Source organism: Salvia miltiorrhiza, chromosome 5, assembly GCF_028751815.1.
Source record: "Salvia miltiorrhiza cultivar Shanhuang (shh) chromosome 5, IMPLAD_Smil_shh, whole genome shotgun sequence".
Classification (NCBI taxonomy): domain Eukaryota; kingdom Viridiplantae; phylum Streptophyta; class Magnoliopsida; order Lamiales; family Lamiaceae; genus Salvia; species Salvia miltiorrhiza.
The window spans coordinates 10,613,963-10,683,756 of record NC_080391.1 but is presented as its reverse complement, the minus strand read 5'-3'; the positions used below and the strand labels follow the sequence as shown (position 1 = coordinate 10,683,756).

The 69,794-nt window shown below is 35.5% G+C and overlaps 7 protein-coding genes and 1 long non-coding RNA gene across 49 annotated transcripts; 1 reads left to right on the top strand and 7 right to left on the bottom strand.

Moving 5' to 3' along the window:
- Window positions 1-9,352: 9,352 nt before the first annotated feature.
- LOC130985948 (putative protein FAR1-RELATED SEQUENCE 10) lies at window positions 9,353-15,356 on the bottom strand. Of its 27 annotated transcripts, none has more exons than XM_057909176.1 (9): window positions 15,248-15,356; window positions 13,488-14,611; window positions 12,961-13,404; window positions 11,971-12,842; window positions 11,320-11,745; window positions 10,272-10,440; window positions 10,019-10,171; window positions 9,839-9,938; window positions 9,353-9,739 (listed from the first exon to the last, which is right to left on the bottom strand). In XM_057909176.1, exons 2-4 carry the CDS (start codon window positions 14,505-14,507, stop codon window positions 12,225-12,227), a joined length of 2,082 nt encoding a protein of 693 aa, XP_057765159.1. In that variant the 5' UTR covers window positions 14,508-14,611; window positions 15,248-15,356; the 3' UTR covers window positions 9,353-9,739; window positions 9,839-9,938; window positions 10,019-10,171; window positions 10,272-10,440; window positions 11,320-11,745; window positions 11,971-12,224. The 27 variants fall into 27 exon arrangements, with proteins under 27 accessions (XP_057765159.1, XP_057765145.1, XP_057765143.1 ...); XM_057909162.1 differs by having other exon boundaries at window positions 9,817-9,938; window positions 11,510-11,745; XM_057909160.1 differs by having other exon boundaries at window positions 9,894-9,938; window positions 11,510-11,745.
- Window positions 14,568-16,871, bottom strand: LOC131025508 (calcineurin B-like protein 2). The gene is made up of 5 exons (XM_057955302.1): window positions 16,781-16,871; window positions 15,861-15,943; window positions 15,694-15,753; window positions 15,248-15,356; window positions 14,568-14,611 (listed from the first exon to the last, which is right to left on the bottom strand). Exons 1-5 carry the CDS (start codon window positions 16,869-16,871, stop codon window positions 14,568-14,570), a joined length of 387 nt encoding a protein of 128 aa, XP_057811285.1.
- A 206-nt stretch (window positions 16,872-17,077) lies between these two features.
- Window positions 17,078-19,857, bottom strand: LOC130985950 (uncharacterized). The gene is made up of 2 exons (XR_009089127.1): window positions 19,508-19,857; window positions 17,078-17,415 (listed from the first exon to the last, which is right to left on the bottom strand). It is a non-coding gene; the product is annotated as an uncharacterized LOC130985950 (long non-coding RNA).
- A 13,850-nt stretch (window positions 19,858-33,707) lies between these two features.
- On the top strand, window positions 33,708-37,772 carry LOC130985947 (zinc finger protein CONSTANS-LIKE 10-like). Of its 2 annotated transcripts, none has more exons than XM_057909150.1 (5): window positions 33,708-34,101; window positions 34,679-35,221; window positions 36,438-36,653; window positions 36,804-37,093; window positions 37,249-37,772. In XM_057909150.1, exons 2-5 carry the CDS (start codon window positions 34,706-34,708, stop codon window positions 37,376-37,378), a joined length of 1,152 nt encoding a protein of 383 aa, XP_057765133.1. In that variant the 5' UTR covers window positions 33,708-34,101; window positions 34,679-34,705; the 3' UTR covers window positions 37,379-37,772. The 2 variants fall into 2 exon arrangements, with proteins under 2 accessions (XP_057765133.1, XP_057765132.1); XM_057909149.1 differs by having other exon boundaries at window positions 33,750-34,101; window positions 34,684-35,221.
- A 167-nt stretch (window positions 37,773-37,939) lies between these two features.
- On the bottom strand, window positions 37,940-41,702 carry LOC130985946 (BTB/POZ domain-containing protein At5g47800). Of its 4 annotated transcripts, none has more exons than XM_057909144.1 (5): window positions 41,228-41,702; window positions 39,792-39,870; window positions 39,640-39,709; window positions 38,454-39,560; window positions 37,940-38,388 (listed from the first exon to the last, which is right to left on the bottom strand). In XM_057909144.1, exons 2-5 carry the CDS (start codon window positions 39,848-39,850, stop codon window positions 38,065-38,067), a joined length of 1,560 nt encoding a protein of 519 aa, XP_057765127.1. In that variant the 5' UTR covers window positions 39,851-39,870; window positions 41,228-41,702; the 3' UTR covers window positions 37,940-38,064. The 4 variants fall into 4 exon arrangements, with proteins under 4 accessions (XP_057765127.1, XP_057765130.1, XP_057765131.1 ...); XM_057909147.1 differs by having other exon boundaries at window positions 37,940-38,363; window positions 41,228-41,634; XM_057909148.1 differs by lacking the exon at window positions 41,228-41,702 and adding an exon at window positions 40,428-41,061 and having other exon boundaries at window positions 37,940-38,363.
- A 6,060-nt stretch (window positions 41,703-47,762) lies between these two features.
- LOC130985945 (transcription termination factor MTERF4, chloroplastic-like) lies at window positions 47,763-50,774 on the bottom strand. 3 transcript variants are annotated; one of them, XM_057909141.1, is made up of 3 exons: window positions 50,580-50,774; window positions 50,180-50,222; window positions 47,763-50,055 (listed from the first exon to the last, which is right to left on the bottom strand). In XM_057909141.1, the coding sequence occupies exons 2-3, from the start codon at window positions 50,186-50,188 to the stop codon at window positions 48,496-48,498; spliced, it is 1,569 nt and encodes a 522-aa protein (XP_057765124.1). In that variant the 5' UTR covers window positions 50,189-50,222; window positions 50,580-50,774; the 3' UTR covers window positions 47,763-48,495. The 3 variants fall into 3 exon arrangements, with proteins under 3 accessions (XP_057765124.1, XP_057765125.1, XP_057765126.1); XM_057909142.1 differs by lacking the exon at window positions 50,180-50,222 and having other exon boundaries at window positions 50,580-50,773; XM_057909143.1 differs by lacking the exon at window positions 50,180-50,222 and having other exon boundaries at window positions 47,763-50,046; window positions 50,580-50,773.
- Window positions 50,775-53,038: 2,264 nt separating this feature from the next.
- Window positions 53,039-57,786, bottom strand: LOC130985944 (protein phosphatase 1 regulatory inhibitor subunit PPP1R8 homolog). 10 transcript variants are annotated; one of them, XR_009089124.1, is made up of 5 exons: window positions 57,536-57,691; window positions 56,503-57,127; window positions 55,013-55,895; window positions 54,819-54,934; window positions 53,039-53,760 (listed from the first exon to the last, which is right to left on the bottom strand). XR_009089124.1 is itself a non-coding variant. In XM_057909140.1 (3 exons), the coding sequence occupies exons 2-3, from the start codon at window positions 56,979-56,981 to the stop codon at window positions 55,079-55,081; spliced, it is 1,296 nt and encodes a 431-aa protein (XP_057765123.1). In that variant the 5' UTR covers window positions 56,982-57,127; window positions 57,536-57,786; the 3' UTR covers window positions 54,926-55,078. The 10 variants fall into 10 exon arrangements, 3 of the variants coding, with proteins under 3 accessions (XP_057765123.1, XP_057765121.1, XP_057765120.1); XR_009089126.1 differs by having other exon boundaries at window positions 56,503-57,160; window positions 57,536-57,670; XR_009089120.1 differs by having other exon boundaries at window positions 53,039-54,934.
- Window positions 57,787-58,373: 587 nt separating this feature from the next.
- On the bottom strand, window positions 58,374-63,711 carry LOC130985943 (C2 and GRAM domain-containing protein At1g03370). Its single transcript, XM_057909136.1, has 9 exons — window positions 62,774-63,711; window positions 61,269-62,510; window positions 60,789-60,971; window positions 60,372-60,655; window positions 60,164-60,280; window positions 59,742-60,004; window positions 59,292-59,559; window positions 58,953-59,225; window positions 58,374-58,880 (listed from the first exon to the last, which is right to left on the bottom strand). Exons 1-9 carry the CDS (start codon window positions 63,120-63,122, stop codon window positions 58,686-58,688), a joined length of 3,174 nt encoding a protein of 1,057 aa, XP_057765119.1. The 5' UTR covers window positions 63,123-63,711; the 3' UTR covers window positions 58,374-58,685.
- Window positions 63,712-69,794: the final 6,083 nt, after the last annotated feature.

The window sequence follows — 69,794 nt, the reverse complement described above, 5'->3', positions numbered from 1 at the left end:
AGTTTTGAGAGCGAATGGATATCATGAGAAGTTCGTCAATTGGATTTGGATCATTTTTAGCTCTGCCCGGGTCTCCATTCTTTACAATGGTCAGCTTTCGGGGTACTTCTCTTGTTCTCGTGGGGTTAGGCAGGGTGATCCGTTGTCGCCAATTTTATTTGGGATTGCGGAAGACGTCCTGAGTCACCTTATCAGCAGTTGTGTGGAATCGAGACATCTTAGTCCGATGGGTTTCAGCCGGTCAACTAATTTTCCAACACACTTATTTTATGCGGATGATATTATCCTTTTTACCACTGCTACGGTTCGTAATGCTCGCAAGATCAAGGATATTCTGAATTATTATGGTTCGATTTCTGGTCAGGTTTGCAGTCAGGAGAAATCGAATCTCTTCTTCGCTAGGGGCGTGACTACGGATAGGAGAAGGGCTATTCAGCGTGTCATGGGTTTCTCTGTGGGGATTCTTCCGATGACGTATCTGGGAGTTCCTATATTTGTTGGTCGTCCGCGGACCTCGTATTTCATGCCGATCTTTGATAAAATTGTCCAAAAGTTTGCAAGGTGGAAAGGTCTTCAACTGTCTATCGCAGGACGTTTATGTTTGGTGAGGTCTGTCATTCAGAGTTCGATTGTGCATTCGATGATGGTTTATAAATGGCCTAAATCGTTATTGCATTCGCTTGACCGTAAATGTCGTAATTTCATTTGGACGGGCAGCATTGATCAGCAACCGCGTTGTTCTGTTAGTTGGAGACGGGTGTGCGCTCCTAAAGAGGAAGGTGGTCTTGGCATTCGTTCTTTTACCTTAATGAATAAATCTTTTTTGATGAAGCTGGCATGGAAGATGATAAAAGGTGATGATTGGGCTCATCGGATTATGAGGTCCAGATACCTCACGACCTTCAGCTATGCTAAGCAAAATATTGCTAATTCGACTGTTTGGCTCGGCGTGAAACAGGAGATTAATCCCTTGGTGGTTGATTCTTACTCTTGCATCAATAATGGTGCTAATACTTATTTTTGGAAGGATGATTGGCTGGGGTATATTTTGGTTGATAAGCTCAAAATTCCTCACTACATGCATGATTATCTCTATTTTTCTGTGCAAGATTATTACTATGATGGTCTGTGGCATTTCTCGGCTTCGTTTGTGAATTATTTTCCTGAGGTGGTGGCTGATATTTTATTGATCCCTATGAGCGAGGAAAAAGATTCTAGATATTGGAAGCATTCGCTCAAGGGGAACGTCTCGGCGGCTTTAGCCTTCTCCAAGAATTGTCATCGTTACACTATGGTGAAATGGGGGACATGGATTTGGGAACCGTACATACCGATTCGTCGTTCGATCTTATGCTGGAGGATTCTTCATGGGCGCCTTCCAACCTTGGATACTCTTGTTAGACAAGGTATGGTCACTCCTAATGGTTGCCCCTTTTGCTATATGGATGCTGAAACCATTGAACATATCATGTGGAGCTGTCCTAGGATTAGTTACGTTTGGGAAACGTTTCTGGACTGGTTTCATAAAACGGATCTGTTAAATTGCTTGGATATTCACACTTTTTTAGTGCTGGCTTGGAATGCTGCCTTCAGCCCCCAAATTTTGGCTTTTTGGAAAGCAGGCATTATTTCCATCCTGTGGAAGATATGGGACTGTAGGAATGCGCTTGTTTTCGATGATCTCCGTTTTGAGGCTCGGTCGATTCTTGTTTTTGTTAAAGCTTATTTTAAAGAGATGGATTCTAATTTTTCACGGCTTGGTACCATCAAGAATACTTGGACTGACTACGTGATTGTTAGAAGTCTTGGAATTGACAGTCGAGCTGCTCCTCCCCCTCGCATGGTGGAGGTTTATTGGTGGCCTCCGGTGACTCATTGGATTAAGGTCAACACCGATGGCTCTGCTAAAGGGGCTCCTGGTCGTATTGCCGCGGGAGGAGTTTTTAGGGATAATTTTGCTTCTGTCCGTGGCTGTTTTCACATTAAGGGTGGTAGTGGGTTTGCTTTTGAAGCTGAGCTTCTAGCGGTTATTACTGCTATTAATATTGCTCATGAACGTGGCTGGCTTCATCTTTGGGTTGAGTCCGATTCGATGTATGTCGTGCGGTTGTTGGAGAATCGCTCCACGGATGTTCCCTGGCGTTTCTTAGCTTCCTGGAAGCAGGTTCTGCATCGTCTTCATGGTTTTTCTTTGATTGTTACTCACATCTTTCGTGAAGGAAATCACCCCGCGGACATAATGGCCAATGATGATAGACAAGAGGGATGGTGGCCTTATGCGATTGACGATATTAAACATGCGGTGGCTCGTGATTTTTCTACCCATAGCTTTGTTAGAATGGTGCTTTAAGGTGTTAATGTCTGTTTCGAATAGGTTGGATGATTTTCGCGACAGGTGCGGTTGCTTCGTTGGGGTTTCGATTATCTGCTGGTGTTGTGATGGTTTTGCAGGAGGGTGGGCGATTTCTGGTGTTAGGGTCGGGGTGTCAGCGGTGTCTTTTTTCAGTGCTCGGGTGAGCTCGACACTGGGAGCCGACTGGTCGGACCTCTTGGATCTCCGTGATCGGCGTGTTTCTACCGTTTCACGTCGAGCTTGCTTGAGGGGCGGCAGTTTTCGTCGTCGATGTGCCACCTCTTGGAGCGTTATCTTCTTCTTCCGTTTACATGGTTTTTCTTGGGCTGCTGATTTTCATTTTAGCTTCGCTAGTTGTGCCTGGTGTCGTGCTGTTTCTGGTTTTCAGTTTGGTTCCTTTTTGGTTGTTTTTGTTTTTTCTTTGCTTGTTCTCTTTGGTTGGTTTGCTTTGATGTGTTCGGGAACCGAGCTGCTTAGGGGTGATGGTTCGGCCGGAATCTCTGAAGTTGTCTCACTTCCGTTCCCACACAGCTCCTTTTTAGACGAGTACTCTTTTTCCCTTTTAAGGATTTTCCGACCAGGTTTGCCTTAAAAGGGTTTTAATGAGGCTCGGCCCTTAGTTTGTTGTTTGTGCACTCAAGGGTTCTTGGTTCTTTTTTCTCTTTCTCCTTTTAATAAAATTTAATTTAATAAACATATCAAATATTTTATAATTAACTAAATTTCACAATTTCAAAAAAGAAAAAAAATAGAAATATATATATATATATATATATATATATATATTAGGGGTGCGCTCCAATGAGACCCTTATTTTTCGTGAGACACTGAGACTCTTATTTTTCAGTGAATAAGACATATATACTGATGAATAAGGTATTATATATTGATGAATAATGAAATTTAAAAAACTGGTAATGAATAAGACATATATACTGATGAACAATACAACACATACTGATGAATAATGCAGTATATACTGATGCATAACGAAATTTAAAATATTTCGCTCCCTTCAAAATTAGAACTCTGAGAAAAAAATTCGCCCACTAGTTACAATCAGTCTTATGATTGATAAAATAAATGCACGAGATCGTGTCTAAGATCTCACTAAAAATAAGGGGTCTCATTGAAGCGCTCCCCTATATATATATATACTCCAACTTACAAATAAACTTTCAATTTTATAATAATCACTATCACTCAACTTTAAAATTAATATAGATATGTGTCACCTAATACGCGCGTTAAAAAAAATGTCTTAAAATCAGTAAAATATTCTTTCAGAAAAGCAATCCACAATTCCCACGAATTTTAAAGAACTGGCAGAAAGAACGTATGTTGTACGTTTAAGTAATGTTATTTTATTTGATAATTTATTATCTTAAAAAATCTATTAATTCATTACTTTTGTTAGATAATTTATTGGATGGATATATTTATTTATAAGCATAATCAATAGCTATAGATATATATCACATAGATTTAGTGTAATATCTAATGAATTAATATATTATTATAAATACATATAATATATAAAATAATTTTAAAATAAAATATATAGTAAGGGTAAAATAGACAATCCACAAATTATCCTTAGACTGCCTTACACTCTTTTTGTATTAGTACATATATAGATTTATTCCTACCGAAAAACCACTAAAACTCGTAAACTTGAAAGGTGAAACCCGAGTTACTTCCAAACACTACATTAGATAGATTCCCGCCTCAAAAGTTAAACTAAAAAAAAAAAAAGAATAACGAAGTTTATGGAGCAAACACTAGAAGCTTCAAAAACCACCTTCTCTTTCATATAAGACCACCCAAATATCCGTATAAATCAAAGGCGTTGATCATTTCCTCTAAAACATAGTCCAACATTTTTGATGAAGAAATAGAAATGGATGGATGCGCAAAGAGACGTGTGTTGGCGATTGGGTTGGTAGCGATGCTTTATGTCTTGTGTTCCTACTTTAATAATACTATTCACTTGATGATCGCCCACGCTATGAACCGCAAGTATATGTTATTCATCTGCAACGCCATCCTCGCCTTTCTTCTCAACAACTTCACTTTCACCCTCCGCCAAATTCCACCAACTTTACTTGAAGAGTATGGATCTACTTCAGTTGTCGGAGAAGAAGAAGAAATATTGGAGGAAGAAGAAGACGAAGAAGCTGAGGATGAAAGAGAAAATAAAGGGGAGGAAGAAGAGGTAAGTGATGCCACGGAGGAGTTGAATCACAAGTTCGAGGAATTTATCAGAAAAATGAAGGAAGAAATCAGGATTGAAGCCCAACACCAACACCACCTCATACCACATCTCTAAATTGTAATGCATCACCCCAATGTTAGATCACCAATTATCAACATTATCTTTCTACTTCATTCTTCATATTAACAACACTACTTCTAATTAAATCGTTATTATACACTGTGGCGGATCCATGATTTTTAATGAGTATTTTATAATAATAATAATAATTAAATTTATATATTGTAAAAAAAATAATTTAAGTCAACATAACAAAATAAATAGTCATCATTTAATATAACAATTTTGGGCTCTTAAAAGTACAAACTATATTATTATTAAAAGTTCACATTTAAATAGCTGAAATTAATTAAAAATAAAATAAATACAAATAATATATGAAATATATATAACAACAAATTAAATAAATAATTCATAAACAAAAATTAATTTTAACACTTTAAATAATTATAAGTTATTCGTCTCAAATTTATATTTTATATTCTCTCCGTCCACGAAAAAGAGACACATTTTTTGGCACAAGTTTTAATAAAATGGATTGTCATTTTCATATAGTGGAAAAATGATCTCACCATTGTATAAAATGAGCGGTTGAGATTGAATTAATGATATTTTTTTTTGTAAATAAAGAGTATTTGTAATGATAAAATATAAAAAGAAGATGTGAATTCATGTACTAAAAGGGAAAATGCCATATTTTTCATGAATGCTGAAATACTTATATGCCCCATTTTCGTTGACGAAAGGAGTAGTTTTTAAATCGAAATAAAGATCTTCTCGTAATTTTTAATTTAACATTTATATTATATATTTTTACATGAATTGAAGTTAGCTATTTTTAAAAAGAATCAAAAGAAAAAAAGATAAAAAATTTTGATAGGAAAAACTAAAAGGAAATAGAAATTTGACGGTAAAAAAACTTTTCTTTTATATTACACATAGATGTTTATAAATAAAAGAATGACTAAATTTTAAAGTCGGAGGGTGTATTTTTTATTTATTTTTTGAAGGGGAAGCCAGAGGGAGTATTATTGTTTCATTTGGAATAAATATCTCCAAATTACAACATCTATTATATAATAGGATTAAGCCTTAACCTATGTGGCATATCTAAAATCTCACCATTTCAAAATTTACCATATATAATCTTCATCATTTATTAATTAATTAACTATTACATTCTATATAAAGATTCATTAATCATAATAAATACAATTAATAATAAATATATATATATATATATAATATTAACATTACATATAATCTAAATTAATAAATTTTATTATTTATTTTTTCTAGATAAAAATTAGATTTACATGTCTGATAAGAAAAAAATTATAATCTATATACGATAAATTATTTTAATTGAATGTTAGTGATTAGATGTATATTTGTTATTAATTTTATATTACTCAATAGCGTACATATTATATGTATATGTTGCAATATATTATATTGTATGCATATATATATATATATATATATATATATATATAATATTTATATTCTTAATTTTCAATAAAATTAATTTTAAATTAAGTTTGAATTGAGACATGCACGTATATGTAAATTATAAACGGGTCCGGTCATTGATTTACATGTTTGCATAATAAGGCACAAATTCTATAAACTGATTACTTTGAAACAAAATCTTATTTTATGTCTATCAAAATAATTAAAATTTTATTTTTATTTTTTATAAAATAAATCCATACATTTTATTTATATTATGCAAACTTTATTTGTTTCTGTTCGTCCATTACTACAATAATAATAATAATAATAATAATAATAATAATAATAATAATAATAATAATAATAATAATAATAATAATAATAATAATAATAATAATAATAATAATAATATCTATTCTATAATACGATTAGGCCTTAGCCTACGTGGCAGGCCTCAAATTATTTCTTTTCAATCTCAATCTCCAACGTGGCATTTGAGAATCCAATCTATATATTCTCATTCTCACTTTTAAAATAAAAGTCACACCTCCGTCCCCTTGGGATGGCCTAGTGGTTGGGGTGGTTGCCTGTTGTCCAAGAGGTCACAGGTTCGAATACTCTCGGCCACAATAACCACTAGGTGGGGTGTGTGTGTGGTTTGTATTATTTATAATGTAATTTCATCAAAAAAAAAAAAAAGTCACACCTCCCTCTTCCTCACCCCATCGCCGCCGTCCCTGAATCCGGTCGGCGTCGTCTCCCCCTTCACTGTCTCTCTCTTCTCTCAATCCTTTTCTCTCTCTAAAGTCGATTGCACACTCAAATCAAGCCCTAATTTCCCCCTTAAACTGCCCGCCTCTCTCTCCCTCTAAATTCAGGCGCGCCGCCGTCCTAAGGGCGGCGTTGCTCCGCCTCATCTCTGACTCCCTCTTCCATTCCTTAATTAGTTCGATTTTGTTTCCACTTCTTAAACCCATGAGAATTCTCCATTTGAAGCAATTAATACAAGAGCCCTAAGATTTCTTTTTCCTATAACCCGTTGTCGTTCCTTCTTCTAGACTCCTGCGAAATAGTCGCCGCTGAGCTTGCGGTTCGTCCGCCGTCGAGTCACCGCTGAGCCCTGGAGTTCGTCCACCGTGCCGTCGACCCCCACCCCACCGACGACTTCTCTGTTTTGATACCTCCATTTCATGATTAGCCGTGATTCTTCCTACACACCTATGGTAAGTATTAAATTAGTTTCCTAATTTAATAACGTGTTTCATTATTTTAAATATAGAATGATTATTATTTTAGAAAGAACAAATTTTGGAAAGAATTTTGGCATCTGCTATCAAGCGTGTTGTGATTGTTGCATGGAAGCAATATGATTTATCAACTCTGATGAGGGGTGAAATATGCAAGGTCCTAAGATCAGGACACGTGGCTTTGCTTGGAATACCAAAGATGAGCAGCAGGGAGCAAAGAAGCTGTGAGAAATAGGTAGAGGAAAAAGTTCAAAGCAGAGTTGGCAGAGCAAAGCTTCCAGAACAGAGCTGCCAGAGCAGAGTTTGCCAGAGTAGAGCTTCCAGAGCAGAGCTTCCAGAGCCAGAGCTAACCAGAGCAGAGCTTCTAGAGCAGAGGGCCATAGTCAAGTTGCCAGAGCAGAGATGCCAGAGCAGAGCTAGCCAGAGCAGAGATGCCAGAGCCAGAGCTAACCAGAGCAGAGATGCCAGAGCAGAGCCTCCAGTGCAGAGCTGCCAGAGCCAGAGCTAACCAGAGCAGAGGGCCAGAGCCAAGTTGCCAGAGCAGAGCTAAGTCATTAAAGTCAGAGCCAGAGCCAAGTCGCCAGATCCAGAGTCAGAGCTAAGTCGTTAAAGTCAGAGCCAGAGCCAAACCGCCAGATCCAGAGTCAGAGCTAAGCTATTGGAGCCAGAGCGTGGAGCCACACGCCAGAGACAATTCGCCAGAAGACAGAGCTACTTAGCAGAGCGGAGCCAAAGAGTAGAAGTCTGCCCCAAGGAAGGAAATACAGAGCTACTAGACAGAGAAGAATGATGAGGACAGAATCCAGATCTGTAATTAGGGGACAACGACCTGACAAGTTATAATCTAATAACAGCCTTAATTAGTTTAATGGCGAGCATGCAGAATAGATGACCAAACGAATTTACTACTTTACCCCGACTGTAATGCCTATAAATACCTACGATGATGAAATAAAGCACATGCTCTCTCTTTTACTACTTTAAGAACTCTTCTCTTTCCTTTCTCTCTAGAGTTTGAACTAATAAAATTACATACATAAATAAAATATCTAAATTGTTAGAGTTATGTTTGTTAGATAGTTGACAATTGGAGTCATGGTTGAATATAATTTCATATTTGTTGATGCTCTCTCAAACTCTAGATGAGATGATGCTCAAAACTCCAGACGAGATGATGCTCTTTCAAGTTTTAGACGAGATGATTCTCTTTCAAGTTTCAGACAAGATGATGCTCAAAAGTTAGAGGTGATCTGTCAAATCTGCGACGAGATGATGCCCACAACTTGGTTGGTCTTAAAAGTCCAAATGATACGATGTTCGATAAATCAGTTATGGTTTTTTAAATATGAGGCGAGATTATTTTCATAATTAGTTATGCTTTTAGAAGTTCGGAATTATATGATACTCTCAATTCAATTATGATTTTTCAAACTCCATATAAAATTATGGTCAAAAGGCAAAATAAAAAAACATTGAACAAAATTAATAAATCTTGTAACAACAAAGTCCCTAAAAAAAAAAAAATCTTGTAACAACAAATGCAACAAATCAATCCTCCATCATACCTATGTCAAATTTATATGTATTTCTACTCTTTTTTTCTCTTACGCGTCAACTTTCTATAAAATTTCATATGAAAACTAATGGGTATTTTTATGATCTCAACAAAATTAATAATTTAATTACTAAAAGTTGTTGAGATTAATATAATTTAAAATGTATTACTAATTTAATTTAATTTAATTAATTATATAAATAATTTACATAAAAAATTATTTTATATAATTATTATAAAAATAACATAAAATATATAAATTACAAGAAAATATGTACCCGTCGAATTTCGACGGGTAATACACTAGTTTTCTTAATACTTACTGCCTGCCATCACTTTTTGTAAACCTATAAAGCAAGAAGCTAGAGCCAAAATTGACACTCGGCCCCATCTCTATCATCCGAATCGCTTCAAAATTGTTGTGGTTTTAGGTTGCCAATAATAGACATAGTAGTGACACAAGGAGATATATCAAACAAAGCAAAGGTGAGACCTAAATTAGGCAATCCCACCATAAAACTATATGGGACCTCCCAAATTAAGTCAGAAGCAATAATCCAGCTAATCCACATCACCACATATTCCAAGAATTTGGAACACACAATAGATCTATTACTTGGGGTGATAAGAGAAATATCAAAAATAATTTAAGCTAATCCAGCTTATAGTTTGATGGATAGAACAACTTTGAGATGGTTAAGATCAATAATCAATCATATGTACTGTAAATCAAGGCGATCACTCAAAGTAGCCGCCTCGCAATACTGCAAAGTACTTGCAATGACGATCTCACAAACAGGTTTCCCAAATTGATGGGGCACGGGAAGAGAGATCCACAAACCACAACTGTGCATCTGCACGCGGAGAAATATGACAACAACGACGTCAAACAATTATGATGGACTTCAACAAAATGAAGAAAATGCAAAACCTTGAAATTTCTGATAGTTCACCAGTAAGCAAAATCTAGCCACCATCCAATGTCCAAAATGGTGAGAGCAAGATTACCTATGGATCCGGATCATACAACTTGAAGCTCTTAATCGTGCAGGGCTACAGTAATGATGATCTAGAAGTCAACTTATAGATGAAAAGGAAATGCCAATAATTCAACATTCAGGTGCACAACTTACTTCTCCACTTGTCCACTTCACATTAAACTCTTCAATAAATGTATAGTGAACAAGAAACTGCCCCCAATCAGTGCTCGAGCATCATAAGCCACAAACCTTTGCTGCCAATGAGAAGCCAATTCAGTACGTGCTTCTAGAGTTGTCGGCAACATTCTACCACAAGAAAAAGAATGCCTGATAAACAACCGGCTTTCCTTATCGATAATAATAACTAAGATGATGATAGCATCCACAAGAATCAAGGTACAAGTACCTGCAGTAGAAAAGGAAACATCTAGTTCATGGCAGGATTATACAACCATACATGTATGTAGTAAACATGGTCAGAAGTCCTTCCACAAAACTTATAGAACCACCAAATTTTACTTTCCTATGCTATTCCCGTCAATCCTAGTGAACGATCCTTCAGAATGAATGCCTGGCTAGCCATATTAAACAAGAAAGAATCATGAAAGATCTCAAGGTATCTATGCATCAACAAAATGGGCTAGTTAAGAGCAACCCTTTCTATCTCATTAAATTGGAGATGGTATCAATGGTACTAACTCAAATAATATAGTAAGGCGGATAGAAAGGAAAACATCAAAAAACCCAATTTCACCCTGTTAAGTTGCCTCAAGTTTGGCGCTGTTTTTTCCTTTTCCCTAAACTGCACTGATGTCCTTGGTATGATTGGTATTCATAGTGGGACAGCGTCCAGAGGTTCATTACATGCAATTTGATTGATAAATTTTACTCTAGGAAAAAACTCATTTCAATAGGAATCGGGTCTCGGAAGGATGGGACTAGACATTCCCTCCCTCCCAAAGTCAAGTTATTCTAAACAAAAAGGAAGTAAAATCTATGTCTACTTTTGACATTATTATCCTATCCTCATTGTATCAGCTTTTAGAAGAAAAAAAAATTCTGAAACTGAAAAAGTATAAAATTACTACGAAAATCATAATATTATATATATTAATTATTATTTGTCAGATAAAAATAATCAATAAAAAAATATAAATTTTTTCAACTATTTTATTTTTAAAGTTTTTCCTTTTAATATGTGTTTTGGTGAATATGTAGTATGTATAGTTTTATTGAATTTCCAGTGTCATTTCTAATTAAAGTGAACCAATTCTTCATCGACTTTCCAATTCCTGAAAACATTCAATCACAAGACTGGTTTATTCATTTCCTATTTATCATTCAATTCCTGTGTTACTCATGCATATAAATAGCCTCCTTGCTATCCCACATCATCCTTTTGCTGTAACACAAATTACGAAAATAAAATCGACAAAAATATAGTTACTACTTACTATAAAATGCTAAGGGTGCGATTACTTTGCATGATTGAGTATTTTTATCCTCAATAGTAGGATTTTTCAAATCTCACCCTTTCCATGGGATGAGAATCGAGCAAAACTAGCTTGAATGATATAAATAATCAAGGACTTTGGGATATCCCGAAGTTTCAACCCATCAAAGTAAGCAAGGGATTAGCCTTACTATTTTTATCTATCAAGGCTAATCCTCCAAAGTAAACTCCCCCTAAGAGTATTGAAAGTGGATTAAGAAGACCACAATGCAGTAGAAGCAATCATAAGAAGATTCATCCTTTCAGATACATTGAAGAAGTGTGTCCAGGAAAACCTGTTTGGTGCCATCTACACTAACTTTCCCAACAAATAGGCACGAGAAACACCAGATTCTCGACGCTACTTTTAGAAGGGGGAAATTTGAATCTGCAGGGTAAAGAAAAACTCAGCATTGGACAAACAAGAAAATATGAGGCAAGTAGAATGGTATGCTGGTTCTTTGAGTTAAATAAGAAGCAAGTGGAGAAGATCTCATGGTGATTTAGACATAATAAATAAACGGGTAAAAGGACAAAGCAGTTCTATCAGGAAAGAAACAGTTACAAAAGAACAAAGTATTAAATTTAGTTCTCCTTGCCTCAGTAAACTAACCTCACAATATCTGCAAAGAAGCAAATTTGGGTCAGCGTTCTTTTTGTTGTCACTGCTTTCAAAACTCAATCACGATGCAACAGTGACAATTACGGATCAGGGCACCTTTCTGAGTATCCCAATCATATTTCTCTCTGATAATATTTTCAGAAGTCCTTGCAGTTGTCGGACAACCACAGCCATCATGGTAGAAGATGTTTTCACAAAATACTCACTGATGCTTACAACAGCTACACTGTACTAGATAAGAGTCATCACAATGCATTGGTGGGGGACAGAGTGACATCTGTAACTCCTTCATCCCCAGCAGGCATATCTCTCACTTGACTCGTAAGTCTTGTAAGCTCTTTTGTAAGTTCTCTATGAACAAAATCAGATCTCTCTTTTGTCAGCATTGCTTCAGAGAACAAAGTCCCGGTGAGAGAATGGAATTCTTGATACCACTCATCCTTCATTTTTATGTTACTTTCTCCACTGTAACAGAATAGTGAGCTTTCTTGGCGCCATCGATTCAAAAGGTATTTGCTTGGAAGTTGAAAATAGTTCTTAAATAACAGCACACGAAGTGCATGCCTGCACAAAATTCCAGTGGACTCGAATTCCTTGCACGAGCAGTGAATTTGTTCATCTTCTGGTATCCATATCACAAGACGCTCTCCGTCAACCTTCTTGAAATGGTGTACAAGATATGAACCATTAGCCATTTCAGATGCAGCATACTGCAAGGATAACACCATTTCATGTTGTGTATGGTCAAATGCGAAAGGGGTAAGAACATTACGTGCATGTTCTTCAATGGGTAAGCATGTTTTGAGATGCATATACTGTGTCTGGTCGTGTGACTTCATTCTATAATTCGATGATAATCCTGTCTACAAAGTCAAAACCAGTATCAAGTTAAAACATACCACAGAATACACGGCCGAAATATGCTTAAAACTGCCCAAAATGAATACTGAATTGTTATTTTGTCCTAGACTGATAACGTACATGTTCCAATAAGCCCCGCAAACAGGTCTGTGTCTTAATTACTTCTTTCAAAATCACATCTAGGGATTTCCAGTATGATGAAGAATCCATTCGAGCAAGAAAGCAACCCCTAATGTAAGGTAAAGCCCAACACATGCGGAGAGAGAAAAGTAAAACTATGTGCTTATCTGAATTGAGTTCAAAGTGTGAAACCATCTGATTCCACCTGAATTCAAATTCATCAGTAGTTTCTAGATGACACAACTCTTCAAATTCATACTTAAATTGAGAGAACCTTGGGCCAAGTGGAAGAGAGAACCAGCAGGACATCCTGGGAAGGATATTATATAAGGAGATGACATGCTTAGTATTTGGCATTTCACTTCTGATGGCTTCTCTGAGACCAGTATCAATATCAGTTATAATTGTTTGCGGATATCTTCCTTTCATAAACCGGAGGAAAGCCTGAGTCAGCATTTAACAAGATCAGCACACTAATCATTTGCATATACAATAAAAATGAAAAGCCAAAGAATTTCAGCAGAAACCTGTAAAGACCAAGCAAATGACTGGGGGGTCTCGTCCTGCATCAAGGCACAACCAAAGAAGAGAACTTTTCCATGGTTGTCAATGCCAAGCCATGCTCCAAAAAGCATACCATACACCATTGAACTAAATGTTGAGTCAAAGTAAACAACATCACCAAACATGTTGTAGGCATGAATAGAATCACCAAAAGACCAAGCAACATTCTCAACTTTATCATTTTCATCAACAGCAACATCATAGACAAAAAATGGATCTGCCTCTTTATTTGCCCTGCAGGCCTCAAGAAGATCCATTGTGTCATTTTCTCTTTTCTCAGTTAATAAAGCATCATTCTCTTGTACAGCTTTCTTGCGGTTTTGGATGAAATTTCTGACATCTCTTTCCAGAAATGACAGCTGTCCGCCCTGAATCCCCTTTTCCAGCTCCAGTACCTTGACAATTCGGTTGATTGGAAAACCAGCTTTTGAAAGAAGAAGAATTCGTTCTTGATCTGCCTCGTGAATTTTGCGGTAAGCTGGGAGCAGTCGAACTTGATCATCCTCTAAAAGCTCGTGATTATGCACATTACTGAATTGCACAACAAACCACTGAGAATCTCCATCTACAACCTCTTTTGACAAGTACATTTTTGCATCACAACCACACCTAACAGATTTTCTTTCCCTTTGATGCTCTCCCGCTTGTTTCTTCCTAGGAGGCGCAAAGCCTGACCTGTAGCAAACAAAATCCCTCTTGTAAACACCCAATTGAGGACTCAACCGAGACCTCTCTTTCCTGATCGAAAACCCATTTTTTCTAGCAAAACTCCCGTAATACTCAAATGCTTCATCATCACTCTTAAACACCATCCCAACGTATGGGGCAACCATAGTTTCAGTTGGTCCCAAATCATTCTTGATTAATTGAGATACAACACTTCCCTCATCGGTGTTTCCCTCATATGTTACAAAACATTTCCAATCACCACATGGGCATTGCTGCCTTTTCATCCAAACACTCTTAGACTGTAGAGATACCATTGATGATTAATCACAATAGACAAATTCTAGTATGAATAAGACTATCTAATTCAATTGGTTCTAGAAACCTCCAACAAAAATTGATGGTTGCACCAAAACAAACCCTGAAACCATAAACAGTTCAATAAGTCATTAAAGCAGCCTCTAAAATTATAAATATCAATAATATGTCGCGTCAATGTCTCAATAATTCCGCAAGAAAACCTCTGAAACGAAAGAAAATATCTCAAAAACTCAATCTTTCCTAGTCAGAACGATAAAGAAATATCCACATAGAAACTAGAATGCCAGTTAAAGAATGTCAAACACCCATAAAGATATCACTACTCAAACTTCAATATTTCGACTGGTGCATCAACACGGTTAGTCGGTCATCAGAAGGTAATAATTTTTTTCAAATCCCACCGAAAAGCATAAAGAGAAAAATATGGAAATTGGCATACCATAAGGCCTTAAATGAAGATTCGATCATTTATTCCTATTTCTAAGCAGTAACTAGAATCCATTGTTCACGTAATCAAAACTCGAGAGTGAGCAGAGACTGACATTGAAAGGAAACTGTAACATTGAAAGTTTGACATCACCAACTGGAAGAAAATTCACAAGTGGTAGAGGCTTTTGGAAGATTCATAATTGATATACAATATCAATATGTACATTACTAAAACAAATCTGGCATAAAGAACACTATACATAAATGACGACTTTCATAAACCCAACCATGAAAATGTGAAACTTACATTCAATCTCGTCATCAATAGGAGCATTCAGATGGAAAACTGATAGAGCAAGTGCAAACTCTTCAAAATCTAATATTCCATTGTGCTTTGTATCAAACAAGTCGAATACCTAGGAAATAAACAATTTATAAGAATCAAACAATGACAACAACAATAGTGATTGTACAATGATGCTAGCAACAATGCCAAAGACAGAGAAAAACAAAAGATGCTCAATTATAAAAAAATAATTTAGACAGCCACTCAACATGTATAAAACTTAAGTGAAAATGTACATCAGCTGAATGTAACTCTTTAAGGAAAAAACTTGAGTTGCAGACGAGTTTAAGTAAAATATGCATCAGCTGCTAGGATAAAACTTAAGCTATTTAAAGTATTTGGCTCGTGAAACTAACCCTCTCTGACATGTTAAAGGAAGTTGCAGTTTTTTGCGCATGAAAACTAACCCTGTCAGCAAATAGGCTCTCCTTTTTATTTGTTTTAAATAGTGCAAGCTGGAACTCTTCCTGGAAGTGACCGTATAGAAGAGGCAGAGATACCAAGTTAGAATCCACAATAGTATAAGTTCATGACAAAACCTGTATAGAACAAAAGAACAGCTAGCATTTATTACCTTGTTAATCAGGCCGTCGTCGATTACAGCACTACTGATCTTTTTAAACAATTCATACAAAGCTTTGATTTCGCTAACGCTGACTGCATTTGAGTAGTGAAAAGACCAAAGGGAAAAGGGTTATGTTCTTAGGTGATCATACAGCTGGAGTAGGAGAATGTCACTTGAAATTTTGATACTAACTTATACTAGGCTGAAATTTATATGCTCTCTTGAATCCACAACTCAGTTACAAAGTGTGGAAATAGTAAAAAGAGTAAGTTTAGGTGGCAAATTGTAAAAAGGCCATTGATTAGATGGCAAAGTATTTTCCTAATTTTCATTTACTTGCTTGCTTATAAAGCCAATAGAACATTATAAATTCCCACTAAAAAACTATTTTTGTTCACTATAGTTCAACATGGAATTAGATTAGCAGTACATAAATGGGGTATGGAGAACACAAGAATATTTGAAAGTCGAAGTTGTTCAATATTAGCAAACAAACGGAAAATGATGTTGTTAATAGTGATTCCAGGTGGACCAACAACATATGGCCTAACCAGCTTACAAACTGTTATTTAATTATGGAATGATCTCTGAAATGGGTTAGGAAAACCAGACAGTCAACCAACCATGGATGTTTTCATTTCGATTTTTCTTTCTTTCCTAAGATTTGAAGAATCTAACGATGTAAGAGAGAGGTTGGGTGCTCATTATTAGATATGGTTCCCGGAAGTACAGGAGACAAATGGATCATAGTTATGACAGACCATTACAATCAAAAAGATCTTATGTCATTGACAAGGACTGAATGACACCCAACAAAGTGCAGGCCATCCATTTTCATGCAACAACACTATTCTTCTACTTCAACTATGATCAAGCAATCTACATGGAGATATCACAAGTTGTCACCCTATAGTATGAGATGTGAAAACCACACGATCTTCCAATGAGTTCGTAAAAAGCCCTGCCACTGAGGCATATTAAAGGAGGTAGATGGGCCCTGATTCTAACTGTAGAACTCATTTTACCTGTAAATTTTTCGCCCAATTCTATACTCTTTTGTGAGTTTTGATATTGCCAATTCCAATACTCTTATTGGTATACTCTATAATTGAATGGAATCTAATATGTGTTTCATATGCGATTTTATCCCCACATCAACTATGCAATCATTTTCGATTTCCATGAACATGTTTAGTCCATGCACGTACTTTCCAGATAAAGCCAGCTAAAACATGGAAGATGCAACCATATTTAATTACATAAACCAAAAAAATCTCAAAGCATCTTGCACTAGTTTCGCTGGCATTCACATGGATACCATCTCCATTCGAATAGAATATGAAACAATACAGAAGATGATGCTGACTTGCACTTGAAGAAATTGATAAAATTCAAAAATTAAGATGACATACACACTGTTTCCCTCGCTAGAGCTTCAGGACTTTCTAGGCCCCTTGGTTGCTTGTATATCTCACAGTCACAACAACTTACAATAGCGGAAAGCAAATGTTTCAGCCTGTCTAAGAACTGCAACATCTTCTCCTGAAATCATAACACTCCATACCTGTATATCAACTAAGTGAATATTTTTATACCGAGTATAGGGGAAAAAACCAACTAAATACTAGCAATATACAACACGAAAATCTGCTTTGTCCTAGAAAGGAGGGCACCAGAATCAGAGAGTCCAGTTAGAATTTCTCATAAGAAGAAAAGATCGACATCGCAATACAGTGTCTTTTATTTTAATTCAGGATTTGATTGGTCCATTTCCCAAAACAGCCAGCTGGCATTTGAACGTTGAGTTCTACATTTGTTGAAGAGAATTGAACGAGACAACCTTAATGTTTCTTCACAGTTCTACGGTTCTACCATGTACAAGGATGAACTTGGATGGTAAGTATCCATTTCTTGAATGGAACAATATTAATCAAAAAATTCAATAGTAAATAAAGGGTACAAGCGCAAGGCTAACAAACAGTTGAAGACGACCAATATTGCTCAGAAATTCAGTCAATAAATGGAATTATTAGCTTTACTAGTAGGCATAGAAATGATATTAAATGTAATCGTAGATTGACTGCTCAGGAAATCATCAGTGTTGTCCTGATTTTCAATTTATTTACAATTTCAAAATATACAATCTTACAAGGACTTCACATTTACTGGATTTTCAGTTTTCCTTGAGGAGGTTGCTCTCTTCCCAAATCTCTTTTTGTTACTACAGGTGTATTGTGTTCAGACATATGAACATACTCTGAAGCTTTTCTATACATCTTTCGATAATGTTAAGATCATCTGAAGCTTTTCTATACATCTCTCAATAATGTTAAGATCGTCTGGTTGTTGTTTAAATATATCTTTCTAATCCACTTTTGAGGATCCTGTAGCTTATTCTTTGTTCTCTAACTTTGTTACATCACAAGATGCAATAAAGATACAAATTACACAATTACACAAAACAGCATAATTGATACGCAGCTTTCCGCAAAACAGCATAATTGATAGTCGATATCTGGTCTGCTCAATCATTTTGAATACTAGTATATTAAATTTTTTGGAAAACATGATTAGCATCTTACACTTATATATTATTTAGGACAAAACCTCACGCTAAATGACAAATAGATCATCATAGATCATCCAAATAGACTTTGTGACAGAAACCAGAAACTAAATTAAATCCATGGCATGAGAGTAGTAGAATAAGGCCATGCTTTTTGCATGGTTTTGCATTGTTCACGGAATTAGACAATTCTAGAGAACGTAAACAATCTTAACTAATCACATTCTACAACAGAACTTGTATATTGACACCAAACACCACCCTTTACAAACCAAACTTATCATGAAGCAAGGGCTACGATTTAAACTTACGTGTAAGAAGAACATAAATGAGAAGGTGAGCCACTGGTCAAACAGCAGATAATAGACTTCAGCTCAGAAGATGCTTTGATCATAGAGAGATCTACAGCATGCAAACTTCAGCACTAAAGAATCATTTGCTTCAATCATAGAGAGGATCTACAGCATGCCATTTGAGAATTTTAGTTCAGAAATTGCAATAATTAGGTGGATGGCTTAACTCCATCGGGTAGTCTCGGTTTACATCTATGATGGAGAATGCAGAAAAAACCAAAATATTGCCACAGTGTCCTCTAAAATCCCACACATACTGAAACTTACTGCTGCTAATTGGAATAAGTTGCAAAAACAGTAAACTGAATCACATTAAACTTATACGGTTGGACATCTCTGGATTGATATTTATTTACTTATAATCCTTCAATTAACTCTTCATCAAACAGAACAATTAAACCGAGAAAGTAAAACCCTACTAATTTCATGTTTGATCAACCTGAACGCTAAAACAAGAAGAGCGGCAAATAGCAAACTGCTTAATCAAAGATAAGCATTGTACCAGCAGAACCAATTATTTTTCCTTATGATTGATGTGGAAAAAAAAGATGGGGAAGTTGGATTGAAAGATAATAGGCATTGATTTCAACGTACATTGATCCAAAAGCTACACTCACCGATTCATACAACAAAATCGAGAGTGTGCGAATACAGAGAAATCCAACAATAAACAATCCAAACGAATTGAAACACAGATTCGAATTAATAGCGTAAGCAATGAAGAAAACGAGGCATACCTTTCGAGATAAATTTGGATGGAAGTTGGTAGAAAAATACAACATTTTGTGCACCGGTTCACTTTGAAATCAAACAGAAATCGAGATTGTGAATAGGATATCTGTGTTTTTCTATGTTATCCTCCAAATAGAGATGAAATCACGCAGCAAACAAATGATTGGAACCGATTTTTTTAAAATTTAAAGTAATAATTGATGGAAGTCGGTAAGGAAAATAAAAATAAAATTGGAGAAAATGAGAAAAGAAGCAAAATTGATGAAAGAATCTAAACTTGGAGAATGGAAATATTGGTACGGAAACCTAGAGAGAGATGGAGGTAGGTAAGTTTGATTTATGGTAATGGGAAATTGGGAACACCGTTTCTTTTAAAATCACATTTATAACTAGTCACAATTTTGTACTACTATAAAATAAAGAGGCGCTCTCATGTGCAATCGCTTTCTGAATCACACTACTTTAATATACAAATGACATTTGAAGATCTTTAAATATCATTTGTATATTGAAGTGATGTCATTCGAAAATGTTCAAATGTCATTTTCCGAATAAAGTATTGTCATTCTGAAAACCAGTTGCATAGGAGTATTTGTGTAAAATAAAAATAGCATAAAATAAAAATTGACCAGTGAATACTACTTCCGTCGTCCCATTATCCATTATAAATGTCCCACTTTTATAATGGGATGTCCCATTATAAATATCTGATTCTTTTTTTTGCAATATATTCTCTCTTTAAATTTAATATTTAAATAATTTTCACCAACTTATTTTATTAACTTTTTACATGTTTTTTAATCTTTGTGCTCAAAAGTAATGAGACATTTGTAATGAGACGAATGGAATATATTCTTAAGGGTTAAATGTAGTTTATGGCCCAAACTGTTGAGCCATTTATAAGAAACTTTAAAAAATACAAAAAAATAGCCTGAACTTTGAATTCATTTGTAAAAATGACCTGAACTTTAAAAATACAGAAAAATGGCATGAACTTTGTAGTCATTTGTAAAAATGGCTTGAACTTTAAATCATTTGTAAAAATGACATGAACTTTAAACAATACTATAAATGACATGAACTTTGAAGTAATTTGTATAAATAGCCAAATTTTAAAGTCATTTGTAAAAATAACACAAATTTTAAAAAAAATACAAAAATAATTTGAATTTTGAAAATTTGTAAAAATGGTCTGAACTTAAAAAAAATACAAAAAATAATTTGAATTATGAAGATTTGTAAAAATGACCTGAATTTTAAAAAAACTAAAATGGCTCGATCTTTCATACAAAATCTAAAATGACTTGAAAAGTATGTGAAAATTCTCTGTCTGTGCGTAATTTAACTCTTATGTACTCGAAGTTTAAAAAATTCGTGTTTTCAATAATATTTTACGAGAAAAAAACTATTTGTACGAGATTAATATTCTTATGATGTGAATTTATAATTTTCATATAATTTTCACGTCAATGTCGGACTTTCCACGAGTCGAAAGTGTAAACTCATGTCATTTTTATACATTTGATATAAATTGAGTCATTTTTTGTATTAATAAAGTTTGTGCCGTTTTTACAAATGACTTCAAAGTTCATGCCATTTTTTTGTATTTTTTAAAGTTAATGTCATTTTTATAAATGACTCCAAAGTTCAGGTCATTTTTACAAATGATTTCAAAGTTCAGGCTATTTTTGTATTTTTTAAAGTTTAGGTCATTTTTGTAAATGATTTCAAAGTTTAGGCTATTTTTTAAAGTTCGGGCCATATTTATAAATAACTCCAAAGTTTGAGCCATAAATTACAATTAATTATATTCTTAACTCCAACAATTACGCACTAATCAATATCACTTTACATACGTGTATAGAACAATTAGGCATTCATATGACTTGTACATATCTGGTTAGAATATTGGAAGATTTGGTGTAACGAGGTAGGTGTCAAATTGTGATGGGAGGTTTGCTTGGGTGCTCGGAAGGTAAAAAGGGCTCCCTGTTCAGTGTTCACGTGGGTGCGTAATATGGTGCAAAACAAGCGTTTGCACTTTTGATTTGTAACTCGGTTGACAACTTGAAATGATGGCAGCCACTTTATTATTATTATTATTATTATTATTATTATTATTATTATTATTATTATTATTATTATTATTATTATTATTATTATTATTTTATTTTTTTATTTTTTTAACCAAATACCCGAAAGATGAGAAATCACGCAGACTTTCAACTTGTAAATATAACCTCCATCACAATCTCATATATGACGTTACCCAAAAAATAATAGCAGCTAGTTGTATTATGGTACTCCCTCCATTCTAAATAAGATGGGGCTTTTTTTAAACACGAAATTTAAAGAATTAATGTTTTAAGTGTGTTAATTTGGAAGTGTAGAAAATAAATTACGATAAATGAAAAAAGATGCAGAATCGAGGCGAGATTAAATCTCTCTCCGTAAGGCAAAATTACTTTCGTTTCGTGCTTGCGGATCTACAGTAATTGCCCCTAAGATACGACGGTTTAGGAATGATAGACGAGTCCTTAGCACTAGAAGATCGCTATCCGGTCGAACGGCTTGATACTCGGGACTGAGTATGTAAACTAAACTAATATGACAAGTTGATTATCTGAATTCGTTAGTGTGTTTAATCTCATTCTGGAGGGCCCTATTTATAGTGTTCCAGGGATTTCCTTGAACGGACGTGACTCTTCAGTCCGAAGAGGTGCACCCTTCTGGTTCGAAGAGATGTGTCTCTTCAGTCCGAAGGGGTGTACTGTTTGGGCAAACAGGTGGTTCAAATCAGCGTGCCTATTCGGTCCTTAACCGCTGCCACGTAGGTTTGGGCAAACAGGTGATCCGAACCATCGTGTCTCTTCGGTCCTTAACCGCCGTCACGTGCACTGTTTGGGCAAACATGTGATCCGAATAGTGGCTATCTTTGGGCATTAATTACTTATTCAATTCTTTATAGATTTGAACAAGTACATATACCAAATTAATCTACTCAACATGTAGATTCTAAAAATACTTTTTAATTCCATTAATTACAAAGTAATTATGGCATTAAATAAGCTATTTATTCCAACAAAGTGTACTAGTAGTCTAGTATACACCTATTCGTGCGATGCACGATGGACATCGAAATTAAATGATAAGTTTAAATAAATAAAAATAATAATAATAATAATCGAAATATAAACAAATACAACATATGTTTTAAAAATAAAATATAATAAACACATCAATTATTCAATAAAATCTTGAATTTAAAACTATAAATTTTCAATTTATACAAAGTGCAATGATAATTATAGTTATTAAATAAATTTAAAAATTATTCGATAATGAAAATTTGGATTATGCATATTATTATATAAATTATTCATCATAATAAATATTTTCATCCATAAACATAAATAAAAACTTGTAAATTTTTAATGAAGTGTGAGAAAGTAAAATATTTTATTTTTTCATAACTTATTCATTTTAAATTCATTTTTGATGATTTTTATTCTATATTAAAATTAAGATACATATTGATTATTTTTGTTCATGGATCAAATTTGATGACGTTTAGAAAATAATTAGAAAATAAAAATAAAAAGAAAAAATTAGTGAAAAAATTGATGGGAGAAGAGAGAAAGAAAAAGAGGAAAAAAAATGGAGGGAAAAAACTCTTCTTTTATATATTATATAGATAACTAATGATTTGCTTTTTATAATTAATGGTATTTTTAGCTCTTTCTCTCTCTCTCTCTCCATTTCACTATTATCATCGATATCTTTTTTCTTCTGTCGTCGTCTCGTCGCCACATCTTTGGTAGAAATCACCACCGCCGCCTCGACTTTCTTTGTCGTCTAGAATTTTAATCTGAAGTCTCGATTCTGAACTTTTCGTGCTCAAACCCATCTTCTCTCCTTGCTCATGGAGGGTTTCACCTCACTTTGCAAGCAGGGAATTGAGATATGGTAGAGAGAGAGGGATAAAAAAATGTAAGAGACAGTGGAACGACGAAGAATCGGTAGAGCGGCGGATGAGGGATATTTTTTCAAAATTGGATAAATGGACTAATTGAGCTATTTAGATTAATTAAGAAAAAATAATGGATGTAATTAGTTTTGTTTATTAGGAATTCAAATTGCAGATGAGGATGGAATTAGGGATTCTCTTTTCTATGGAAAATCCAAATAAGATGGTTTAAAAGTCCATATAAGGCCCAAATATATAAGCTCGTTTATGACTATAAATATATTGTTATATCTGCATTCTTTTAATAGTGTCACAAGTTTAAAACCCCAACTTGGCAGATCTGAAGCAACTACAAATCCAGGTGCATCAGAGTTAAATAATATAATCTTAGCAGAGCTACGACAATTATGAAGAAAGAGAGAAGCCAGATATATGGAGAAAGATAAAAAGATCTTTTTGATTGAGAAAAATGGTACACCTAGGAGTGATTGTTGTAACTGTTTTACAGATAGTCCCTTTAGTCTTTTTTGCAGTTGCAGAAACGGAAGAAAGTTTGATTATCGGCCCACATGGAAGATGCCAAAGAGTAAAAGGCGAAAATGTCCTCCCCGTACTCAAAATTGAATTTGCTATTATGCCTCTGGTTGTAATAGCCTAAAAATAGAGAGAAATATTCAAATGTAAATTCATTCATTATCCTTCATTCAAAAAAAAAAAAAAAAAAAAACACACACACACACACATACACAAAAGTATAAACTATTTCTTCCTCTTGAAGCTCTCCAATTTCATGATTGTTCTTGGGCTCGATTCTTCTCGAACTCATCAATTACCTAATTTTTGCCCCAAAAAAAAATGAAACGTCTTATCTTCGTTGGGACGACCCTAAAAAGAGTACGCCTCATCTTCGTTGGGACGAAGGGAGTAATTATTTTGTATTGCTATTTCGGATAAACATAACATATGATCTCACCTTAGAGATTGAATTTTCCTTCCTTTTAAATAAAATCCGTTTGATTGGGCTTACTTGACTTAATAGAGTTAATTATAGTTTATGATCCGAAATTTGGAGTCATTTATAAAAAATAGTCTGAACTTTAAAAAATACAAAAGAATAGTCTTAACTTTGAAATTATTTATAAAAATGACCCGAATTTTTAAAAATACGAAATTCCCTAAACTTTGAAGTCATTTTTAAAAATGGATCAAACTTTGAAGTCATTTGTAAAAATCTCCTGAACTTTAAAAAGTTTTTTTAAAAAAATAGCATGGACTTTGAAGTTATTTTTAAAAAATATCAGCAGTGTTTTGCAGGTGACTTCCCTCTATTTTCTTTGCTGCATAAAAGCATCATGTGAAAACTATACTTTAGGTACTCATATGAAAGTGGATCCTGACAGATTAGTCGTTCCATTTGAAAACTAAATTGTTCTTATTACTCAGACTTAGTGATGTGGACGAATTTGTCTTCCATTTAAATTATTGTAAATTGTCTTAGGTTGTTGATGCTTTGCCTTGGACTTGGAAAGGTGTATTTGGAGTTTAATATCGACTTATGTTTGTGTTGTGTGTCAGTGTGCTTTGGTGGTCGTCTAAATGAAACTTTAGTGACGTAAGGATGTCTTGTATAGACTGGAACATGCTTAGGTATGTTATTGGCTTTAGATACTTTATTCTTTGGAGTCCTCAGTAGAGGTTCCTTATGTCGATTATATCTCATCTGAGCAACCTGGAGTTCTCTAATTGAATCAGTTTATCTGAGTATTTTAACCTCAGTACCCTTAGGCTTGTCAGTTGGCCTTATATCATTTTTATGTGCACTGGAGATTTAAGCTTCTAAGTGACTTTACAAATACAGTTTCATGTGTGCTTGTAAAAGCACCATTTTTTTAAGAATCACATTTTATGCTATCAGAGTTAACGGGTTTCTCTATGCAGCTTGTATGGCATCAAGCTTTTGAGATGCTTTGTTTAAAGCATTGATCTTTGACTGAATGAATCCTTCTTTTTCTTTAATATTAGTATTACTTGATAGCAAACTCAAAGAGTTAGCTTTTCAGTAGGTGAATTCCATTAACTTTATGGATTTGGTCATTTTGAAGTGTTTAAATCAATTGGTCATGTATCATGGACATTTCCTTTATAGCAGTGAGCTCTATGATAAGGATCTTAACAATGTTAAGCTGATTAAAATTGGTCATTCTCAACTAGTTGAAGTCTCTCATTCATCTGATCATTCTCTAGTTGAGTTAACTCATGAATTTTCAGTATGCATTTGTAATCAAGCATGATCATTTTCTCAAGATTTAATGAGGTTTCCCTTACTTAGATTAAAGCATTGCTTGGATATGACTTATATATGTGTGTAAGGATTTTGTAGAGTATCGAGATATTACCTTAATTTAATCGAGGTCATTGTCAAAACCCATCATGCAATTATCCCATTTGTAGCATTCATTATTTGCCATCAAGCATCGACTTTCACTAACTGAGGATTCGTCACTACTTGAGTTTGTTGAACTTTCAACAGTTTTTTCTTCAGCAACTATGGTTCGACGTTCATCATACTTCTTGTCACGTCTTGCTTTGAGTGTCTTGCTGATATTAGGGCAATCAACTTTGTAGTGGCCTTTCTTTCCTAGCTCACTCAAAGCATTCTTCATATTTGATGGAAGATTCTGATCGGTTGGGTTTATCTTAGTTCGATCATTGTTCATTTTGACCAAATGATCTATGTTTCTTTCACAATTTTCTATGTAGAAATTCTTGTACTCTGAGAAACGTGAGTCCATCTTGTTAAAACGGTTTGCCATTAGGTTGAATTGCTTCAACAAGTATTCTTTTGTCACTTCGCATTTGCTCTTTAGCTTTGGAGAGTTGTTTTTGTTTTATGCCTTTTGATCTTGACTCAGCTTTCAGAGCATCTCATTTGGAAGTTGATGGAGTAGAAACGTCATCGTCTGATTCAATATCTTTGGACATTTATTTATTTGTTCGCTTGATATCATATTCATTTTCTTTAAGAGCTGAAAACAATTGATCAGTAGTACGCATATTGAAATCATACATTAAGTATCTCACATTGTAGTTAGCTGCAAGTAAAGACCAGGTAGAGAACTTTGAGATTCAATTCTCATTTAGTGTATTTGTCTTTCTTGAGGATTTTGATTTCATTGGTGATCATGTTGAAGCAGTTTTCCAATGAGCTCAAAGATTCTCATTTCTTTATCTTGAAGTTATCAAACTTTTGACAAGCATGGTCAACTTGTTGTCTTTAATCTCTTTAGATTCAATCTCATGTTCTATAACATGTTCCACATTTCATGTGCAATTTTACATTTATAAAGTTTTAGAGCATGAGCATCATTGAGTGTATTCATAACGATACTCTTGCCATGGTTGTCAAGGTTGTGTATTTTCATTTCCTCATAGGTGAATTCCTCTGTTTTTTTCTCAACATATTCATTGGTGGGAGTTCCACATGCAGTGACAACAACATGTGTTATTTAATAATGATGGGGCCAGTCTCAATGACTCTCCACATCGTGTTGTGATACGTTGAAAGTTGATTTTGGATTCTGATTTTTCAAAACTCATTATTCTCAATTGAGTACATTGGAAGAGACCCATGAGAGTTAGTATCCATGATGACAATAGGAATTAAGATTCTTTTGATGAAAAGTAAGTATTTTCAAAGATCTATTCAAGAAGACCGTGAAACAAATAGCGGTATGTTAGAACCACTACTATGATTAGAGGTGGTAAAACGGATTCGGTTATTCGATTATAGGCGTAACCGAACAAAATTTTTGGTTAATCGGTCAATATATAACCATAATTTACGGTTTCAGTTCGGTTATTGATAATAGAATATGTTGAAATTCGATTAATCGGTTTAACCGATAATTGGTCAGTTAAAATCGATTAATCGAATTATTTTAATAAAAGTATTTTATTTTATTTTAAAACTAATTTGCAGTGCTTCTCTACAATTCCAATTGTGGCATTTTATCATACACCTTAAGGTCATACTTCTTTGGCTTCTATACAAATTACATTAGTCTTACTGTTTTTGCTTCAGATAGATTGAAATGGTAAATTTGCATTGAAATGAATGTTTGAAACGGGTACTCGTATAGATATTTGGGCGTGCTAGAGACCCCAGTTTGATAAAAATGGTGAAGGCATTTAATCACAAGTCATGAAAAATCAGCTTACTATTTACGGCTTTTAACGAGTCAACTTCCCATTGAGAGCCAGGTATATTATTGCTTGTCTCTGGTTTCCACAGAAAAACTCGACCGCTTAAAATATTTAATTTTGTCCTTGGAATGTTAAGCCTATAGAGCTGCAAATCATTGACTTATGTATATGAGCACTTTCACTTAATCCAACTAGACAAAGTAGTGATTCTGTTAGTCAATCCATTTATAACAAATTCATTTTCATTTAGTATCAGGTTGTTTATTAAGTACATCAACTTTCATACCATGAATTAGGTCACATCAAATCCTTCTCTTGACAGCACAAATGTATTTTTTGAGTACAAACCGATTAATTTTGATTAACCGATTTGGTTCGCGATTATTGATTTCAGACATTTACGGTTACGATTAATCGAAAATTTGGCCCGTAACCAAATCGATCTTTGTCTAGATAATGGTCTATTGGAAAAGTGAAGTTTAAAGAGTTAAGAGAGTGATCAATTTGATAACCGATTGAGGTGATTCAGGTGACCACGAAAAACTCTTTCGAAGATGAAGATATCATAATTAGGGGCTTAGAGTCAAAAGAGATTGTTTAAGGCCTTAAACGTGGCTTTGAAGTTTTTGGTGATATTTTTTTTACGTGAGCACGCCGGGCAATACTTGAAACAACTGGTACGAATGGGGTTCTTTCGACCATTCGTCCCAGGAGATATCGTGCAACACTTGGGACGACTGATATGAATGGGGTTCAGCATTCGTTTCCAAAGGTAGCGCGCAACACTTGGAACGACCTGTACAAATGATGTTATTTCGTATAATTTGTCCCAAGAAATGGAGGGATCTCTTGGGACGAATGATACGAATTGGTCCATTCGTACCAGTTGTCCCAAGAATTGGCGCGTAACACTTGGTACGAGTCATGCACGTAGAGTTTTGACACGCTTGGTACAAATAATTCTCTTTTGTATGACTGAACGAAATATCACGACTAGATCAGGAAAATAAGTTTTTTTATGAAGAAATACAAAGTCGACTAGTTAAACACCAAATATGATTGAAAAAGTATATTTGGAACCCTAAATCAAAAAAGAAGGCGAAGCACCGAAGTCTCCCAAAAGATATATGAAAAAGATGACCGAAAAAGTATATAAAGATGATCGAAAAAGTAAATAAGGAGAGAAGAAAACTTTTAACAAAAAAACACTTGATAATATGAACGCCTTCGCCAGAGAATGATCGAAGAAGAGAGAAAAAGGTGATTATAAAAATTGAGGAGGAAAAAGAAAAAGAGTTGTGATTCAAATGTAAAGACAATTTTGTCTCTTCCATTGAAAGTTAACTAATATAATATTTATTGAATTATATTTATCGACAACTACTAATTTTACTAATCTGAATAAATAGTTTGCACTTATTTGGATGCTAAGCCTGCATTACTCGAACACTTAACATAGCACACAGACACATCATATACTTCCATAATCGTAGCCATTTTGACATTTGTCTCCTCATTTTTCATTTCATTCTCGCATGCCAATTTTCATGTAAATGAGATGATAGAAGTCATTAGAATGTGATTCGTCATTTATGCATTACTAGATAGTCCATTCGTGCGATGCACGACGAATATCGAAATTAAATGACATGTCTAAATAATAAAAAAGTATTAAATAAAATTAAAATATAAACAAATGACATACATGTTTTAATAATAAAATAACTTAAAATAATTCACATCAATTACTCAATAAAATCTTGAATTTGAAACGAATATTTTCAACTTTGTATAAAGTATAATGATAATTATAGTTATTAAATAAATTAAAATTATTTGATAATGAAAATTGGCATTACACATTATTATTATTATTATCATTAATACTATTATTATAGAGTATTAATTGTATGCCGACTTATGATCGCCTCATCCGCTACGGCATGATCACGCCTAACATCTGTCTGCTCTGCTTTAAAGAGAGTGAGACTCAGGATCACCTTTTCTGGAATTGTGAGCGCGTGAAGGAGATTTGGGCTACGTTTCTTGGGTGGTTCAACTTCATGCAAGGGTTGCAGGCTAATGATATTCATAGTTTCTTGGTGGAAGCTTGGCAGTATAAACTCAGTTCTCTCACTGGTAATTTCTGGAAAGCGGGTATCATTACGGTCATCTGGGCCATCTGGACGCAGCGCAATAACTGCATCTTTGATAATCAAAAGTTCGAAGTACGTCGTGTCATTCACATTGTGAAAGTCGCCTTCAAAGACATGGACGCTAACTTTTCTAAATTAGGTTCTATGTGGAATTCTTGGTCGGACTATCTTATTATCCGTTCCGTGGGTGTTAATACCAGGAGTGCTCCTCCTCCGGAGTTTGTGGAGGTTCATTGGTGGCCGCCTATGGCGCCGTGGATCAAGGTGAATACTGATGGCTCGGCGGCGGGAGCCCCAGGCACTATTGTTGCAGGTGGGGTGTTTCGCGACAATTGGAATGTGGTGCGTGGTTGCTTTCACTTCAAAGGTGGTTCGGGTTATGCTTTTGAAGCTGAGCTTCTGGCTGTTATCTCGGCGATTCAAATTGCTAACAGTCGTGGGTGGCACAAGCTTTGGATTGAAGCAGATTCCACCTATGTGGTCGCTCTTCTTAATTCTCGTTCTTCGACTGTGCCTTGGCGGTTTAAGGCGGCTTGGGTTAGGATTTTAATGATGTTAGAAGGTTTCTCGCTGCAGGTTACTCATATCTTTAGAGAGGGAAACAAGGCGGCGGATATTATGGCTAATCAACAACGTCCGGAAGGGTGGTGGCCGTATGAGATTGAGGAGATTAAGGCTGCGGTTCGTGATGATATGGCTTCGCATAACCAACTGCGTCTGAAACGTTAATTTGCGCTGATGGGGGGTGGCTTTGTTCGGTCGTTTTTGTTCGTCGTGTGTTTGAGGCGTGTTTTCTGGGTTAGGTTTTTTATCGAACACCTGGTAGGCGCTTGGTCTTGGCTGGGTGATCTGGGGGTTCTGTTCGATCTTGAGCTGGTTGTTGCGTGGGAGTTGAGGAGGTCGTCGACTGTTGGCTGGTGTTGCTCTGGAGGGGTGCGGGTTGGAGTGTCGGTTGCGTCTTTCCGGGTCTGGGTGCGCTCGGCTCGGGGACGTTGCTGGTCGAACTCCATTGGCTTTCGGATCTGTTGTCCGGGGAATTCTTTTTCGTGGGATTCAATGGCTTCTGTCGTCGATTTGTTGAATCCCGGAGTTTTATCTCCTCTTTTCCGGCTGTACTTGCCTACTGCGAGCTGGATTTTTTGGCGCAAGAACTTCGATCAATTGGTGTACATGCTTCAGTTGGTGCGGTTTTTTCTTCGAACACTTGGTGTGCAGGTTGTTTCTATTGAAGAGTTATGCTTCGTTGGGTGCTACCGGCTTCGAAGTTTAAACGATAGTGTTGTTACTTTTCTCTTATGGTCTTTGGGGTTGGATGTTGTGAAGATTCTACGGCGACGGCGTATAATCGGCCGTAGAGTTTTCTGTTGTTTTTTATTTAGTTTGTTTGCTTTTACGGCGTCGTGGTTCTTCTGGCCGTTTTGTTTGTTTCTGTGGGGGGAGAGCCGGGATAGTTTGGGGACGATGGTTAGGCCGGAGTTCCAGAAACTTTCCCTTCCGCCCTTCCCCTCTGTTGCTGTTTTTAGACGAGCACTCTTTTTCCTTTTCACGGTTTTTCCCACTGGATTTTCCGTGGAAAGGTTTTAATGAGGCTCGGCCCTTAGTTTGCTCCTCCTGTGCTTTCAAGGGTTCTTTTAGGTTTTTCTTTCTCTTTTTATAAAATCGTTATTTAATTAAAAATAGAGTATTAATCGTCATAATAAATAAATTAATATATTCATACCCAAATATAAATAAAAAGTTGTAAAATGTTAATGAAGAGAGAAAAAATAAACTAATTTTAATTTTAATTTTTTCATAATTTATTCATTTTAAAGTCATTTTTGATGTTTTTTTATACAATATTAAAGATCTTTTCATGAACTTAAATTTATTAAGTATTTTTTCATGAATTAAATTGATGATGTTTAGAAAAGAAAATTAAAGAAAAAAGAGATAGAAAAATAGTGAAAAAAAATTAGTGAAAGAAGAGAGAGAAAAATGGAGGGGAGAAACTCCTCTTTTATATATTATATAGATTTCATTTTGCCTTTTAAGTTTAAAGTCTTACTTGTGATGCATTTAATAGCATTTATCTCGTTTCTTTAGTATTGAACACTTCTAATACACATTTACATAATTCGTCTTTACTGCAGTTTACTTTATCTACTCATTATTAAACATTAATGTATGAATTATGCATGATAAGCTTGTTAACACATTCTAAAAATCAATAAGGTGTACAATTCAACACAACAAATAAAAACAAGACCATTCCAAGATAACGAAAATACACATTTTTAAATTTTTCTCTCACTCATTTGAATTTGGTTATATCCACTTTGTCGCTTGAATAATTCGATTAGAACTAATCCCATCTTTGTAATTATTTGTTTATTTTTCTTAAAAAATTAGGGACTTAAGACCACCATTCACTTAAGACTATCTTTATTGATGACCAATCATGAAAAGTCATAGTTAAAGAAATAATATTAAAATTGCAAAAAACTAACAATGGATCACTTAAAAGATTGCAGATCAACTTTAACAACCTTTCTTCTTGCTTTGACATGTGGCACAACTTACCTCATGTGTCATTGATAAAACATAAGAGCATCGGCAACGCCTTACTCGAGTGCCTACTCGAGTAAGGCGTTGCCATCGTGTATGACGTTGCAGACGGCGGGTACTCGAGCCTTCGAGTATGCTCGATCGGGGGGAGGGGGAAGGCGCGTGCAATGCATGCGCCTTAATTTAAAAAAAAATAGAGAAATTCGAATTTTAAATTCGAATTTTGACTGTTTTTCCTCGATATGCGTGCTTTGATCGACCGTTCCAATTTTTTTTTTCTTCTTCTCCTCTTTAAAAAACCCCATCTCCTCCATTCTTCTTCACATCTCTTCTTCTCCAATTTTCTTCTCCTCCATTTCTCTTTAAGAATTTTCTTCCTTCATGGATCCACACAACCCTTTCTATGATCCTAATTGGTGCCCCGATCTCTCCTCCGATTATCACCCCGATATGGGAGGAATCAACTTGGAGAAGACCCCACCCGAGGAGGAACCGGTCAGTGCAGAGCAGAGTGCCTCCCAACCAACGATATCAAGGAGAGGGAGCTCGATATGCAGCTCCTGAACGCGGATACGATGCACATGACGGACGCACAAAGGGCATTGCACGCCTCCATGGTCGCCGACGTGCTCAGGCGTCGTGGTCTAGACTAGGATTTTAATTATGTAATTTTAATGATGGGGTAATATGATGTTTAGGTGTTGTTAATTTTTATGTAATTTTTTTTATGTTTTAGGTGTTTTAAAATTTTATGTTTAATGGCGTATTTAACTATTAGAAAAATATGTTATTTAAATTATGCAATTAAATTTAAATGAAAAACATAAAAATCTAAACTAATGTTATCAAGTAGGCTATCAAGTAACCCAATGCAGCACTACCTACTCAATAACACAACCACTATCAAGTAGGCTATCAAGTAAGCCCATTGCGGATGCTCTAAATGGAGTATTTTAGGCTGAAAGGGGTTATAAATAAAATATAAAGGTCGTTGAATTATAGAATATATATATATATATATATATATACATGAAATAGAGAAAAATAAATTTTTTATTAAAAAATTAAATTAATATAAATTAGTGATAAATATAGTCTAATCTGCACCGCCCGAGCTTAACGAGTGGACCTTCTAGCATAGATACTAGATTCAATTCATAGCTCCAAGCCTCCAACTGAAAAAAGAAAAACAACAAAAATATCTGATAAATTCAATCTTCATAGCTACAACTAAAAACAAGCAGCAAAATATCTAATAAAGTAGAATCGAAGAAAAATATCTAACATAGGCCGCGAAGAAAAAAGAAAAAATATCTAACATAACAAGGAGTCAATACTTTAAATAGAATAAAAGTTAATAATTGAGGAAGAAAAACCGAAAGGCGAAGTAGTAGTGTTTTTCGTGGAGGACACTGTGGAAAGATAGAGAGTCGGATACCAAAGCTTCAACAGCGACGTCTACAAATATCGTCCTCACTTTTCGTGATAAACAAAAGAAATAAATTATTGAAAAAGTGCAGAAAAAGGGATATTTCCATTTCAACTCGCGCATCTACTTGTGCGCCTTTGGTTCTCAAACGCTACTCTTATCTTCTTATCAGTTCATCATCCCTCCTCCTTCCTCCGCCGCGAAAACTACCTCGTATGTTGCGTGCGATTCCTGATTGCTTCAGCAAACCTCTTTTTTCCTGATTTTCTCTTTCCGCTACTCCAACAACTGCTGCTGGTAATTTTTCTACTTTACTCTTTCGTTTGTTTTTTTGCTTGTTGAGTTAGGAAATCTCTTTTATTGTGAAGGATCTCGTTGGTTTGCGACGGATTGTTCGATGTATTGTTCTTTTTCTCGTGTTATTCTTTCTTTTGGTGATGATCTGCCTTTGATTCGAGAGAACTAGAGTTTTTTTGGTGTTAAGTTGTAAGAACTAATTGCTTACGATTTGATGTATGCTTTTAAGTCTAAGAACGTCTTCAATCGAAAGGTTCTAGCTCTTTATCGAAGAATATTTTTCAGTGGTAGTTACGCATGGATATGATCTGTTTGTGCTTCTTCCTTTTTTTATTTTTGCTCCTGTTTTCTGAGTAGCTGATTTGAGAATTTTGAACTTGGTCTCTTGTTGTATTTGTGGTCGTTTTTGTCTGGTGATTTTGTGGCTGAGCTAAACTAAGCGTAAACAGTCGAGTAAACTTTGAGATTAAGTAAAAGCTTCGATTTTGTGATTTTTTGCTTTAAATTTTATTTCCGTCTGAGTTGGATAAATTATTTGGATTCAGTAAGTAATTGATTTGGTGAAATTTTCTTGCAGAGTAGAGAGTTATAGCGGTAAACTCTCATGGGTCGGTTATGCGATTTCTGCGGGGAGCAAAGATCCATAATCCATTGTAGGTCTGATGCTGCTTGCTTATGCTTATCCTGTGATCGGAATGTTCATTCTGCAAATGCTCTTTCGAAGCGCCATTTGAGGACCCTTTTATGTGAAAGATGCCATTCTCAGCCTGCGATAACGAGGTGCATCCAAGAGAACACCTCACTTTGTCAAGACTGCAATTGGTCTGGACATTCTGCTGCACCAGCTTCAGATGTCGAGCATAAGAGACAGATGATAAATTTGTATTCTGGCTGCCCTTCTGCAGCCGACTTTTCAAGGATCTGGTCCTTCTTTTCTGTTGATAAGTCAATTAGCAATCCTGAACCAGATCCTATGAGTCTTGAAGAAGGAGAAGAAAGTCCCTCTCGATGTGAATTGTCGCATGCGGATTGCTGTACAGAAGATACTGGTATGGAGATAATAGCTCCCGAGGCTGAGCAAATTCATGGAGGAGGACATGTAGATTCTCTGAACCAGAAGGTAATTTGTGATCTAGGATATTCGTAATTCCTTCATTTTCAGTTTGAATACGTCAGGAACAAAGTTGGAGCTTTTGCTCAGCACACCAACGGCATTGTAGGGGAAACGGTTCCTCATTCAACTGTTTTGGAAAATGACTATTTATGCTATTAGGTTTGGCTGTGGGTTACAGATTTCAGCCTAAGATTAAACATCTTTCTCTTTTACTTCCCCGGATGTGTTACACAAAATTGATTTGTAATTCTTTCGTTCACGAAGGATCTTTCACCCTTTAGAAGTTTCAGGACTAGTTCCTTCTTCTTGTTAAGTCCTGGAAGAGGACCTTGCAAGTTTTCTCCAATCAGTTTATTATTTTCCTAAATCAACATTCTGCTTTCGGTACTAGCTTACATACTTTCCTTTTCTTCTGATTTGCAAAAGAGAAATCATCTAGTCTCAACTTAATCTATAATAGGTCCGATTCCCCTGCATTCATGCTCTTTTGGCAGTTGCTGAGGTTGGTCAAGCTTCATGAAGGTATGTTATTAACCTTCCTTTATATTAATTCTAACTGCTGCGCTTGTTTGAAACTCACTAAAACAATTTCCTCCACCTCTTTTCTTGACTTGAAATATATATGAAGTCCAAAGGGTTTCAAAATGAACTAGGGTGCTGTTGGATAGATCTATAAAAACTATTTTACTAATTACTGACTGGGAAAGAACTAATTCCTTCAACTTTCCTCAGTTTGTATCCAGCAAATTCGAAGCTTTGGAATATGTAACTTGTAGGAATCACAAAAAACAAGAAATTGATGATTCCTAACTATAAATTTCTATCTATTTTGAGATACAATTTCACGCCCTTGTAAAAGATAGTATATTACTTCTCCAAAGTGCAGGTCCAAGAAATCAGAGACCTCTGCAATTGCAAAAGAGTATGTTCTGTTTATCTCAAGGCCGGATCCCTCAGTGACACAATCCCCCAAATTCTTCCAAATATGTTTTGCAATTCAAGGATATCTTTTGCTCCTGTTTACCCCCCTCAGTCAAAATTGTCTAGCTTGAGTCAAAGGCTACAGTTACACCTGTTATGATTGGCAGCATGTTTACTTGATTATTCTTATGCTTGTCCATCGCATCATTAGAGTTTGTTGCCTTTAATTTTTCAAGTCCCTTATAAGATTTTATGCCCCAGCAGCTTCTTACTTGTAAGCACCTGTTTCTTAATCATGCAGGCTTGTTCGCCGAAAAAAGATCCTGGACCCACTCACGAAACTCCCTCCCAGAACTTTTATATCTCAGACACTGAGTTGAGTTTAGACGACTATGAAGCACTTTTTGATGAATCTCGTGATGAAACACAACAATTTTTTGACAATGGTGGAGCTGATAGCTTTTTTGGAATGGAAGATTATAACACTGAATGCAACGTTAAGGGTGTGACGACAAAGGTCTGCCTTATAATTTCTTATTTTTAAATACGAGATGTTTTTAGCTTTCGTGCTTCGCTAAATTGTTTATATACAATTTATAGGATTCCGTGAGAAATTTTACTGCCCCGACTTTGTTTCTTATACATTGTTTTTGCAAAATATTTTCAGGCCTCAAGTTCAAAGGTTGAAACATTGAAGCAGGATTGCAGCAATCAATTATCAGCTGAGTCCATGACAAGCTGTAAATCTGATTCAAATGATTGTGTAACAAGACCAGCACAATCTACCCACTCAATCTCCTTCTCAGGCCGGACAACCGAGTGCAACATCGGAGATCTCCCGGAGAGTGGAGGGTTTTCATCAGTAATGATGGAGGAACATCAATATGATATTCAGTTTTCATCAGCTATCAGGGACGATGCAGTGTTACGGTATAAAGAGAAAAGGAAGTCTCGCAAGTAAGTATAGTTGCAGGAAAATTTCTTGAGTTATTCTCTTTTGTTTGATGAATCTGAATTCACAATGAAATTGTCCGGTATGATGCTTTCAGCGTTTGGCATACGTCCCACTTCGAAGTTACAAGTTCAAAAATAATGATGTGCACTTTTGACAGGTTCGATAAAAAAATAAGGTATGCTTCGCGCAAGGAAAGAGCTGATGTGAGGAAGCGTGTGAAGGGCCGTTTTGTAAAAGCTGGAGATCCGTATGATTATGACCCTTTGGACCTGATAGGAGGCCAGTGAATGCTTCATTTGGGGAGATGAATTTTGAAGCCTGAAATATAACTAAGAAAGATGTATTTGAAGGCCTGAAATGTGTAGAGAGGAGACTGAAGTGATGGAGATGTTATTTGCTAGGGGAGCTGCCTCAAACAACAGGTTCCTATCGCCTGTATTCTTTAGAGATAGAGCGAGAGACACCTTGTACTTTCTTGCTCATAAAAGAGGCAAATTGTACATTCTTTTGTCAGAAAAAAAGGAAGCTCCTTGGTGGTGCTTAGCTTAGCTTCCCCACTTCTATAGATTTTGAAGTATGTAGTTTTTTTGTTGTTGTTCTTACACTGTAGTCTGAAACCAAACTCCTTGATTATATGTAAATTAGAATCATCATGGTATGTAGTTTGTTGGGTTCTTGGGATCTTGTGCATTTTACTCATATCGTTTTATATCTTTCCTCTACTCCATTTCGTCATGTTCCTGAAGGACAACAGAATTGGTAGACAGAAGCGGCATCCATATTTCTTCTTTTATGTTGTGAGAACAATCGAAAATACTTGAAATTTTACAGGAAATGTGGCAGTTGAGTTGATGGATAAATCAATCAATTCATTGAACAAGAAAGAATCAGATTATACATATAATGGTGCTTACATTACATTTACAGGTGCATAATTACACAGTATATAGAATTAATATTGAGGGCTCTGGTCTTAGCTGTGTGAGTTGTGCGATATTCTTGTGATCAACGCTTTCTCTCTGGAATTGAGCTCAAGTCTGCTATTTTTGCTCTCTTCTCCTCTCACCTTAAAACTTGGTTCCGATCTGCTGGTGCTAGGCTCTCTCGCATCGGGAGACACCTGCTTTCTGGAGTTTGAGTTGGCTTTCTCATGTTCAAAGTAGAGAAGCTGCACCACCGTTCTCAGCGGCAGCCGCTCGTTCCTCACAGCGTGCCCGCATATCTCCGGCGACAGCTTCTGGCAGTCTAAAACGCGACACAGCTGCTTCTTGTCTGCTTTGCTCAGATCAGGATGCTCCTGCACCAACTCACCATCAAATTCAATTCTGCACGCTAGCTGTCAAGTAAGAGAAGATGATTAACCTTGAGATAAATGTTGATCGCCTTATAGAGATCGTCATGGTGGGGCCGCGCAATTCCCGGCAGAGCCTCGGCCAGACACGCCATTCTGTGAACCGGCACGCCGGCGTCTCTGGCGACCACTTGCAGGTACGAATCAATGAGCTTCCCAATCTTACGTATCGATTTCATGGATTCCCTCTCATCTGCGGGGACTTGTCTCTTCCACTGCCGCACGAAACTCTCCAAAACTGTCTGAATCAGTTCCACGTCGTGCGACCTCTCATCAACACGAAGCAGCAGCAGATCGCTCAACGTCGCCTCCTCGAGCTGCACCGCCGCCAGCCTCAGCAGCTCCGCTCTCGTGGCAGGCGACGCTCCCACATGGTTGGCGACGCTGAGGAGCCGGAGGAGGAATCTGATGGAGACAGACCCTCTCTCTGCCGGGATGAGGCTCACAACGGTCTCAAGGACGCGACGGTCTTCTTGACGGGACGTGGAGGCCTCGGCCTCGGCCTCCCCCGCGATCTCCGGCATCCAACGGCAGGCATAGACGTGCAGCGCCTCCCCGATGAGCTGCGGGTGCAGCGCATTGGCGGACTTGACGGCGGCGACTACGCAACGGAACATGTCGACGTTGAGAAACGATATGTCCTCTGTCCACCAGTCCTTGGGCACGGATTGGTGGCGGCTCTTGTGGTAGCCCGGTCTGGTATAGGTGTAAGACCATGTAACCTTGTTTGGAGGGGTGAGAATCTTGTCGACGATGGATTCTATGCATCTTCTGACAATGCCAAGATTCTCAGAGCAGTCAAAAACCATGTGGGTGTTGTGCAGCGTAACAATGGGATCTTTCCAGCTTTGGAGGATGCAAGAAGAGAAGAAAGCCTCGAGTTTCATGAGCAAGTTACCCGGTTCAACCGCGTCTGTCATGGCAAGGTAGTTGGCGGCGCAGAAAGAGGAGGCCAAGTTGTGGGCGCTGAGGTTGATGGTGATGCCGTAGCAGTACTTGGCGCACACCTCCAAGCCCTCCTCCCCTCCCGGGAAGTCGTCTAGCTCCAGAGTCACGTTGTCCGCCTCCGCCTCCGAGCACAGCCGCTGCAGCAGCCCGCACTTGGGAACAACTGGGTACTGCACTTACCCACAACACATTTCAAAATGATGATCATCATGATCATGATCATGAATAATGATGATGCCAATACTTCACCTTGTGGACAAGATAAGTGATGTTGTTTATCTTGATGCTCAGATCACTTGGTACATCAGACATCACAGCCCTCCAAAATAGTGAAAATCAAGTTCATCACTATATATTATTACACAACAACTACATCGAAATCCAATATGTATCTACACTACCTAGTTGCCTCCTCTGTGTAGAAGGTGTCTGGACGGCTTCCGAGTTTCATGAACTTCATTTTTGAGATGCACTATTTACCTGCAACACAAGATGAAGATGAAGATATTATGGAAACTGAGCTAAAGACATTAAAAAGCTTTTTCTCACAATTTATTGCGTAACGCAGATTAATAAATGAAGCCTGGAAAGTGAAAGTTATTCATTAAAATGTAGTCGCACTGAAAAGTTCCTTTTGGAGGCATCATGTGGAAGTCGAGAAAACAAGCATTATTAAATTTCATCTGCTTTTACCTTTTAAGGTAAGCTACTACTAGAAATTATTTGACTTTTAAGCAGCAACTCCAGAGCCACCAGGGAAAAACTCAGCCTATGCACCTATGCCTAATTACACTCATATATCCATGTAAAACCATAAATTTCGATTAATAATTCATTAAATTAACTAGCTAGCGTGATCGATGATGATTTTGGTAGCTGACAGTAAAACAACACTTTCTATTACATACATATCCACATTAAAGAAGATATATAAATAACAAGAATTAAAGAATCAATAGAAACTAATACAGTTAACGATCGAAGAAGGATTAAGAATGTGGTGAAGGAGAGAAGAAGCAAGAATTAATTGTACGGACCTCGTACACGAATCATAGATGGCTAAGTGTGTGAAGAAACTGCAATAGAAAAACACACTTAATAATTTTGAAGAAAGTGAGTCACGGGAAGTATTTGGCAGGAGGTTGGTCTGTATTTTTTAGGGAAGATACTAATGCAAAGTGCAAAGCAGCTACCACACATTCAGATAATCTGATGTATTTTTGAGTTAAGGTGGAGAAGTGTCGGCTTTTCACTTTTGGTTTCCGGAATCTTGCTTAAAGACCCTTGCTTTTGGGAGAGATAGAGAGAGAGAGAATAATATAGTGCATGGTGCAATAATTCTTCAAGGGAAAAAAAAAGTGAAGAAGAAGAAGAAGAAGTAGACAATGAATGAATCCCAAATTTGCGACGCAAGGTGGCGCAGAGAAAAGCAGCATGTTTGAATGGCCTCATATATATGCGGCAGTTTAGCTAAAATTGGGCAGCATTCTTTTTGAAATTGAATAAGGATGGATGGCTAATTTGCAGTGAAATTTCCCTTTGTCCATTCTCTATTGGAATTGCACTAATAAAGTTGCCTACCCATTCTTCCCTTTTATCTTCATCTTGCTACTATGGCACAACACAATATCAACATATAAAGTGCCTTCACCTTTTATTCTCTTGGAGGAGGGATCAGCACACACATGCATTATATAATTAATTAGACATTCTATACTTTGATGACATGCTTGAGTGTTATTTCTTCCTAATTATACTTCATGGCGATATTATTATACACAAAAATATGTAATTAAATTAAACTTAATAAGCAATTAATGTAGGTTTACAAACATACCTCAAAGCTGGAGAGTTTAAATACGTGGCTCGCCAACATCAAACTTGTAATTAACTCCAACTTACTACGTACTATGAAATTGAGAACCTCCCAACTCTCATCATCTCTCCATATAAAATCATCAATATATCTGATATAAACAATGCAATTAAAAGAGAAATTAAAGCATACACGCAGCCTAGCTCTGAGAGAAAGATTCTATTCATGCATATGTAAAAACACACACAGTCATGACAGGGCTAGAGAAGGTTGTTCGTTTTAATAGAAAGAAAGATGGAGTGATTAAACAATAGGAGAGGTTGGACACAGAAAGTGGTGATAGTCAACATGCTGATTAATGGCATCATACTTGAAAGCTTCTAAGCTAATGATTATCTACTTGAACTTGGAAAAAAGATAAAGTTAGAGTTCGGTGATGCTATGCTATACGCTACCTATAGCTACCTACATTATATATATAATTAATTAAGATATATACACTAAACTTTTGACTCACATTCATAATCTTTTTATACATGGGCCGGGGTGCGTGTAAATCAATAATGGATGCTACATCAAGTGCAATCATCATGATTAATCCATCCATCTCTTTCACGATTTATTTATTTTTTTGTTTGAAAAAAGAAACAATAAAAATCTATAACCACACCGTAGCGTAGCGTTCCAACTTTACGTGTGATTGAAATATTTATCTTTAGCATGCAAATGCAATGCAAGTGGGGAGTGGTTGAAGAAAAAAAAAAAAAAAGTAAAAGGGGGTGGTTAATTATTTAGAAGAAATGGGAAAGATCGTAGTTATGGATGATAGTTCTCCCCACTAGTTTCGGTTTAGTAGTTCTTGTTCGAGTTTGAAATGTTTTGTCGGCCACGTGTCTTGTCGGTTTCACAAAATCGTGATTGGACTGGTCGGAGTTGACAATATAAATTGATGATCTGGGAGCTGGGATTAGACATCAAATGTTGGTGGTTTTGGAGGCCACCCAAACACGCCACTATTTTCCTCAACTCCCTTTACCTTTCAACTAATCCAATCTACTATTTCATTTTAGTTATTTTATTATTCCGTTCAAAGCTTAACGTTATCATTCAATTATTGTGTGGAATTAGATAATTAGGATATTTGTTTACATGTTAAACCATAATGAGGCATGCATGGAGCTGTTATATTTAATCTCTTCACTAATTTTCCTAAGATATGGTATGATAGCATGGAGTTGATCATGATGACGACAATCATATGAACAACATGCATGATTATCATCACCATATTATTTTACATATTTTCCCGGTGAAGATTTCGTTATCATTGTTGCTTATTTAATTTAAGTTAGCCTTTTCTTAGAAAATATATATAATTATTAATTCATGTGCTCTAAATGATAGCCTCTCTCTCTCTCTCTCTAGCTCGTATGCTAATGCAATTTGGGGTTGTTCTTATGAAACGACATAAGGTCTTTTATAGGACTTGGGACGGTAATGGCTATTAATGGTTTTAGTTTGGGTTCGTATTTTGTCCAAGTTAGATTTAAGATGGATTCTCATATCAAATTAGAGATTGTCACATTTATTTTAGCAGAGATGGCATGCATTTAATGGTCGAGCCAAACTTTTAACTCAAGGGGCCTCAGATATTATAATTATAAAAAATAACAAAAAATATTTTAATAAAATACTAACCCCACTTAAATTAATTTAATCTCAATATTAAAATAAGTTAAACACGATAATCACTGCATAATTGCTCCACTAGTTACATTTACATTTTCTAAAGCGCTGGTACATTTCAGTGCAAGCAATGACGAAGTTGAAGAAGAAGAGCTATTTTTGCGCAGAAATGTAAAGAAGCATGAATGTTAGGGCGCACAAAATCTGATTCCCGAATTCCTAATCTAACTAATTAATATATTTATTTATTGTTTATTTTTAATTATAAATATAAATTTAATTTACAAAAACACCCTTGGGTTTTTTTTTTCAAATTCCGAGGGGCCCATGGACCCCCCTTGGCTCCCATTATGCCTCTGCCCCTGCATGCATTCGATTGTAAAAATAATTATTTTAATAAATGAATTTTGATGGATGCATGATTTCATTTTTAATTTCGTGCTGATTTTTATTGTGCCATTATAGGTGGGACATAAAGAATATTACACAATTGTTTAAATTAGAATATACGTAAAATATAATAAGAAAATCAAATTTTGAAAAATAAAATTATTTTATATAGATATGTTCATGACACACTTGGACACAGTAATAGATTGTTGTGGCAAATTTATTTTATAATGGAAACATTACAATTCAACACTCAAAGTGTTGATCTTTAACGAAATATTCTGAATTACACATAATTACAATTAAATATCAAAATTATCAATTTTTGCCACCAAAAAAGAAAAGAAAAGAAAAGGACTACTGTACACACGCAAGATGTCACAGAACAAACAAAAAAATGACCCAAAGTGGCGTTACGGCCAACATGTCGAATTCCTCCAATCAGAAAGGAAAATAACCCTCTCAAAAAAATAAAAATAAAAAAGAAAAATAACCCTTTGGAAACCATCTTCTTTACTCGTCTCATCATTCTAAAATCTGACCTTTTGCACCAATAAAAGCATCATTATCTTGGCCTAATAACGATGTGATTAATATTTGAGGTCAAAAATTTTAGATTCAAATTTATTGTCACATAATTTTTTAAAATATTTGTTTCTAAAGCACCTTGATCATAGATAGTATAATTACTAGCAAAAAAAGTGAAACAAATACAATAATAATGTATATGTGTGATTAGTAAAATTTTAATGTGAAATAAAATGTCAATCAACTAATTATGCATCCCACATCAGCTATGATGTATATATAAAATCCTTAGGAATTAGGACAGACTCCATCTTCTTTTGTGATAGTAGTATGGATTAATAAAGTTGCAATATAATGCATAGTTATTATCAGTTTTCCTTTCCATTTTTTTTAAGATACAATGCATGCATAGTCGTAATGAGTTGATATAAAGGGAAGTATCGAATAATTGTGATATCGTACATCAATCTTGGAAGTCAAATGAATGATTATAAGACTTCTAGAATAATTTAAATGGATTTATTTAAATCAATTTGAATGATTTAAATGCAATATAGATGCTTATTATGACAAGATCTCATTTTCGGCCCCAATTGAATCGTCATGTGGTGAGACATTGACAATGGTGGCAATATTGCAATCATGGAAGGCTCAATTTCAATAATGCAGCAACCAGTTTTTTTGACATTTATCACTCATACAAACAAAAAACTTATCACAAATTAATTGAACTCGTCGCCAAAGGAAATGCAGCAACCAATTTTTTTGACATTTATCACTCATACAAACAAAAAACTTATCACAAATTATTGAACTCGTCGCCAAAGGAAATGCAGCAACCAATTTTTTTGACATTTATCACTCATACAAACAAAAAACTTATCACAAATTAATTGAACTCGTCGCCAAAGGAAAAAAAAAATCAGATCTAAGTTAGCTTTTTTTTAAATATATATATATATATATATATAGGGGGCCGCTCCAATGAGACCCCCTAATTTTAGTGAGATTTAGGGCACGATCTGGTGCGTTTATTTTATCAATCCTATGGCTGATATTGTATCTGGAGGGTGATTTTTTTTCGCAGGGTTCGAATCCTGGAGGGAGCAGAATATTTTAAATTTTGTTATTCATCAGTATATACTGCATTGTTCATCAGTATATACGGCCTTGTTCATCAATATATATGTCTTACTCATTACGAATTTTTTAAAATTTATTTTTCATCAGTATATACATCTTGTTCATTAGATATGCGTTTTGTTCATTAGTATTATATGTCTTATTCATTGTACTCACGTTACACGAAAAATAGGGGGTCTCACTGGAGCGCGCCCCTATATATATATATATATATATATATATATATATATATATCATAGAGTTTATGGAGAAACAAATATTTGCAAAGAAATGAGAAGCAATCTCAGCCATTGATCTTATTTAATCTAACGGTTGAGATTGATTCGCGCCATGTTCAATGGGAATTTGTGTTGAACATGAACAACCATCGATGCATCATCAGGGAGCTTTTCCAAAAACTTGTTCGCTAATTTAATTAACACGCCGCAAGTGTACGGGTGCAATTGTGTATAATGGCAAACAAGGTCGAATCCACGGAGATTAATTTAAATCAATGTCTACCCTAGATTATAATCTTCTATCTGAAAAACCGAAATTGAGAGTTTTTGTTTTTAAAGCTAAATAAATAATAGCAGGAAAGAAAATAAACTAAGCTGAGAAAAATAGAGTAACAGATATGAGAATAATTTCCCAAGGCAAATGTCTCAATAGATTCTCATAACTAACAAGTTCAATTCAATCACCAAGAAGATTCCTAAAGCAATCTCAAAACTAGTCTATACCCACTCTCATGGCATACAAACCGTTGATTACATACAAGACTACCGTCTCCGGATAACACTTCTAACATGCAACTCCTAAAAGTTCCTAGAATTAATGTCTTCACAAATATCAATTCCCTTTAGAATTAAAATAAATGTGTTCTATGTTCTTAGTTCAGGTAATAATTATCATCTCTCGATATCAAATTAAAACATATGATTATGCTTAATTGGTGGCCACTCAACAAAGCAAACAATATAAACAAGAACATAAAAATGAATAACAATCTCAATTGATTGAATCAAACAGTTAGATTCAAATCATGTTTACTCCCTAAACCCTGAGAAAAAGGGATTCTAGCCACACATAGACATATGAACTAGAATCAAAGTCTCAATAAAACAAGAAAACATTCAACAATAAAAACCGTAGTGAAATCGAGAATCTTCAGTTCTTGCTCTGGCTCCGTTCTCCGTCTCCCTTAGTTCTCAGGAAAAGTAGAATATGGTAAAAGTTGTTTTCAATATGTTTATGGGGATTATTTATATTCCCTAGGTCTCAAAATATAGGTCAAAACCGTGTAGGATCGAAAAATAGCTCAAATAATAAAAAAAATCGTGCTAAATATATATATAGGGTGTTGTTCTAGAGAGAACTATATTATTTGTGAGAACATTAGAACTATCAAATCTAATGTATCCACTGTTAAAATTAATGCACTCAAAAAAATATAAAAAAATTGCTCCCATCAGGATTCGAACCCAGGATCTGCATTCATCCAACAAGAATGATGCATCCACCGTAGATCTTGATGACGAATAACTGAAAATGGTTCTCCGTTCTTCTTTTATTTAATGGTTCGTTTTTGAACTCCCTGTATATATATATTGTTTTAATTAGCTAATTCAAACCCAAATCATTATAAATTCTAATGTAAATCTTCTCGTTTTTTTCCTTAAGAAAAGGAGAAAAAGAAAAGATCTGGTAGTAGTGAGTATCCCACTTAGTAGGATGTAATTGAGGTTTGAGTTGGTGCCACCACATTTCCAATCTTGTGCTGAAAATATTGGCAACGTGGGCTCACACGTCTTTAATCTAAGATACACATGTCGCATTTCACACAACAAAATATTCCTTTGTTTCGAATTTTGTATTTTCTTCAACTTTAATCCTTCCAAATCAAGAATAACATTAATACATGTCTCAGTAGGTGAATAAAAAATTAAATGTATTGTCAAATAACGCACCATGCATTTTACACTCAGTTTTGACACGATTCTTGAATCGTTGCAATTAAGACACCTTTGTAATTATAGCAAAATTAGATACCCTCAATTTGAATTTGATGTGGCATTCTCCCTTCAATGAAATAATAATATTTTGACACATAGATATGTCAAGTTTGATCGAACAACGACGTTTCAATCTAAAACTCAACAAATAGATTTTGACACATAGATATGTCAATTCTGCACATATTGTGGAGTTGGAGAAGGTATAAAAAAATGGCAGTTTTACATAATTCGTATAATCGATTGAATTTGAACTCATGTTATCGAAGTAATAATCGATATATTCTTAGATCTTTTATCCAGAACCCCAAATTAGATCAAACATATAACGAGGCCCAAATTTGTAGTTATGAGCAATATCTTGGTCATTATAATTTGTAAATCAATATTGAAAGAATCTGAAAAGAATAATGAGATTTGTAGTCAAAAGTAGATGATGAATATCATTATGATTCCGAGCTTCCAATATGACAGGGAGCCCAATTAAATTCATTTCACAATGAAATAAATGAGGCTATTGCAAGAGATATCCCTTGAACGAATGGACACCACAAATTTTCATGAAAATCATGTACCACCACTCTCAAAACAGTCCAAACCACCACCATAATTGAGAAAGATATTCCCATAGCATTCATGTTTGGCATATTTCAACTCACTATTGCTCAATTGGGATGCTTCTTTTTCGCAATTTTCTTGTCCCATTACTATTATTTTCCAGGTTTAGAAACATTCACATTTCACTAACATTTTCTTGCAATACCTATTTTCAGCTATTTTTGGGGCTGTATCTAAGGGCAAATGCAAAATGTGTATGTTATGAAACACAAACTTTAGTTTTTGCAGGAAATAAATCGATACAACAGAACTAGTTAAACTTCATCTAAAACAACCATTGCAGACCTTCAAAATTTATACATCTCAGTTGAATTGTTTTGCTGTGGGTTTTGATTCCCAAAAATGTGAATTGCTATCAAGGCATATTCAGATGGAGACTGTGAATAACAAGCCAAGTAAGTTGGCATACCATAGAAAAAGTAGTGCGAGATTTCCAGAGAATGTGAGGAACAAGTAGGACTGGTGCCATGCCACCTTATCACCAGTGGAGGAGAGACTTCACCTGTACACTTAAACAAGCCCAGAAACACGGCACCTCTCCACATCAGGACAAATCTGCTCGTGGCTTCAACTTCGACGGAGAATTTCACTTGTCTGACATTACGTTCGATGAAATATCTGTGGACATGAATCGAAATGACACTGGAAACTTTCCAGAATCCTGTTTAACTGTGAACACAAACTCCCGTGAGGGAACGACAGCAGGTGACGCGCATAAGATATGGCGATCCCAAGTGTCACGGTATACTTGTATATTATGTGACTTGAGAGTGATTATTGTACAAAATATCTAGCAGGCCACTGCGACATAGAAATCCAGTAATCTGCTTTGCATCAAAGATAACTCTAGAAGATGCGGAAACGCTCTCCAACAGCTTTTGACTCATCTTGATTGGCATCATCAACCACGCAAGACTCGGCTTTCATGCATTACTCATAGTTGATATCGCTGTCAGAATCCGAGGCTTGAGCCCTGGGTTTCATTAAGCTATCGAGGTGAAATGATGAATCTTCCTCCATCTCTTCCAAGTCAATTGAGTCGTAGTTCATTCGGTCTTCAAATTTCTCATCCGAACAGTTGAGGAGCCAAGCAAGTGAACATTTCACTCCCTTGCGAGCAATCATCTTATGTCTTGGCTTAACAATGGAATCGAGGCCGTAAGTGAAGTAAGCTGGGAAAGCCACTAAATCATCCAATGGCCTACCCATTGCAGACTTGAAGAAATCAAAGCTTAGCTTCATGATGTCAATGTTTAAGGCCAACAACTGCGGACACCCGACAACCATCTTCCTCACTTGTTCTACAGAGAATCCACATTCCTTTAGGAAATCGACATGTCTCACGATTGCTTTCTCGCTGAGACTTACACTTTGGGGCATCTTTTCCATGATTCTCCCAAAATCTTCAGGACTTGTTTCCACGATGGAGTTTAGAAAACTGCGGTTACTGAAAAGCTTTGCTTCCAGGTCTATGCCCATAATTTCAGGATATTGAGCAATCACATTTGCAAGTGATTTCTGTCTAACATTACACTCTAAAAGCAGTTTGACATTTGGTTTCACCCTCTCAGCAAGTCCAAAACCAAGGATATGAGGCCGCTTCTCAACCAACCTAGCAACAGCTAGGCAAGGTATTCCCAAGCTTCCCAAATACTCCACAAAAGGTTTGATCACTCGACCAACTCGCATACCCAATATCTCCGGATATCTGGTTAACACTCCTCCAATCTCACGCCTGGCTACTCCAATTCCAACCAAATAAGCAACTGAAGTACTCATGGTACCCTCAAGTTTGAATCCCAAAACTTCTGGATATCTCTCCAGGACTCGAGGAATATCATTAGGCTTAATATCCATGCCCTGAAGATAGTTAACAACTGGTTGAAGGTCAACCACAACACTAGCATGGAGGACTTGAGGATACCTGCGCAAGAATTCCGTAAAAGTAGATTTCCTGACACCCAGTTTGCCAAGGTAATCAAGCACCGGAACCATGTTTTTCTTCACACTGCAGCCAAGAACAAGAGGGTAATTGTTAATATCTTCAACTGTAAGACCTAGCTTGTGAAGGAAATCCACACGCTCTCTCATGACCTCAACGGTGACAGGAAGCTCTAGTCCATCGAGCTCATCAGGAACAATGCCAATACCCTTCAAGAACTCATAAACACGGGCACGATTAGCAATCCTTTCATTCTTCAGCTCTAACAAACTAGGGTGAGTGTAAAATGAAGGATTTACATTCTGCTCCCTATTGTATTTATCTCCCCTGGACAAAGATACACCTTTGGAGGTGGATGAACGAGTTCGGCCAGCAACAGAGGAATGAATCTTCATTACCAATCCACATCTCTTCATACAATTACTTGAAATGCACGGAGTCGAGATTGATATTAATTGTGGTCCATGGAACGCGAAAGCAGGTAAGTCGCACTGCACGAGCAGAAGACTTGGTCTGGCGAGGCTGGCACAGCTTGTAATCTTCATCCCCTTTAACAAACAAGACAATCAGAATCCTCTACACTATGAAGGAGCAAAAGAAGCAAATTTCTTTCTCTGGAATTCCGGAAAAATAAGTTTCTAGACGAATATACTACTAATTAAAAGGAGATACCAAAGGCATATACTGGTTTGGGCATCTAATCCAACTTCACATACTGCAAGAAACACCATCATTTTAAAATAATGATATATCTTCGTATATACACACGAATAGCAAACTATGAGAGAACAGAACAATTGCATCAATTGAAATTACTTGGAAAAATTAAAACTGACCAACTTAATATATGCAGACAATACATTCGAAGAAACAGAAATAATAAAAATTAAACCTGATATCTATAGTTTCCTGAAGCATTTACCAAAGTGACAAAGCAATATATGTACCCTAATTAACAACAAACGGAACATGAAAGCAGAAGCACGTTCAGAAAAAATGTTACAATAAAGTGATTCTTGTTTAGAATTGAGACGACTTGTAATAGCATAATGTGAGGAGATGAAAAAAATACCTTAATTTACTTGGTGAAGAGCAAGACTGGCGGAGAAGTCTTGGGATTTTCTTTTCAGACAATGACTGAGAGAGGCATAGAGAAACAAGAAATTTGAATTAGCAGAGCAGATGATGATAAGGATTTTTGGGGGGTTAAGGGGGAAAGATGGAAATAAGCGACGGTGTCATTGTGTAAGTGGTGCGTCTTACTTCCATAACTCTCTATTTTATCCTCTTTCAGGCCCTAATAAAATTTCCCAATAGTATTTTTAAATCGGGTATTTTTAAATTGGAACCTGTAAAACAAGTACTCCCTCCGTCCCAAACGAAATGACATACTTCTTTTCGGCACGGAGATTAAGAAATGTGTATAAAGTAGATAAAGTGGATTGGTGGAAATTATTTAAATATTAAATATAGAGAGAGAGTGTATTGCCAAAAAAGGAAACAAGACATTTCGTTTGGGACAGCCCAAAAAGGAAACAGGACATTTCGTCTGGGACGGAGGGAGTACTATTATAATTAGCAGCAGCAATGAAGATGTGTTATACTTTTCCAATTCAATAGGCTATAAGATTTAGGCACAAATATTAATAAACAAATAATTGATAATAAAATATGAGAGAGAAAATAATTTTTTTTTAGAATATATTTGTCAAAAAAAATAGGAAAGAGAAATGGAGATATTATAATTTAAATGAGAAGAGAGGTAATTATATGTGGGCCACAATATCATATAATGTAAATTTGTTATCTATTGACTTTTCATTTTTTAAAGTGGCTTATTGAATTGAGACGTCCAAATAAGTAAATGTGGTATATTGAATTGAGAATGAGGGAGTAATATTTAAAATGATGAAAAGATGAAAAATAAGAATAAATGAGGTATTATTAGTGTTGGACTAATGTCCCAAAATGGATATGAAATTATTTGGAGAGACGGCCCAAAAAAAAAAAGATATAAAATTATTTGAGGGACGAATGAAGTATATCCAAACCTACTTCCTCGGTTTTCACTCGAGTACCGATCTTTTCAAGTATCGAGTAGTCTATGCCATAACTAAGTACTCGATTAGGCTAGTTTGAATGTTACGCGATACTCATTTTTATAAGTGGATTTTAAAAATAATCACTTTAAATTTAAAAGGATAAAATATCCACTAAGATAAAAAAAAAAAGTTACTCACATTTACCATTTTATCCTTTATATAAAAAACTTAAAAATTATTCACTGATTTTTTAATTGTGAATTCAAATTTTTGTGCTACAATTCATAACTAAGTAATATTTTTACTCGTGAATTCGAATTTTAAAGTTTGAATTCACAACTATAAATAGTGTTGGTTGTGAATTCGAATTTTAAAACTCGAATTCGTGACTAGCACAATTTCTAATCATGAATTCAATTTTCAAATCTTTAAAACTTTAAAATTCAATTTAAAATTGAATAGTTAGTGTGGTTGTGAATTCAAGTTTTAAAATTTACAGCCAACAATATTATTAGTTGTGAATTGAAGTTTTAAAACTTAAATTCGTAATAAGCAATAGTATTGGCTGTAAATTCGAGCTTTAAAATTTGAATTTACAACAAATAATAGCAAATTGACAACAAAAGCAACTCAATTGGTAAGATACTTCCTCTCCAACCAATAGATCGGAGGTTCAAATCCTCAAGAGAAAAAACGATAAATTATTATTGATCATTTTTTAAAAGGTAAAAGGAAAAAAAAATAACACTAGCAATTTAGTTGTTGATAGCATGCAACCTCACATTTAATTAAATTCACATTAGTTTATTCATCACTTGTATTTTATTTTTATTAAAATCAAACTGAAATTAACTTTAACTAAACACGCTCATACTCGAATCATTGGGCAACAATAACCAGAATATTTTTGGGTTGTCAAACGCTGCCCGAATCCCTCACTATGAAATGAGAAAGGTATTCCCATAGCATTCATGTTTAGCATATTTCAACTCACTGTTGCTTAATTGGGATGCTTCTTTTATGTAATTTTCTTGTCCCATTAAAAATATTCTATTATGCCCGAAAAAATATTCTACTCTGCTCGAAAAGAAATTTACATCATAATAAACATAATATAATTGAAAATAAATAAAAATATACTTTTTCTCTCATTTTCCATTCAAAAAAATGCACTCTTACTATTATTTTCCCTGTTTAGTAACATTGATATTTTAACTAACATTTTCTTGCAGTAGCTGTTTTTTGGGCTGTCTTAAGGGCAAATGCAAAATGTGCAGAAACAAAAAATTAAAGAAGTTCACGAAATATATTATTAGAGCTTCGTAAGTACGGTATTCAGCCCACACAAACCACATGTACAAAATACGAATCGGCCTTCGTACAAGAGAACTATTAGTACTCTTCTCAGAAACGAGAAATACATGTCTGTATATATATATATATATATATATATATATATATATATATATATATGTTATGAAACACAAACTTTAGTTTTTGCAGGAAATAAATTGATACAACAAAGCTAGTTAAACTTCATCTAAAACACCATTACAGACCTTCAAAATTTATAGTACATCACAGTTCAATTGATTTGCAGTGGGTTTTGATTCCCAAAATCTGAATTGCTATCAAGGCATATTCAAATGGAGCCTGTCAATAACAACGCAAGTAAGTTGGCATACCATGAAGTCCTCGACGATAACTTAGAAAAAATAGTGCGAGATTTCAATGATTTTCAGAGAATGTCAGGAGCAAGTAGGACTGGTGCCATGCCACTCGAAGACCTTATCGACATATATATCACTAGTAGAGGAGAGACTTCACCTGTAGATTTGAACAAGCCCGAAAACACGGTACCTCCACATCAGGACCAATCTGCTCATGACTTCAACTTTGATGAAGAATTTCACTTGTCTGACATTACGTTTGATGAAATAACTGTGGACATGAACCAAACTGACACTGGAAGCTTTCCAGACTCCTGTCCAACTGTGAACACAAACTCCCATGAGGGAGCAGGAGGCAACAACAGCAGGGTGACCCGCATAAGATATGGTGATCTCAATTGTCACGGAGTAGCTGATCAGATTATTGGCAGTCGTAGCGCTGAAACTGTGTTTCATTCGGTCATGAAATCTTTCAGAACTCCTGGTGCAGGACGGAAGAACTTGCGGCGGCAGGAACACATGGAGGAAAATGGCAACAGGACTACTAGCAGGAAATACATCAAGAGGAGATATAAACAGATTACAGAAACGGAAGAGGATGCTGCTCACCAGATGGGAACAACTACTTTAAAGAACAATGGGGCAGGTGTTAAAACACGTCCAACGGGACAGGTAAGTTCCAATAGACTATTTTGAAGCAATCAGAAAAGCTCATTCTTCAACCTAATTAATAATTTCATCATCTACAGTTAAGACAGTCATTCATGTTATTTGTAAGTCTTCAAACCAAAGGTTGAACAAGTGCAGTTTAGAACATTAACAGGAAATTAGCAAACACCACTAATTTTCTGTTTTAGTCTTCTTTACCAGGCCCACAAAGACTATATTCTGAGCCAGCTGTTTGAGCTTTGCCAAAAATTGAACATCATGCTAGGTATGTTAAAGTATATTCTCATTTCCTAATCTGAACAGGTTTTGGAAGGTGATGACAAGATCAATCTACCTCCAGAACCACTGAGAAGGACCATCTCAGATCCTCAACAAATCTCATTCATGGACAATTATAAAAAAGTTTCAGCTGAGGGGCACTATAGTTGTATATTATGACTTGAGAGTGATTATTGTAGAAAATATCTACCATGCCACATTGCCACTGCGATATAAAAATCCAGTACTTTGTAATGAAAACAGTAACAAACAGCAGCCGAGTTTGAGTTACACATGATAAGTAGGTGCCTAGGCCTTGTTAGGGTTAATATCAGGAACATATATATATGTGTGTGTGTGAGTATTTAAGCAATTAACTTTTTCAGTGATACTGAAGAGGGGACGGGCCTCTTCTTCTTTCTTAAGGAAAACCTGCATTTGCATTTAAGGACTTCAGCAATAAATTATCTAAAACTGACTGTCTGGAAGGATTTTTACACGCATTATACTCCAGTCATAGCCAAATCATTGCCTAATTTTAAAAACTAACCTTGAAACTATATTTAGTTTCACATTTAGATCAAAAGAAATGACCATACACGTAACTAGGTCAATTGGCTATTTGGCTTTACTTAATTAACACTCGTAAAACAGCCCAAAGATGAGAACAACCTTTGGCTAATAAGAAATAACCAAGCGAAAAACCTAGCATGCAACGCTTGCCTTCAGAAACCTCCAATTTGTACAGCTTCAAAATCCTTGTATGGTAACTCACAAACTTTGAAAACCTTCACAATACATGACAATTGATAAAAGAGATGATACCATACAACACAAGTGAATTCCATATATGGAAAGAGAGATACCTGCTCCGGAATAAAAATAGTGTTCTTTAAGGAGAACAATTGTAACTCAAAAAATAAGCATTCTGCTTAGCCAAATAGATCATCGTCATCATCATCATTGTTGACTAAATTACTTTCAGATCCAGATGTATTTCCTCCAATTATACTAGGAGAAGCTTCCCTACTACCAGATGCAACAGGCTTATGTGCCCAAGAAGAGCCAACTTGGACAGAAAATGACTCTCCATAAAGATCATCATATATACCACCACTCTTGGCAGGAGCCTTGACCTTGTTCAAGACTTGTTGAAGTTTCTCCGTCACACCTGTTTCAGAACTGGTAGTTTGCTTCGCAGGGGTATGCTCCTTCCCTTTAGGTATTACTGTAATCTGTACGAGCGATTCGTACTTCCCAACGAGACTTCCTTCTTTCACACCCATAGGACCAGGTTCCGTCTCCACATCAGCTCCATCAGAAAATCCAACAATTTCAACGAGCTCACCCCCAACCTGGTCCCTAAATGCCACTCTTGTTCTCCTGATCCTCTTAGATGCTCTCTCAGTTAGCTGTCTGCCATCCGTGTTAACTGACGAGCTACTTGAATTTGTCGAATTAGATAATGTGTTGGGTGTCACCAACCCATTCAAAGAACGGTTAATAAATGTATTGTAGGCTAGAACTGCTTCTTCATCAGAAGGATCTGGAGGAGGTGGCAAATCAATCTCTGAGGGTTGTGGAGGTGGAGGGAAAAGAGCATCATTGTTCTTCCTCAAGACATATGTTCTGGTGGAAGCAGCAAACCGCAGAGACTGCCCAGCCTCTAGCTCCACAGGGGAGTCTTTGGCCAATCGCTCATTAGCAACAAATGTACCATGCGCAGAGCCCAAGTCAATCACATATATGCTGCAAGAAACATATATTAAGACCATCAGACTTCAGAGTATGTTGGGAATATAGTGAAAACGTGCATTTAATTATTATAAAATTTCAGAGTGCCAACTGATAACATAAGCTCCTTCAAGATATAAGAAAGCCATATCTATGACTAAACATACAAATAGTTCGGTACAGCTACATGTTGCAAAATCATGTAAAAAAATCAATGAAAAGCGAAAGGACATTGTTAAGCTACCAACCTAATCAACCCCAACTAACATTGCACAAACAGAGAAGCTATTTATCACTTTCTAGCAATATCATGCATATGGACAGAAGGTTACCAAAATTTACCAAAACATTCATCTTCTTAGGTCAGAAAAACTTGATAGGTCTAATGAAAAGAGTGCATCTAAACTTTTGATTGGAATTTTAGCAACAAGGGGAAACATGTTCTACACAAGTATAGGAAATCAAGAATTGCATGTTTAGTATATATTTTTGGGAGGGCATGGAGGTCCGAGGAACATTTTACTAGCTACTCTTTACATCAGAACCAGAAACACAACTGAACACTGCAAAAGATAGATGAAAGGTTGTCGTATATGAGCATTGAAAGTTGATCATTCCATACCTGCCATCTTTGTGTGGAATAACAGCTGCATGCTGACGTGAGACAGACTGATGATCAAGCACAAAATCACAAGCATGGAACTGCCGACCAAAGATATGCCTCCTCTTATCCAAATTAATCCGATCAAGAACCTCCCCGTCCTTCAAAACTTCAAGATAATAAACACCAGGGCGAGGCTCAATTGCCCAATCAGGAGGCTGCCAAGTTGAGTGTCCCCCTCCAACCGGTGTCGCATGCTGAGTTGGAACCGAAGTTGGGGGTGCATCCGTTGTGAAAGGTCTTTTTACCACATTCTGAGAACTTAGATGTTGGTTCTGCAGATATGATCCTTGAGCTTGATTACCGGAAACTACTGTAGGATGGACAGCTTCTCCTAAACCAGGTGGTATGGCTGTTTTAGTGGCAGAAGTAGCAGTGACTGCAAAAGGTTCCGAAGACTGTGCTTTCCTGAAACGATCAAGACCCGCTCTTCCATACATAGCTTAGTGCTATAACTTCTCGTGAAAATCTTTTCACAACTCTAAGTCAGGCACTAAGGATGCAACATGCCAGCACCATCATTCCAACACTAAAACAAGATTTCAACATACGAATAGATTTTGCTTCCCTTTTCAATGTCAACCCACTGCAAAGACGCAACTCCCAATGATACAAAGTTCTAGCAATGGAAACTCAAATTACAACACATAAACGTCCTAATGTGCGTCATAAACTTGAATAACATTGGCACTATATTCGAATAAGAAGTACGAGCAACACGAGTCGAATCCCAACCACTTTTAAGATAACAAATTATTAAGAACATGGTAAATATTTGAAATTCCTGAGATAGACATCAGTTAACCAGTACTCGACTAAACCTAGCCACTCGCTTAATGCGGGGGAGCAACGACTTTAACAAAATGTCTAACAAATCCAAAAAGGAAAATAAAAATAAAAAAGAGGCAGTAAAGTTCTGTAAGTTGGTTGCGCGATGATTCCTTCTTCAATTCTCTCTCTCTCAGGAAAACGAAAAGGAAATATGTAGCCCTACCTGAGAGAAATTTGCTTGTCCTTGTATGTATGGATGTTAATGAGCCCTAGAAATTGGGGAGTGGGACTACTGGAGATCGAATATCGAGCGTGGAAAAGAGGGAGATGCAGATCGACAAGTAGCTCAAGGAGAATGAGTGATTGAATGAATTGAGGGTAAGGAAGCAAATTTCATATTTGGGCCGCCCTTATTCAGCCCATATCATTGAAGCCCATTAAAATGAGATGTGCTCTTACAAAAATGAAATTCCAGAAAACATTCCTCGATATTGTTTTACTACTATTCAACAAATATGTAAACAACTGCTCCCTCCATCCGACTATCTCGAAATAAAACTTTTGGGCACCAAATTTAATAAACTACTCACTCCCCCTCTTTCCATTTTAGTTCGTCCTCAAAATATCTTTCTAACATATTTTTCAACAAAACAATTCCACCAACTTTTATCTTTATAATTTTCACTTTTTGTGATACTCATTCTCCACTTTTTAAATACACAACTAAATTAAAATACGTGTCATTCTCTCTTTATAAAGATGTTCGAGGGATGGAGGGAGTAGTGTTTAGTGTTATGTATGATAGATGAAAAAGTGAAAATGTGAATAAATGAAAAAACTTTTACCTATCCAAATAATGAGACCACTAAAAAAGAAATACGAATCAAAATAGACAGTACTATTTGATCGAGTAGTATTCGATTTCATTACAAATATAGAAATTTAAAAAACAAGTCCGGATTGACTTGAGTTTTGAGATTTAAAATCAGCTATATACGCTGATATCGTTTAACAATCTACAAACTATACTAAAGAAACTCATGCAGAAGATTGGTAATATAAATTTCTAAGAGTTGACGTGAATAGCTATAAAAGAATACATTCAAAAATCTTGCATTACAACAATTTGACACAAAAATGATTAGAGATAAACATTACACGGCGTGATAATACAACAAATCACATACAGTTGCATCAAATTAGCGAAACCGGACCCAAAAAAGGGTCATGTTCCAGTTGCTGACAGTCAGATGTTGGTCGAATGCAGTCAAAGTTGGTCAACGTATATACAGTCAGTCGGAACCGAGAAGCCAGCTAAGTCGTCCCCGTCTCCAATCATTGGCAATGGCAGTGGCAATGTCAATCTGAAATCTCTATGTCCCTGAAACATATTCCTTCTCCAGCACACTGAACATGACCTTGAGGCGTTCCTGCAGATTTGAGACGATGTTTTTGGTGATCCGTTTCTGATGCTTTGAGTATTTCAACCACGCGATCCCAAAGTATACTTGAACACTGCAGCCTACGGATCTTGAAGGTAAATCTTCAACCTGGTACCTCAAGTGAAGCTGCAAAGGAGTCGAGCATGTTAGAGTGGGACAAGAGCAGGAAACAGTTGAGAGTGTGTATGTGTGCTTTACCGTGAAATAGTCACCAAGTGGAATTCCGTGGAGAGTCATGATCTCCTCTATGAGCCACCCTTGTTTGCCAGAGAGGCGGGATTTTTGCTGAGTGCTAGTCACTTCTCCTCTATAGCGGGATATTCGTTTATCAAATTTGTAATAAAGTTGTCTCTGATACACGTCCGTCTTCTCAGAATCCCAAGGGCTGTGAGAATAGTTGAGGCATCCAGTTCTCTCCATCACCCTTCTGTCGATTTCACTCCCTCTGAACAACTCCATAAAGAAGCTCGTCTGCAAGTCATAATCCACAAGTCAATTGCAAGTTTAGAGACAGGAGTGGAGAAGGTAGGTACTCACCGGAAGAGAGAGTATAGAAGAATAAACCAGAGACATGTTAACATCCTCAACTCCTAGGAAAGATCCACTCTCCTCACTTCGGAGGCTTTTGGATTCAGATTCTTCGTCTACTGATTGATTTTTAGCCTCAACTTCCTCGTCCGTAGCTGCGAGGTTTTTGGCTAAGGCCTCCTCTTCAATAGCAGTGTTAGCTTCAGATTCTTCATCTGCAATCTGCACCTTCTGTTCAGGTGTCAAGGCCCTTGCCTTCCACAGAGCCATGATTGTTCTGACATAGACGATCAATTATGGCGAGATTATGTATTGAAAGATTGAAAACAGACAAGATGCAAACAAAGTAACATTACAAGATTAGCAAAATGAGAAGTGATTATACAAGGATATATGGTAGCATCACTATATCCATGGTAGACACTGCATAAATTATGTCGAATTTATTCTTGAAGATACCTGTGTGCAACATTGTAGGATACAAAAGAATGAAAATGAAACTTCAGCCTGCCTTCTTGATCCTGTGTCCTTGCTCCATGCCGTGCATCAAATCCTTTACCGGGCCACAGTGTGATGATTATGATCGGGCTCCCCATTGACGACAGTGTAGGAGGTATGACTTGAATATCTTCTATATCTTCCCACAGAAAGAAAAACTTGGTCTTGTGACCAAATAGATCTGCATGAAACCCGATTATTCTTGCTGACAGAAATAGACGGCCCTGCCATCAGAGGAACAGAAGGCATCAGTAACTAACATATAATAGTTCAAATAAGGATTAAGGACTTAAGCACCAACTGTCATCAATTCCATCCCATCAATTAGCACGCCTACCTACATTCTATGTGAGTACAGGAAAATACCAGAAGTCCATATATACCTGGAGAGGCATTTTCCGTTTCAAATGACAAGAAAAGTCGTTGATGAGGAACTCCTCAGGAGGTAATGCAAAAAGCTTCTGGAAAGCTGAATTTGTTTGAGGAGAACGCAATCTTATCTGCAAAACAGAGCATGCAGTTTTGACCAGCTCAAAAGGAAGTGCTATCCCTTTTTAAAAGTGAATCCATAGCTGTGAAAGAAGTCATTACCTTCTTGCCCACTTCCTTCTCCATCTTCGTTATATAATCTTTGAAGACATTGCTACCCCTAGTATTGTTCAAGAAGATTCTCAAATGTAATTTCGACTGGCATGCCTGAGCCAGCTTTCCTTGCAAAGGAATCCAGATGTCGGACAGATCCGAAATATTAGACTTTAGGAAATTTATTTCAGCACGTCCAAGTGATGTAGCGTCATCGAAAGGGCCATCAAAATCAAAAACTTCCACTTCCAGAACAGATGGAGGTTCATTCATTGCATCAAATTCAAAAATTTCTGCAAGCAACTAATAATATCAATGAGGGAACCCCATTCCAACACATTCATATACAAAACTCCATCCGACTTCTTCAATCTTGGCAAGAAACATGATAAATTACCAAACGAACAAAAACAAAGCTAAACATACCATTCCAATGAGGTTTAGATTTCTGAAACTTTATCGAGCTTGTTCTTGTCTTTCCGTTGCAAGTGAACACCACATAAGGATCAGAGTACCCACTGGAATCAACAGCTGCCAAATTGCTCCCTTCAACTAAGGCGACAGTGAGCAGCCAGCCATCCCCCTGTGCTTTGATGCCATGATCACTGCCTATGACCAGTGATAAAACCGAATCAAATTAGTTAATCAGAGATACAAGATAAACGGACCAACTTTGCGAGCCAAAACTATGGCATAGAAATAAGATGATAAATCAAACTACATTTGAAGAATTCCAAGATAAGCACATGATGCATACTTATACACTTCTGTCTCATATATTCCTTATGGAATGTATGCAAACTATTTGGATTCAGATGCATCATGCAGTATTACTGTTACTGAAGATTCTTCAATTAGTACATATGGTACACGATTGTTCGATGCACAAATTATGTACTAGGATACCTTTTTGCACCCTGGCTTGCATAAAGCGAGACATAAACTCCAAAACCCGTTTCCCTTGCAGAACCAATACGCCACACACTATTAGCTCACCAATAGAGTCGGGCAAGTCTAACCCAACAAATTCAAGACCCTGAATTGTGCTAGGCATAGCCAGCCATATATGTGTGAGCACATATAAACCCATCAAAAAGGTCGAAACAACTGTGAAATTAGCGAAGTACTGAACAGCCAATTTCCAGTCAGATTGACGCTCAACCTTAAGAGATGCCAAAAGCTGATCTTTCTCGGAACCTACATCTTGAAGATCAAGCGGCTTCACATTTTGAGACAGCAACTTGTTATACTGTTGAAAGCTATCCTTTATACCTTGTCTTGCTCCACCTTCAATCATACCTTTCATAATTGTGCTCTGCAAGAAGTTCACTCGCCAAGACACTTCCAGTCGAGAAGACTGCTCTCCTGTTGGCTGCTCGGGCCCCGGAGTAATGCAGTAAAGCACTTCTACCTTAAAAGTTTTCCCATATGGAGCGTCTGGAGTGCTCACACTGGATAAAACAGCAAAAGCCTTGGCATCAGCTTTCAAATACGTGTGCTCCTCTATGGCTTTCAAAGCTTTAATCAGTTTACTCGGTGCTTTAGTATAACAAACCACTCTTTTTAGGCTCTCGCCATTATTTTCATGTTTCCAAGACCCTATTTCAAGATCTGCAGATCCCTCTAAGTCTGCAAAGGATTTCAAAAAGTTCGATTCTGGTGAAAAGAGTAACGAGTTCAAGTCCCGAGGCGATATTGCATATAACTGGTCTAGAACAACCCCACCAGGTAAGCTACTTGGAACTTCACCTCCTTGATCTCGCATCTCTATACTTTTCATCATATCATCAAAATCAACTGATGAATTTTGCTCTTCGGGATTGTGCTGTGGAACCACTGAATCCACAGCCTCAGATACCTCAGATGCATCGCTAGGTTCAACGGAACTCACAGAAGCTGAATCCACATTCTTATTGAAAATTTGTGCAATCCGACCAGCTAATGTTGATGCATTCCATTTCTCCTCCTTCGGGGGGACAACATCTTCTGATCTCATAGGAGATGGTGGTGCCCTGAGAGGAGAAGACCTTGAAGGCGGATCACTTGTCATATCAGCAGACTTTCTCGGCAATGTTACAGGATCACTCATAGGTGGCACATCAAGTAATGTGTTATTTTGTGAGAAACAAATTGTTAGAAGAATCTCACCTGCAATTGGACAAAGAATTTATCTATCAGGAGAATACATGCCACATCAAGACTTCCACACCACCAAAAGAACAATCAATTCTTGTGTGGCGATGATCATAAGCTAAACAGTTCATTCCATAAGGTAGACGAATACCAAAAACCAACTATCGTGGAACTATTCATTCATATAGAAAACAAGTAATCAAGTATAAAATAGGAAGTCCAACTAAAATCATAGCATAGAAAAGCAATGGAATAGAGAGAAAGTAAAGATAGAATACCACAATCCTTGTTCTTGGCCTTCTTGGTTTTGGGCTGCAGCGTGTACCAGGCAGTGCCGAGGGACTTGTCTTTCGCATCCAAAACCTGAATGATGGGCACTTTGATCTGCCCAACGAAATCGTCATTGAAGTACTTGTCTTCATCCAAAACAGATATAAGAAGCTCTTCTTTCAAGTCATCAACTTTGAATATGAACTCCTCACACCACGATGGATTCAAGCTCTTCTTCACAACTTTACTCTTAAACCTCTGCCTCCCCAATTGCAGTTTCACATACGGATCGCTGAATCCATTTGGGTCGAGCGCCGGTATGTTTTTTGCTTCGATCACTCGCACTAATAACTTCATCTCTTCCTCAAAATAGGTTGGGGCTTTTCTACAGTTCGTCAGTGAATAAAAGGAAAACAATGTCTCGGTCTTGAAACCATCAATCAAGAATTATTCTGATCAACAAAGAGTATACGCATTCATTTCTCGATAACGGAAAACCGGTTACCACATTGCGGAAAATCACGAAAAGTATTTAATGAACTTATTAGAAACTGAAATCTATGTAAATAGTACAAATGCAGCAAAGAGACGAAATGAGTCAATAAAGGGATCAAGAAAAAACGAATCTTGGAGCAAAAACCTCCGATCCCTCGGAAAGGAAATGAATAATGAAATGGAAGTGGCAGCAAAAAGAATCAAGACAAGAAAAGCAGAAAGAAAGCCGACAGAAGCTAATGATTGATGGAGCGAGAAAGCGGATAAATCTCAACAAGGGAGAAGTAATTGGATAGATGTTAAAACCCCAGGAAAATTCCGAGATCAAATTTGTTGGTTCGTGGACTCGACCGCTTCTCTCTCATAACTCATAAGTAAGAGAGAGAGAGAGGGAAATTTAGTTGGAAAAAATGAAAGGCACGCAGACTTTTCTATGCGTTTTCACTTTATTCAATTTGCTACTGCGCGTGTTGTGTTGGACTCATTGACTTTTTTAACTAACAAATAAATTTATATTCAATTTCTCAACTATTTCGTTTTCAGTATTCAATTCGTTCTCTCTTTTTTTTTCTTTTTTTTTATTTAGCCATAATGATTAGGAAAATTCTCTCCTAAACATTCTACAAGTATATCCTTTTTTTAATAATACTCGAGATAAATATATAAAGTAACTAGCTAACTTAGAAATATATATTTAGACTGGGATTCGTGAAAGAAGCATCTTTTACATTAGTTGCTAGTTGGTCAATAGTCAAATCGATCTAATTTTGTACATTTTGTCCTAGGCCGCTATTAGCTCAGTTTTATAATATCTTTTTCTGGTAATTTTCAATCCTACTTAGACATAAATGATTAGCAACATGTAGTTTATTGCAGGTATTCAATGATATTCCTGATAAAGAAAATATTATTGTCATTAATATTAATAATCGATAATAAATAAAGAGGCTATTATTATTATTATTATTATTTGGATAATGAAGAGAAGTTTTCGAAGAAAAAGATTAATGAAGAGAAAATCCGCCTCTCTAGCACACATGGATACACTTTAAACAAAAGATTAATGTCCCTGAATACTCTGACTATTTTTGCTTTCATATTTTATACTCCTTCCGTCCCTGAAATAAGTTCTTCTTTCTTTCTTTCCATTTTTTGACAACTACCCCACCACTAATAATACTTTATTTATTCTTATTTTTCACTTTTTCACCACTCTCAATAATAATTATAACACTTTTTTACCTTTTCACCACTCTCTCAATACTAATTATAACATATTTTTCTTCACTATCAATACACTTTATCATTTTGTTCTTAAAACTCGTGCCGTCCCCAAAAATGAACTTATTTTGGGGACGTAGGGAGTATTTGTTGCAAATTTTCTGCTCTAGAATATCTAAACTATGTTACTAATTCGTTTTTGCATTCAATGTTGGTTTACTCCCAAGTTCTTGTTGACTTGGCAACAAGAATAGTTGACTTGTCACAATCAATCGATTAAGCAAACGAAGACGTTTTCTTTTAAATAAAACGTTGTCGTTTTAACTTAATTTACAAAGTTTAGTTCAAATCTCCCCTTAATTGTTTTAGGGCTTTAAGGTTCAAACAAGGGTTTCACCATTTTTTGACAACTACCCCACCACTAATAATACTTTATTTATTCTTATTTTTCACTTTTTCACCACTCTCAATAATAATTATAACATTTTTTTACTTTTTCACCACTCTCTCAATACTAATTATAACATATTTTTCTTCACTATCAATACACTTTATCATTTTGTTCTTAAAACTCGTGCCGTCCCCAAAAATGAACTTATTTTGGGGACGTAGGGAGTATTTGTTGCAAATTTTCTGCTCTAGAATATCTAAACTATGTTACTAATTCGTTTTTGCATTCAATGTTGGTTTACTCCCAAGTTCTTGTTGACTTGGCAACAAGAATAGTTGACTTGTCACAATCAATCGATTAAGCGATCGAAGACGTTTTCTTTTAAATAAAACGTTGTCGTTTTAACTTAATTTACAAAGTTTAGTTCAAATCTCCCCTTAATTGTTTTAGGGCTTTAAGGTTCAAACAAGGGTTTCACCATCTTTAGAATCTCCTCCCTCGTCAACGGCGAACAACTCAAATAGCTTGATGTTATGTTTGCTCTTCTTCATAAGTGTCTTCCCTTGTCCACGATCGTGGCATCGTGAGCAACGTGGACAGTAGAATGCGGGCTCCTACATCACCAAGGGCCCTAGACGTCTTGAAATGTATATGAATTTGAAAGGGGCGTCAAGCAAGTAATAAGAGATTTTGAAATTTTCAACAACTACGGTCTGATCATCGTTGTCGGGCCGAATTTTTTCTGATGGACTTGTATTTGGGACTGAATTTTAGCGGCTCTCGAATTTTAAAGACGGGGTAATTAGGGGGTGGAATTGGGGATTTGGAGATAAGGGGGTGGAGGGGTGGATGAGATGAAAAAAAATGTTTGGATTTGGGAGTGATGCTAGAATCACCATAAAAATGTATAATTTTGTGTTTTCTGCGTGAGAAATGTGAAGGAGATAAGTGATAGAGATAATTTTGAGAAAGAAAACAATTTTTTTTTTGGATCAATTGCCTTGTCGTTTAGTAAACTAAAAACAATGTCATCTTGTTCCAACTGCAATATCAGGTTAACAAAATTTTTCACGACGTTTAATATTAGAGCCACATCATAAATTAAATGCCACGTTGCCAAGTGAGTTTACCATAACTCTTCGCCGAATGCAAAAAACGGATCAGTAACATAGTTCAAGTATATTGAGATAGATTTTTTTTAGCAAATTTTGAGATAGAAAATTTAAAACAAATACAAAATACGAAAACGAAAATAGTTATGATATTTATTAACCCCTTTAAACAAACCCAAGTAATAGCCGCATTTAATATTTAAATTAAATTATTTATCTTTGTTCCTTCAAAAAATAATAATTTATCTTTGTTTGTTAATTGTTTCTAAAAATTCCATAACTATTGGGACTCCTAAATCCTAATGCGGAGAATTTTAAAATGATGTTGCATGATTTTTATTTTCCTATTTTAAATTATTTGAATATGTTTTGAAAATTTCATAACAGTCTATTGTAAATAAAATGAGAAGTATTTGAAAAATAAATGACGTAAATTCAACATCGAAATATAATCGGGGCAAACAATAAATTAAATAATGACAAATTTAAATTATTTTTAAATTTAATTTTTTTCAAAAAATAACATGCAGGATAGTTCCACGCGTAACGTGGGAGCACAACTAATTTGTGAAAACATGAGAAGTTTTTTGTCACATTAATTTCCATACGAGTAAAGATAAATATTAAATAAATAAAGGAAAACACTATCACGTATTCACGTTGAAATCATAAAAGATGCTGAGCTTGTCTGAAAATGTAAGAAAACATATGGTTGCGGATTTGTTATAGTCAAATTTAAGTCATTCAACCAAACTTGCTAAAACTTTTCAAAAGTGCGTGCATTTGTATAGATCTAGTTTCTTTGTATTGATCAAATAATTGAATGTTTATAATTATGAAGTAGGAGGTATATGAAGTTTCTTCGAAAAATTATTACATACTGTTGCATTTAAGAGTATTTCTAGAAATATATCAACATTTGAAATTTAATGTATTGATAAATGAAGTTTAGACAACGTCACAAATTACATTTCAAACCACATTTTTTGAAATGAAATATTTAAGTATCATGTGTATAATCTAAGGCTAGGAATCGAGTTGATATCTAAGGATTATTAAAGAGCATTCACATCCATTGAGTAAGCTCCTTACTCAATGGAGTGGGGAATCACTTATGAGTAAGCACCCCACATTGGGCTTACTCATTCGCTTACTTATTTTCATTAGTTTTGATTTTTATATTTTTCATTTAATTTAAATTGCACCAATTTAAATAACACAATTACTTCAAATAAAAATTGCATTAATTTAAAAAACCTAAAAATTACATTAAAAAAAACTAGAGACATAATTAAAAATTACGTTAAAAAAAAAAAAAAAAAAACTAGCTAGTTAGTAGTTTCCACCACCCCTTTGCCGAGCTAGAATCGCCGTCACCCGTTCCTTGTGGAGTTCTAGCTGCTCCGGTATCATGTCGGAGGTCTTCATGAACAAGATCCGATCGTCATGGATCTCCCTCTTGAGGGTATTTTTCGTGGCGTACTCATCGATCATTCGATTGAGCTTGGCGTCGGTATTTGATGTGTGTAATTTAGTTGTCTAGATTCGAGTTATTTACCGTGTGTTTTATTTGATATTGCCCAAATTCGTTGGTGTTTTGGCGCAGGAATTGCATGGATCGTGATTGAAAATTTGTGGATGAAGAAAGATCAATAAAGGCGTGAATTTGATGATGTTGGCGTGAATTTTGGAGAAGATTTAGAGATTGAGCTTGAAATCATTTGGTTAAATTTAATTAAACCTAATACTTGTTTTTAATTAATTTTGAGACTTTGTTTTGTCAAGGGCCGAGAAGCCCATATTTTTGGGTTGGACGGCACTTAAGGGTTTTATTCCCTTAAGTTGTGTTTAATTAGGAGCCGCTAGTTTTAGTATATATATAGGTTAGGTTTTATTACTCCTAGAGACACACGTTTTGAGCATTGGAATTCACTTGTTTTACTTTTGCTTTTATTTTCTTGATACTTGGCGGCTGGAACTAGTTTTTGGAGCAGACGATTTTTTTTAGTTTTCAAGAGTGGTGATTTTTTATTATTTGTTTTGCAATTTATTTATGGGATTATTGTCGAAAAATACATATAGTTTGTCAATTTTCTGGTTTATAATACGATCTTATAATTTGATCAGAAAATACATCAATTTTCAATTTATAATCGTAATTATAACATGACTTTATAGTCTAACCAGAAAATACACAAAATTTCAATTTATTCTCAATTATAACATGACCTTATTTAGATTATTTTTCATCATAGATGTATTAATATTTATTGTATTCATATTAAATTGTTATGTATAAAATATTGTTAATTGATTGATTAATTTTTATAAAAATTAAGTTAGATGATTAATTATTTTAATAATTATTTCATTATATATCTATATATAAATATCAAGATATTATATTGATGGTTTAAAAATACACACACACACACACACACACACACACACACACACACACACACACACACACATATATATATAGGGGAAGGCTAAAATAAGAACGCTTCTTAAAATATAAATTAGGAACCATTTTCAGCCCTTAGATCATCAAAATCTACGGTTGATTCATCACCTTGTTGGATAAATTCATGGTCATGAGTTCGAATCCCAAAGGTAGCAAAAAAATATTTTTCGCAATTCATGCCTTTATACAGTTTATTCATGCGTGTTATACATAAAATTCATGCATTTTTGCTGGTTCGTAATTCTTAAAATAAGGGTGGTTTATTGAATAACCGCCCCCTATATATATATATATATATATATATATATATATATATATATATATATAGGGTGCGGTTATAGTGAGAACCACACTTATCGTGAGAACATAAGAACCATTAAAATCAATGCATCTACTATATAAATTAATGCATTCGCTATTAAATTTAATGCATCCGAAAATAATAGTAAAAATTTTGCTCCCTTCAGGATTCGAACCCAGGATCTGCATTCATCCACCAAGATGATGCATCCACCGTAGATCTTGATGATCGAATGGCTTAAAATGGTTCTCTGTTCTAATTTTATTTAGTGGTTCTTATTTGAACCTCTCCCTATATATATATATATATATATATATATATATATATATATATATATATATATATATATATTCAACACACAAATGCATATATATAAATTTGATTTTAAGATTCTATTAATATATTACATATATAATAAGTATTTATTTATTTAAATTATGAAATTATAAAATATTAGGACCAATAAATAATTTAGGTACATATATAATAGAAACTATGTTAAAAAGTAAATAATATTATATATTATTTACATATAGATGTATATTTATCAAATATATATGTATATATATAGTATATTGTGAGATGAAAAGACAATTAAAAAATTTAATATTAAACTTTGATATTATCATACTAAAAACTAAATTAATTACAAGGTCATGTTATAATTGAGAATAAATTGAAACTTGATGTATTTTATGGTCAGACTATAAAGTCATGTTATAATTGCGAATTCACGATTAAATTGAAAATTGATGTATTTTCTAGTCAAATTATAAGGTCATGTTATAAACCACAAAATTGACAAACTATATGTATTTTTTGGCACTAACCCCTTTATTTATTGTCTATATTTCTATGTTTGCTTTAATTTATTTGATTGTTGTTAGTTTAATTATGAGTAGCTAAATTCTTAATTCGGCGAGAATAATGAAGTATTGATTTAATAATTTGCGAGACCTAATTGAGCATATAATTGATTCCTGTTGATTTCGATTTATTCCTTGTGTTTAACGACAATTCTGATTTTATTTAAGCCTGGTCA

Bases quoted from the DNA above. Each gene is read 5' to 3' on its own strand.
- LOC130985948 (XM_057909164.1), bottom strand. From the start codon at position 14,507: ATGGTATCTCTACAGTCTAAGAGTGTTTGGATGAAAAGGCAGCAATGC. The intron at 13,405-13,487 runs GTTTCTGCTGAA...ATGCTGACTCAG, and splicing joins CATTTGCTTGGTCTTTACAG to GCTTTCCTCCGGTTTATGAA. The intron at 12,843-12,960 runs GTACGTTATCAG...TTGACTTTGTAG, and splicing joins TGCGGGGCTTATTGGAACAT to ACAGGATTATCATCGAATTA.
- LOC131025508 (XM_057955302.1), bottom strand. From the start codon at position 16,871: ATGAGTTCTACAGTTAGAATCAGGGCCCATCTACCTCCTTTAATATGC. The intron at 15,944-16,780 runs GTTTTCACATCT...ACTCAAATGCAG, and splicing joins ACTCATTGGAAGATCGTGTG to TCAGCGTTAGCGAAATCAAA. The intron at 14,612-15,247 runs GTAAGTTTCACA...TTATGGTTTCAG, and splicing joins TATTGATGACGAGATTGAAT to GGTTTGTTTTGGTGCAACCA.
- LOC130985947 (XM_057909150.1), top strand. From the start codon at position 34,706: ATGGGTCGGTTATGCGATTTCTGCGGGGAGCAAAGATCCATAATCCAT. The intron at 36,654-36,803 runs GTCTGCCTTATA...AAATATTTTCAG, and splicing joins TTAAGGGTGTGACGACAAAG to GCCTCAAGTTCAAAGGTTGA. The intron at 37,094-37,248 runs GTAAGTATAGTT...CACTTTTGACAG, and splicing joins GAGAAAAGGAAGTCTCGCAA to GTTCGATAAAAAAATAAGGT.
- LOC130985946 (XM_057909144.1), bottom strand. From the start codon at position 39,850: ATGAAGTTCATGAAACTCGGAAGCCGTCCAGACACCTTCTACACAGAG. The intron at 39,561-39,639 runs GTGAAGTATTGG...GGGTAAGTGCAG, and splicing joins TCACTTATCTTGTCCACAAG to TACCCAGTTGTTCCCAAGTG. The intron at 38,389-38,453 runs GTTAATCATCTT...GAGTTGGTGCAG, and splicing joins CGATCAACATTTATCTCAAG to GAGCATCCTGATCTGAGCAA.
- LOC130985944 (XM_057909140.1), bottom strand. From the start codon at position 56,981: ATGTATGGAAGAGCGGGTCTTGATCGTTTCAGGAAAGCACAGTCTTCG. The intron at 55,896-56,502 runs GTATGGAATGAT...TGTTTCTTGCAG, and splicing joins ATTCCACACAAAGATGGCAG to CATATATGTGATTGACTTGG.
- LOC130985943 (XM_057909136.1), bottom strand. From the start codon at position 63,122: ATGAAGTTATTAGTGCGAGTGATCGAAGCAAAAAACATACCGGCGCTC. The intron at 60,972-61,268 runs GTATCCTAGTAC...CACTGGTCATAG, and splicing joins GCAAGCCAGGGTGCAAAAAG to GCAGTGATCATGGCATCAAA. The intron at 59,226-59,291 runs GTGAGTACCTAC...TATGACTTGCAG, and splicing joins CTTCTATACTCTCTCTTCCG to ACGAGCTTCTTTATGGAGTT.